The 72,089-nt window shown below is 41.3% G+C and overlaps 3 protein-coding genes across 3 annotated transcripts in view; 1 reads left to right on the forward strand and 2 right to left on the reverse strand.

Annotated features, from left to right (window-relative positions):
- Nucleotides 1-8,027: 8,027 nt before the first annotated feature.
- Nucleotides 8,028-8,337, reverse strand: LOC308243402 (large ribosomal subunit protein eL38-like). The gene has a single exon (XM_080658867.1). The coding sequence runs from the start codon at nt 8,277-8,279 to the stop codon at nt 8,067-8,069; it is 213 nt and encodes a 70-aa protein (XP_080514993.1). The 5' UTR covers nt 8,280-8,337; the 3' UTR covers nt 8,028-8,066.
- Nucleotides 8,338-17,484: 9,147 nt separating this feature from the next.
- Nucleotides 17,485-33,704, forward strand: LYSMD2 (LysM domain containing 2). The gene is made up of 3 exons (XM_080654666.1): nt 17,485-18,121; nt 30,425-30,756; nt 32,644-33,704. Exons 1-3 carry the CDS (start codon nt 17,849-17,851, stop codon nt 32,684-32,686), a joined length of 648 nt encoding a protein of 215 aa, XP_080510792.1. The 5' UTR covers nt 17,485-17,848; the 3' UTR covers nt 32,687-33,704.
- A 1,398-nt stretch (nt 33,705-35,102) lies between these two features.
- SCG3 (secretogranin III) overlaps nt 35,103-72,089 on the reverse strand; it is a 46,055-nt gene continuing 9,068 nt past the window's right edge. The window contains exons 5-12 of the mRNA XM_080654646.1: nt 68,756-68,898; nt 67,789-67,938; nt 64,701-64,878; nt 61,936-62,052; nt 56,605-56,688; nt 55,716-55,847; nt 43,495-43,575; nt 35,103-37,619 (exon numbers count right to left, since the gene is read on the reverse strand). Coding sequence (XP_080510772.1) covers nt 37,501-37,619; nt 43,495-43,575; nt 55,716-55,847; nt 56,605-56,688; nt 61,936-62,052; nt 64,701-64,878; nt 67,789-67,938; nt 68,756-68,898 — 1,004 coding nt within the window. The 3' untranslated portion in view covers nt 35,103-37,500. The remainder of the gene's footprint in view (nt 37,620-43,494; nt 43,576-55,715; nt 55,848-56,604; nt 56,689-61,935; nt 62,053-64,700; nt 64,879-67,788; nt 67,939-68,755; nt 68,899-72,089) is intronic.

The following is a 72,089-nucleotide window of genomic DNA, read 5'->3' on the forward strand; positions in this document are numbered from 1 at the left end:
GACACAGGAAGATCAGAGGGGACAATCAAAATGACACAGGAGGATCAAAAGGGGTTACTAAAATGGTAATCCCCCCTCTGATTCTCCTGTGCCATTTTGATTCCCCCCTCTGATCCCCCTGTGTCATTTTAAGTGATCCCCCTCCCCCCACCTTGATACCCCAATTCCTTTTTATTTTACCCCTACGGTAGAAATGAGCGCAAAAAGAAAAAGCTACTCCGTGGAGTACAAGAAAGGAATCGTGGAAGACTCTTGGGGCCAAAATCTTACTGCTTTCTGCAAAGAGAAGATGTTGAGTATCTGATTGGTCCAAAAATGGCGAGCAGAGTATGGTAACCTCATTGAACAAGTGGACAAGGTAAATGCTAAAAAGTGCAAGTGTGGATCAGGTCGGCAACCATTATTTTCCGAGCTGGAAGACCTGATCTGTGAATGGGTTGTTGACAGGAGAGCAAAGTCTTTGGTTGTGAATAGGGCTCAGATTCAAGAATTTGCCCTTGCAATGGCACCACAGTTTGACATAGCCCCCGAAGACTTCAAAGCATCACAACATTGGCTGGATAATTTCCTTCAGCGAAGTGAACTGTCTTTAAGAAGATCTACAACATTGTTTAGGTTGGAAGATACTCAAGTTATTAAGCGAGCACTTGCATTCAGGTCCTTTATTGATGATGCTGACTTCTCTAAATACAATCTTTCCAACATGATTGCTATGGATGAAACTGCAGTGTTTATGGGCCAATCATCTCAAACAACAATTGAACAGCGGGGTGCCTCCTTAGCGTACATTCCCTCCACTGCTTATGAAAGTGCACATGTTTCCTGTATTTTGGCAATTCATCTGGATGGCACTAAAATCCCACCTTTAATCATTTCTTAGGGCAAGAAGGAAAAGATTGAACGTGTTTTGGGCACTTTTATTCTTGAAACTGAAAAAGCCTGGGCCACACAAGCAGTTATAAGGAAGTGGGTCGATTTAATGCTGCCGCTTGTTATGCGAAGGAGCCAAAGAGGTCTGCCAGTCTGGGATGCAACCAGCACTCACCGCGCTAAAAACATGAAGACATTTCTTCACGAAAGAAAAATAGATCAGATAATGATTCCCGCAGGAATGACGGCCTATCTCCAGACTCTTGATATTGCAATAAACAAGCCATTCAAAGACAATTTGCGCATGGAAATTAATGTCTACTTTGAAAATAGAATTGAGAGAAATCAGCGTGGAAACTTCGTGAAACCTAAACTGCAAGAAGTTGTGACTTGGGTGAAGAATTCATGGGAGAAAATCACTGACAGTTGCATTGCAAATGCACTGCGAGCAGGCTACCTTGACAAGAAGTACTCATTTAAAGACAGTGCTATTGCTAAACATGAGAGATTTGGTCCACTGATTCTGAAAGAAATGGAGTCACAAGAAATTCACCAGGAAATTCAGGAATTGGATTGTTATGATGATGTTCCAGAAGATGATGACATGATTGTCATTGAATAAATAAGTAAATTCTTGATACTGTAGGATTCACAGTTTGTCTGGTTTGTGTTGACAACTACCGTACTACCGTACTGTATACAGGTAATAAATTTCCTTTATTTTCATTTAACAATAAATGTGTACCGTATTCTTCTTCATGGAAAAATAAGACATCCCCTGAAAATAAGACCTAGCATGTCTTTGGGGGCAAAAATTAATATAAGGCACTGTCTTATTTTCAGGGAAACACGGTAGCTGCACCAATTTACATTTTTACCAGAAATGTGTGAGAGTTCCGATTTCTCCATGTCTTTGCCAACACTTGTTAATGTCTGTCTTTAAAAAAAAGTTATAGCCAAACCAGTGAGATGTGGAGTGGTATTCAATTATGATTTTGATATGCATTTCTCTAATGACTAATGATATTGATCATTTTTTCATGTGCTTAGTGGCCATTTTTATATCTCCTATGGAGAAATGTCTTTAAATCCTTTGCCTAAGTTTTCATTGGGTTATTCATCTTTTATTATCGATTTATATATTTTTATATGTTCAGGTTGAAAATCCCTTATCAGGAATGTGATTTGCGTATATTTTCTCCCATTCTGTGGATTGTTCTTTTTTTCACTTTCTTGATGATATTTTTTAGTAAACACTCTTTATCAGTTTGTGAAAGTTCCTTTCTCTCTTGTTTGTAGAAGTTACTGTTTACTTTGATGATTTGACCATGCAAGAGTGTTGGATTTCATCAAAGACTTATGCTGTATAAGTTAAGATAATCATGTGGGATTTTTCCTTTATTCTATTAACATTGTATATTACATTGGTTTTCAGATGTTATTCATTTCTGGGATACATCCCACTTGGTCATGGTGTATATTCCTTTTTAATGTGTTATTGGATTTGTTTGCTAGTATTTTGTTGAGAATTTTTTATGTCCACCATTTTCTTTTGATGCCTTTGACTAGTTTTGGTATTAGAGTAACACTGGCCATACAGAATGAGTTAGGAAGTGTTTTCTCCTCTTCTGATTTTCGGAAGCATTTGTGAAGCATTGGTATTAATTCTTTAAATGGTGAAATTTACCAATGAAGCCATCTGGGCCTTGGCTTTTCTTTGTTGGGAATTTAATCTCTTTGCTTGTTCTACATCTACTTAGGTTATAATTTCTTCTTGTGTCAGTTTCATTAATTTGTGTCTTTCTAAGAATTTATCCATTTCCCCTTAGTTATCTAGTTTGTTGGCATTTAATTGTGCATAATATTCACTTATTACCCTTTTTACTTCTGTAAGGACAGTAGTGATGTCTCCTCTTTCATTGCTAATTTTGGTATTTGAGTCTTCTTTTTTTTCTAGACCAGTCTAGCCATAGGTTTGCAAATTTTGTTGATCTTTTCAAAGAACCAACTTTTAATTTTGTTGACTTTCTCTATTGTTTTCTAATCTCCATTTAATTTATTTCTGCTCTAATCATTATTAGCTTTCTCATGGCCCCAGATAGTTTCACTGGTGAGTTTTACCAAGTATTTAAGGAAGAAATGATATCAATTTGCTGTAATTTCTTCCAGAAAACAAAAGCAGAGGGAACTTATTCTATGAGGCCAGTATTACCCTGATGCCAAAATCAGACAAAGACATTACAAAAAAAGGAAAATTGCAGGCCAATATCTATCATAAAAATAGATGCAAAAATCCTCAAAATTATTAACAAATCATATCCAACAATGCATAAAAAGAGATATATTACAAATGAGTGGGATTTATTCTAGGTATACATTACTGGTTCAGCAGTCAATCAACAGGCTAAAGAAAAAAATCATATGATACAGAAAAAGCATTTGACAAAATCCAACTTTCATTTATAATAAAAAGCTCCCAGCAAACTACAAATAGAGAACTTTCTATTTGATAAAGAACATCTGTAAAATCTCTATAGCTGACATCATACTTAATGATGAGAAATGAGATGCTTTCCTCATAAAATCAGAAACAAGACAAGGAGGTCTCCCCTTGCTATTCCTTATTCACCATTATAGAAGTCCTACTTAATGCAATAAGACAAGAAGTGGAGTGTGGCAATGGGGAAAGTATATTCAGATTGAGAAGGAAGAAATAAAACACTCTGTGTTCATAGATGACATAATTGTCTATGTAGAAAATTCCAAAGAATCATTTTAAAAATACCCCCTGGAGTGAGGTTGCTATAAGTGATTACAGCAAGGCTGTAGGACACAGATCAGTCTATAAAAGTCAATTGCTTTCCTGATTGGAATTTGAAAAAAGCCAGCACCATTTGCATTAGTATAAAGAAGCAGGAAAAGAAAAAAAAAAGACTTAGGTATATGTATAATATCTTTATGAAGGAAATAAAACTCTGATGAAAAAGTCAAAGAAGTTCTAAATAAATGGGGAGATATTTCATGTTCATGGATAGGAAAACCCAGTATTGTTAGTATGTAAATTCTTCTTAACTTGACCTATAGATTTAATGCATTCCCAATCAAAATCTTAGCAAGTTATTTTGTATATATCAACAAAATGATTCCAATGTGTATATGGAGCAGCAAAAGACCCAGAATAGCCAACACCATACTGAAGAATAAAGTCATGAGGACTTAAACTACTCATCTTCAAGACTTACTATGAAGCCAGAGTAATCAAGACAAAGTGGTATTGGTGAATTAATAGATCAGTGGAACAGAATAGAAATCCCAGAAATAGATTCACACAAACAGAGTTAACTTATCTTTGACAACAAAGCCAAGGAAATTTAATAGACTAGTCTTTTCAACAAATGGAAGTGAAAAACAACTAGACATCAATATGCAAAGGAATTTCTATAAACATAAACTTTTCACCATTAACAAAAAATAAGATGGATTATAAACCTAAAGGCAAAACAAAAAACTATAAAATTTTTAGAAGATAACATAGAAAAAAATCTAGGTGACTTTGGATTTGATGATAACTTTTATTTTTTTAATATATTTTATTGATTTTTTACAGAGAGGAAGGAAGAGGGATAGAGAGTCAGAAACATCGATGAGAGAGAAACATCGATCAGCTGCCTCTTGTACACTCCCTACTGGGGATGTGCCCACAACCAAGGTACATGCCCTTGACCGGAATCGAACCGGGGACCCTTCAGTACGCAGGCCAATGCTCTATCCACTGAGCCAAACCGGTTAGGGCTGATGATAACTTTTTAGACATATCACCAAAAGCAGATCCATGAAAGAAAAGAAAATGATGTTGAACTTGATTAAAGTTGAAAAATTTTGCTTGGAGAATTATACTGTTAAAAGAATGAAAAGTCAAGCCATAGGCTGGGAAAAAATATTTGTTCATATTTGAAGAAGTTGGAATCATCATACATTGCCAATTGAACTGTAAAATGGTGTAGTTGCTATGGAACATAGTTTGGTGGTTCCTCAAAAAACTAAACATGGAATTACCTATGATCCGGCAATTCTACTCCTAGATATTTACCCAAAGAAATTGAAAGCAAGGACTTGAACAGATGTTATATATAAATGTTTATTGCAGCATTATTTACAATAGCCAAAATGTGGAAACAACCCAAGTGTCCATCGCCAGAAAAATAGGACAAATATTTTAAGTTTCTACTTACATAAAATATCTAGAATGGGCAAATTCATAGAAACAGAAAGTAGATTAGAAACTACCAGGGGTTAGGGGAAGCAGCATTGCTTTGTGGTTATAGTTTCTGTTTAGAGTGATGAAAAAGTTTCAGAAATAGACAGTGGTAATGGTTGCACAACTTTGTGAATATAATTAATACCACTATATATCATATACTTAAACATGGTTATTTTTTTTTAAATATGATTAAAGTGGCTAATTTTATATGCAATTTACCATAATTAAAATACCAATAATGTAATATGAATATGCAACCCATTGAATTTTATATTTTAAATGGATAATTATATGGCATGTAAATAATCCTATCTAATAAAGAGGTAATATGCACATTGACCATCACTCCAACACACAAGATGGCCACCTCCATGTGGACACAAGATGGCCACCACAAGATGGCCAGCAGGGGAGGGCAGTTAGGGGTGACCAGGACTGCAAGGGAGGGCAGTTGGGAGTGACCAGGCCTGCAGGGAAGGGCAATTAGGGGCTACCAGGCCGGCAGGGGAGGGCATTTAGGGATTATCAGGCCAGCAGGGAAGGGCAGTTAGGGGCAATCGGGCGGCAGGGAAGGCAGTTAGGGTGACCAGGCCAGCAAGGGAGGGAAGTTAGGGGTGACCAGGCCAGCAGGGGAGGACAGTTGGGGCTGACCAGGCCGGCAGGGGAGCAATTAGGCATTGATCAGGCTGGCAGGGGAGTGGTTAGGGGGTGATCAGTCTGGTAGGCAGAAGCGGTTAGGGGCAATCAGGCAGGCAGGCAGGCAGGCAAGAGGTTGGGAGCCAGCAGCCCTGGATTTTGAGAGGGATGTCTAACTGCCCATTTAGTCAGACATCCCTTGAGCGGTCCCAGATTGGAGAGGGTGCAGGCTGGGCTGTGGGACACACCCTCCCTGTGCACAGATTTCATGCACTGGGCCACTAGTCTATACTAATAAAAGGGTAATATGCAAATTGGTCATGACGCCCTCACATTAACAACCAAACAGCAGGCTGCGTGGGGCGACCAGGCCAGCAGGGGGTTTAGAGAGGGATGACCAAATGAATGACCAGCAGGCTGTGTGGGGCAGCCAGGATGGCAGGGGAGACAGTGAGGGGCGACCAGGCTGGTGGGGGGGGGCAGTTAGGGGCAACCAGGCCAGCGGAAGGGAAGTTGGGGGCAACCAGGCTGGCAGGGGGGGCAGTTGGGGGTGACCAGGCTGGCAGGGGGGCAGTTGGGGCAATCAGGCTGGCAGGCAGAGGCAGTTAGGGATGATCAGGCTGGCAGGGGGGGCATTTAGGGGTGATCAGGCAGGCAGGCAGGTAAGCAGTTAGGAGCCAGCAGTCCCGGATTGTGAGAGGGATGTCTGACTGCCGGTTTCAGCCCAATCCCTGGGAACGGGCCAAAACCGTCAGTCGGACATCCCCCGAGGGGTCCCAGGTTGGAGAGGGTCCAGGCTGGGCCAAGGGGACACCCCCCCATGCACGAATTTTGTACACTGGGCATCTAGTTTCTTAATAAAGCTGTTAAAATATATAATCATACTAGAGGTCCAGTGCATGAAATTCATGCACTGGGGTGGGGAGGGGTCCCTCAGCCCAGCCTACGCACTATCGCAGTCTGAGACCCTTTATGGGATGTCCACCTGTTAGCTGGCAGTCAGACATCCCTCTCGCAGTCTGGGGCTCTCTCTGTCCGGGACCCCTCGCTCCTTACTGCCCTCCTGCAGTGGAGGTGGGAGAGGCTCCCGCCACTGCCACTGCGCTTGTCAGCTGTGAGCCCAGCTTCTGGTTTAGCAGCGCTTCCCCTGTGGGAGCACACTGACCACTAGGGGGCAGCCCCTGCATTGAGCATCTGCCCCCTGGTGATCAGTGCATGTCATAGTGACTGGTTGTTCAGCCAGTTGTTGCTTCTTTCGGTTGATTTGCATATTAGGGTTTTATTATATAGGAATTAGTTCTTTAAATAATTCTAAATATTAATCTTTGGCTGGTTGCATATGTTACAAATAAAACATTCTTTGCTACCAGAACCTATGCAGTTTCTCAATTCAGATAGCCAGAGTACAAATATTGAAGAATACCTAGTGTTCAGAATCTATTGTTTCCTGGTTTTATAAAAATTAGCTGAAGTTTGAATAATGAAGTATAAACCAAATACTTTATTCAAATACTTTTGGTTCCTAGGACACCTGTATTTCTCTTAATCTCTAATTTAATTCTTCTTCAAGGTATCTTTTGTGTAGAAGAAGTTCTTAATTTAAATGTTATGCTTATCAATCTTTTCTTTTACAAATAAAGCTTTCTTTGGTCTTACTAAAGAAGTCCTTTCTTTTTTTAAAAAAATATATTTTATTGATTTTTTACAGAGAGGAAGGGAGAGAGATAGAGAGTTAGAAACATCGTTGAGAAAGAAACAGCAATCAGCTGCCTCCTGCACACCCCCTACTGGGGATGTGCCTGAAACCAAGGTACATGCCCTTGACCGGAATCGAACCTGGGACCCTTGAGTCCACAGGCCGATGCTCTATCTACTGAGCCAAACCGGTCAGGGCAGAAGTCCTTTCTTTTAAAAAAAAATGTTTTTTTTGATTTAAGAGAAGAAGGGAGAGGAAGAGAGAGAAAGAAACATCGATGATGAGAATCATGGATTGGCTTCAGTGCAAAGGCCGATGCTCTAACCACTGAGCAAGCCCCACCTAGGGCTCATATCAACTTTAGAATTAGCTTGTCATGTTTCTTGCAAAGCCATATTAGGATATTAATTGCTGTTGCATGGAATACACAGATCAATTTAAAGAGTGTTGACATTTTTTATGATACTGTGTCTTCATGAACATAGCATAAGCTTTTTAAAACTTATTTCAGTCTTATTTAATGTCTTTTCAAAATTGTTTTATTTTTTTTATTTTTAATTTTTTTTAATTTTTAACGTTTTAATACAGATCAGCATGTCGGGTTCATTTCAGCTCCTTCACCGCCAAACCCGGGGGCAGGGACTGCTTCAGCTTCTCGGCCTTCTCTTTGTCTGTGATGACCAAGGTATACAGGTATCTGCTGCATTGGACTTTGAACTTCACATTATCCTTATTTTTCTTGATCTTGACAGATTTGGCGTCCTTCCGCCTGGCTGTGAGCAGGAAGTCCTTGATCTCCTCAATTTTTCGAGGCATGGCTGCGAGGCACGGAGCGTGCGGCCGGCGCAACAAGTGGCCAGAGGCGAAGAGAGTGAAAAAAGAAGCTCAAAATTGTTTTAATTTAATATATTAATAAAGTTAAACTTTTCTCTACAAAGGTCTTGCTCATGCTTTATTAGATTAATTTTTTGTTCTATCTATTATGTCATTTAATCTACTAATATTTTAATATTAGAGGCCTGGTGCACGAATTTGTGCACTGGTGGGGTCTCTTGGACTGGCCTGCACCCTCTCGCAATCTGGGACCCCTAGGAGGATGTTGGAGAGCCAGTTTCGGCCTGATTCCCACAGGCTAGGCCGAGGGACCCCACTAGTGCACGGGGGCCTCTAGTATGCATATAAGATCTTTGGTTTATCTCTTCCCGCCCTCCCCCCTCCCCCCTTCCCTCTGAGATTCATCAGTCTGTTCCATGTTTCCATGCCTGTGGTTTCCACTCCTGTGTTGAGTGTCTGCCCCCTGGTGATCAGTGCACATCATAGCTACTGGCATGTCGGCTGGCTGGCCGGTTGCTTAGGCTTTTATAGATATAGATTAAGGCATCCTTGCATTTCTGGGATAATGTCATCTTGTTCATGTTGGGCTATCTTTTGTATGCACTGCTAGGTTTGGCTTAATAAAAATTTTAAGATTCTCATATACGTAAGTGTGATGCCTTCCTCAACTGGTTTTAAGCAGGGTTATACTGTGGGTTTGGATTATGGTTATACTATGAACTAAGTTGGGGTTGTTTCTGCTACTTCTGTTACATAAGATTGGATTGCTCTGTTCCTTGAAAGGTGAATAGAATTTTCCAGCAAGATTTTCTGATGCTGACATTTTTTTGGTAGCAAGATTTTAAACTAGTATTGATTTAATTTCTTTAATGATTATAGAACTATTCAGATTTTCTATGTCTTCATATGTTATTTTAAGCAAGTTGTTTATGGTTCTAGCTTTCAAGTCCCACTTGCTTATATAAATAAGGCCATCCCTTTTTTTAAATTTCCCACTCAATTATCAATCTCATTTAAAAATTATTCTAAGTTGTAGATACTTTAGTAGGAGGAAGTCATGGTAGTTTAGACTTCCAGCTCTTATTGGAACCAAAAATTTCAGATACGTACTTCTTCAACTTTACTAGATATTGTCACATAGCTCTTCACAGTAGTTGCACCAACTTAAACTGTTTCTATTGTTCAACAATCTCACCAGTACTTGGAATTGTCTAATTCTTTAATTTTTGATAATCTCATGCTTATGAAATTGTAGTTTTAAATTAAGTTTATTTGCTTATTGGTAAGGTTGAGTATCTTTCCCTAGATTTATTAGCCAATTGAGTTTTATCTTTTGTAAATTGCTGGTTATGACTTTTGACTATTTTTCTAGTGGATGTTTGTCTTTTTTTTTTAATTGTCACTCAAAGATATGTTCATTGATTTTTAGAGAGAGGGGAAGGGAGTGAAAGAGATAGAAAGAAAGAAACATCAAAGAGAGAGAAACATTGATTGATTGCCTCCCATACGCACCCTGACTGGGATTGAAACTGCAACCTAAGTATGTGCCCTAGGTATGCAACCTTTTTGGTGTATGGGGAAGACACTCCAACTAACTGAGCCACCCCACTGGGGTGATGTTTGTCTTTTAATAACTTATAGGTATTTTAGTATATTCTGGATAGTAATACTTTGTCAGTTATATGTATTCAAATATATTTCCCCCTTTTATACCTTGTCTATTCAAAATTTTAAGGTTACTTTTGAGGCACAAAAGTTTTTAATGTTGACATATAGAATTTACCAGTCTTTTTTTCCTTTGTGGTTTGTATTTTTGGCATCTTGCTTAAGAAATCTTTTGCTATCCCAAGTTTATAAAGATAATGTTCTAAAAGTGTTAGGTTTGATTTCCCCAATTATATCTTTAATTAATCTGTAATTAATTTTGGTCTATGGTATAAGGTAGAGATCTAACTGCATTTTTTCAGGTGGATTACTAATTGTATCAGCAGCATTTATTGTTATAGATTAACTAGTGGCCCGGTGCATGAATTTGTGCACATTGAAAGGAAATTAATTACAAGAAATATTTTAATATCGCTATTTTCCCTTTCTCTATAATAGAAGTGTCAACAAAATTCACAATCCACAATGACAGATGGGAACACACGTGTGGATTGGCGCCAGCAAGAGCTTTATATGTATTGCACATGTGCAAGTCAACTTAGCCTTTTTTTAAAAAATTTCTTTATTGATTAAGGTATTACTCAACTTAGCCTTTTATAGATATAGAATAAACTTGCTTAATTATAACTTCTTTCTGATTTAGCTTAACTTTCTCCAGCCCAGTGAAGCACCTCAACTTCTCTTTCAGGCAAGTGTCAACAATATAGCAGTAAATATCAACATGAAGCAGATTATTATTGTAGATCACGCAGGGAGAACTAAGGGTAAAATATTTAACTGCAGCGGTGTTTGACTATATTCTGTGCAGTGAGAAAACCTGAAGTCATTTTCAAGTTCCACCATTTCTTACTTCTTTTCAGTCGGGTCAAGTTTCTAAGCTTTCTAAATCTCTGTTTTCTGGCTAATGAAAAGAAAATAGGATTCCACTGAGTTTCCTATCGACCTACTCCAGGACTTTTGTGAGGATCAAATGAGTTGAGGCATGGGAAGGCTTCACAGACATTTGGTTAAAGTGTAAAATGTTTGCACCTGGCTATAAAGCAAGTCATGTTCCTGGGCTGAAGAAACTGCAAGGAGGCTAGTTGCTAGGGAGAGGAAGCTGGGCATTGCTATGTGATGTCATTACCTGGATGGACACTTAGCATGTTAGCCTTTTATATATATAGATTTCTTTGATATATATGGGTCGTTTCTGGATTTTCTTTGTTGTCCCTATCTTATATTTATCTATCCCAGCTTCACTACTACAATGGTTTACTTCTTATCACTTTATTATAAGTCTTTATAAAACATATATTTTTATTGATTTCATAGATTAAGGGAGAGAGATAGAGAGAGAAAAATCAATGATGATAGAGTATCGTTGATTGACTGCCTCCTGCACGGCCCACACTGGGGATCATAGGTCGACACAACCACTGAACCATGCCAGTGGAAGGAAATTATATTTTCACTAGAGGCCTGGTACACGAATCCTTCTCACAATCTGGGACCCTTTGGGGACTGTTGGAGAGCTGGTTTTGGCCTGATGCCCACAGGCCAGGCCAAGGGACCCCACTGGTGCACCGGGCCTCTAGTATGCATATAAGATATTGCTTAATCTCGTCCCATCCTCCCTCCCCCCCCGCCACTTCCCTCTGAGATTTATCAGTCTGTTCCATGTTTCCATGCCTATGTTTTCCACTCCTGTGTTGAGCATCTGCCCCCTGGTGGTTAGTGCATGTCATAGCTACCAGTTGGATGGTCAAACAGTCAGCTGGTTGGCTAGTAGCTTAGGCTTATATATATATAGATTATTTCGCATCTTCCCATCTATACACATGATATATATCTACTTGAATTTATATTTTCTTTTATGTCCTTTAATAGCACTTAATAATGTTTTCATATAAAGTGTGCTTCTCTTTTGTAAAGTTTATTCATAAATATTTTTGGTATCTACAAGTTCATCTTTCCACAATTATACTGTCTGATTAATTAATGCAATTGATATTTGCATACTGATCTTGTATCTTATTACTTTGAAATTTGAACAGTTCCAGTGTACACATTATCTGTGTTGCCTGTAACAATAAGATTGTCTATTACTGGTGAACAATAGTTTATTTCTTTTCAATTTTCATTTCCCCTTCTCCCTCTTTTCTTTATTGCATTAGCTAGGTCCTTCAGAACAAAATGAAATAGAAGTAGTAATAGAAGGCTTCCTTCTCTTATCCTTGGCCTCAAAGAAAATGCTTCTAATAATTCACCATTAATTGTGAGGTTTGGTCTGTGTTGTAGGTAGGTGCATATAAAACCAAAGTTGAAGAAGAAAAATTAAATATATAAAAAATTCAACATGAGACACAAATTATAGATGTTAACTTTTATTTTTTGGATCAGGTAGAAATCAATATAATATTCACAGGAAGAATAAATATTTGGAAGCAGCCTAGATATCTAGGGGAAAACAACTCATAATGAATTCTAAATATAATATATCTAATAAGTATTAATTCAAGCTGATTTCTTAAATTTAGAGGAAATTCCAGTAAAGATCACAAAAAAGGATCATGGAAAAATTCTGAGAATTGTGTCGGATATGTTTCAGAGTATTTTATAAATGTTTTGTACGTGTTTTATGACCCAAGATTTATTATGGCTGGAGAAACTAGGGACAGCTTAGAAATTAGTCCTAGCAAGAGAGAAGTGGGATGGTTTTAAATCTCCATACATTTTTTAAATCCTCACCCAAGGACATTTTCATAGATTTTTAGAGAGAGATGAGAATAAGAGAAAGAAAGCGAGCAAGAGAGAGAGAAAGAGAGAGAGAGAAACATCGATGTGATAGAGAAACATTGATTGGTTGCCTTCCACATGGCTGGAGATCAAAACCGCAACCTATGTATGTGCCCTGACCAGAAACTGAACCCACAATCTTTTGGTGTATGGGACGATGCTCCTACCAGCTAAGCCACACCGGCCAAGGCTGAATATATACATTTTTGGTGGTAACTTTTTCTTGCACTTTTACAGAGACCTTAGTCATTTTGTAAAGTAATTAAGTGCTCATCACCTAGACTTTTTCCTCCTTGGCTCATTTTCTGACCCTTAATTTATTTAGGTCCCTACTGATCTGTCATTTGGTAATCTCTCACTTCTCAAAGTCATCTTCTAGGCCCCTTATTTAGACCTGTCTCCCATCTCCCTTTAATTCAGAATGTCCTAAACTGTAGAAATTCTGAGGGGGGAAAAAAGGGGGGGTGTTCCATGGTCAAATAAATTTGGGAATTATGGTGTCAATCAAAATTAAGTAGCTTACTTTACTTCAAGACTTCTAGAGCCTTCAGTATTCATATATGCATTGTGAATCTCCAAAAGAGAAATAAACCTTGCAATGTTTTCCTGTATAGATGTGGTTGTGAACAAAAGCCAACTCTGTCTTTGTGTTCTGGATCATGCTGTGACCTTTAACTACCCTTACTGTCCTATGTAAGTGTACCAAAGCCTTCTTGTTGATGATTGTCTGTGTTCCATACAATGTAGCCATACATATTTTTGTTAGTAACTGCCAGAATGGCATAACAACTGAGTTAAATGTCAAACTGGTGATAGAACTAATTATAAACCATCATCTATCATAAGATCACCAGGAGATATGGCTTCTGGTGCATTCTGCATTCGTTGTCCCTTTGTCTTGTCAATCATCAGTACTTGAATTTATTATAAAAAATGTACTGTAACAGGGGTCTGGTAGTGGGGAATAATTTGCATAGAACTGTTGGGTCATCTGTCTGATCCGACCCTACATTCCTGTACATAAATTAGCCTATAATAAATTCTGTTATATTTTACTAGTGGCATGGTGCACGGATTCATGCACGTTGAAAGGAAATTAATTAGAAGAAATATTTTAATATCACTATTCACCCTTTCTCTATAATAGAAGTTTCAAAGATGAAAGAAAATTAGTAAAATGTATATGAAAATAATATATAAATTGATTAATAAATAAACAATAGCCCTAACCGGTTTGGCTCAGTGGATAGAGCGTCGGCCTGCGGACCCAAGGGTCTCAGGTTCGATTCCGGTCAAGAGCATGTACCTTGGTTGCGGGCACATCCCCAGTGGGGAGTGTGCAGGAGGCAGCTGATTGATGTTTCCCTCTTATCGATGTTTCTAACTCTCTATCCCTCACCCTTCCTCTCTGTAAAAAAATAAAAATAAAAAATAAAAACAAATAAATAAATAAATAAACAATAACAACAATAAAAACATGATATAAAAACAACAAAAACATGATATAAAAACAACATTGATGGTGGGGTAATGGGGGATAAGGACACATATGTAATTCCTTAATCAATAAAGGAAAAAATAAAAAATAAAAGTATATATATATAAAAACAACATTGATAAAAACAATGACTGATAAATTGATTAAACTTATTCTAATATCTCCCTGTATACCACATTAAGAGTAAAAACACTTTCAGTGTGTTTGACTAATTTCCCTTGTGATGAAGTATTTACAACTTTAACATCACACGCTCTTCAAACTCGAGAGAAAGCAACATATAACTGACCATGTCCAAAAACAGGTTCAGGTAGGAATATTCCTACTCTGTCTAGAGTTTGTCCTTGTGATTTATTAATAGTCATTGCAAATGCTGGCATCACGGGAAACTGTCTTCAAATTAATTTAAATGGGAGGCCAGAGTCAGTTGGGGACAAATATCATGCATGCGCAAGTCAACGTTTATTTTTAAATTGCCAGTGCGCATCATAGTACTGACAGGTTGGTCAGTCGGACGGTTGGACGGATGTATGGTTGGTCACTTAGCCTTTTATATATACAGATAGAATTGTCTGCATTGTTCTTCAGTCTGAAAATACCTCCTCACTGCAGTGGCCATCACACCTTTGCCCCACTGTTGAACATGACTCAATTAATTGATCATGGAACCCTTTCCAAAGAATATGTAATGACATATCATATAAACAAGTTCATAAATCTTCAAATAAAAACTTGCAAGTTCTTCAGTAAACTTTTCCTTAGTGGAAGACAATTTATATGCTATCTCACTACTAGATTGTAAACCCTTTGAGGGCAATTTCTTCTATTGTCTTGAAATATTACCTGATCTCATCTATACTAATAAAAGCCTAGGTGGCCCTCATGCCCTCATATCATCACAAGATGGCCACCCCCATGTCATCACGAGATGGCCACCTCCACATTGTCACAAGATGGCCTGCTGGGGAGGGCAGTTGTGGGTGATCAGCCCAGCAGGGGAGGGCAGTTGGGGGCCATCAGGCTGGCAGGGGAGGGCAGTTGGGGGGGACCAGGCCTTCAGGGAAGGGCAGTTGGGGGCGATCAGGCCTGCAGGGGAGGGCAGGTAGGGGCAACCAGGCTGGCAGGGGAGGGAAGTTGGAGGTGATCAGGACTGCAGGGGAAGACAGTTGGGGGTGACCAGGTCAGCAGGCAGAAGCGGTTAGGAGCAATCAGTCCCGGATTATGAATTGGACATCCCCTGAGGGGTCCCAGATTGGTGAGGGTGCAGGCTGAGGGACATCTTCCGCCCCCCCCCCCCAGTGCACAAATTTCATGCACTGGGCCTCTAGTCTATATATATTGAAACTCTGGGGTTCTCTTAGGTCCTGGGATGAGTACACTGGGCGCCACTCAAGAGTTGCATGGAAGATTCTTGCTAATTAATCTAATTTAGTTTTCATGAGCTTTTTACTACACCTCAATTTAACTACTTTGAATGCTTTATTCAAGGCTCTGAGCTAGGCACTGCTGAGTTAAAAAAATGAGTAAGATCTAGTTACACCTCCCAGTGTCTGTATAGAAGAGATAAGACAAATACATGACACAAAGCACAAGTTAAATGCTAAACAAGAGGTACAAACCATCTTGAGGTTCAGTGGAAAAACAATAACAATTGGATAGTTGGCTGGGAGAGGGGACAGGTGAGAAGAACCAGTAACTATCTCATGGAGGATGTATTATTTGGGAAAAGCCTTACGTTAAAAAAAAAAAAAAAGTAGACAGAGAATATTGGAAGAGTAGTGTTACAGGCGCAGGGCATAGCATATACAAGGCATGAATGTAGAAAGAGTGGCAAGTTCACCTGGCTGTTTGGCAAGAGCATATGGAGTGTATAGGATGAGTTGTAGATTGACGATGACCACAACATCCTATATAAAAAAGAGGTAATATGCAAATTGATCATCATGCCCTCACAAGATGGCTGCTAGGGGGGTTAGTGAGGGACGACTAAACGACTGAACAAGCAGGCTGTGTGGGGCAACCAGGCCGGCAGGGGGGCCATGAGGGGCAACCAGGTCAGCGGGGTGAGGGGGGCAGTTGGGGTGACCAGGCCAGCAGGGGGGGCAGTAGGGGGCGATCAGGCCGGCACACAGAGGCAGTGTGGGGTGATCAGGCCAATGGGGGGGCAGTTAGGGGTGACCAGGCAGACAGGCAGGTGAGTGATCAGGAGCCAGCGGTCCAGGATTGTGAGAGGGATGTCTGACTGCTGGTTTAGGCCTGATCCCCGGGGATCTGGCCTAAACCGGCAGTTGGACATCCCCCAAGGGGTCCCAGATTAGAGAGGGTGCAGGCTGGGCTGAGGGTACCTCTCCCTTCCCCTTCCCCCCCCCTCCCCCCCCCCCCCGTGCAAGAAATTCGTGCACGGGGCCTCTAGTGAATAATAAAAATGTTAATGCTGTCCATAGAGAGCCACTGAAGAATTTTTTATTGGAAGGGTGATGTGGGGACCACTTGTTCCTCTCCCATCATTTGTTCTGTCTCCTGAGCTCTAGGTCCTTTGTCTCTGTCCAGCACAGCACATATGGAAACTTTAGCCAATGAATCAAACTTCCTGTCTATCAGGTACCTCATCTTGGAGAGTTGTCCAAAGTATAACAGTAATCCCGGCCCTAGATTCTAGTAAACGCGCACCCACTCCGTGTAGAATACTACCGCATGCCAGAATGTTGGGAGGAGGGTGTTCAAGATGCAGAATACAGATAAGAGGTCATTGGTAGATTTAATGAGAATACTTTGGGGAGTTATGATTTCAGGGTATTAAAGAGGAAACCAAGCCGATAAGAAAAAAGGATGGTACAGATAGTAAATTCTAAGCAGTGAGCCAGGAGAATAGACCGTAGCTGGTCATATTTCAAGGCAGTCCAGGACTAAAATCGGTACTGCAATGAAGGGTGAAACTCAAACAACTGGAGGTTAATTTGGGGTCACCCACCAGGCCTACAAGCACTATCCTCCTGGTGTGATGTTGAAAGAACTGGACCCTCCAGGCTGTTGATAGGGGCTTGGAGAGGCTATGTGTGTTTCATGGTGTTAATGTTTTCTGTGACTTAGACTTAGAGGTCACCCAGGGAGATGGCACTACCCTTGGCATGAAGAGACCTTGAAGGTTTGAGAAAGCTGGTGCCTGCTGGGGAAGGAATAAAGGAAGCAGAGCAAAGCGTTGGTGTTTTGCAGTGGTCGGGGCGGGCTCTAATAGAGGCCGGCAGCCTGGCTCAATGATCCACCTGACGCGGAGGATACCTAAGGATAGGCCGCTCTTAGCCCCGTTTCTTCACACGGCAGGGCCTCCCGGTCCCGGCGCGCAGGGTGGGGCGCGGCCGTCGGCCAGGCGCTGCGAGAGCTGGTTTCGCCCTCCGCCTGGCAGGTGCGCCCGGGGAAGGGGAAGGCAGGACACGGGGGAGGGGGTGCCCGCCATGCCAACCCTGCAGCTTCCCGCCGCCGCCTCCAGCCCGCCGCCCCCGCGGCACTGCGGTCCGCAGCCTCAGTGAGGAGCAAGCAGGGGCGGCGGCGGCAGAGGCGGAGGCACCGCCCTCTTGGCCCGCGTCCTCACTTGGCGGCCTCCGCAGGACCTATGGCGGATTCCTCGCCGGCGCTGGCCCTGCGGGAAGGCAGCCCCCGCGCGCCCCGGCCCTCGACCCTCTCGCCGCCGCCGCACTTGCGCTCGGGCCCCGAGCCGGAGGAGGCCGAGCTGTCGCTGAGCCTGGCCCGCACTAAGACTCGCTCCTATGGTAGCACGGCCAGTGTGCGGGCGCCGCTGTGCGCCGGCGTCATTGAGCGCCATGTGGAGCACCGCGTCCGCGCGGGCGATACGCTGCAGGGCATCGCGCTCAAGTACGGAGTCACGGTGAGCAGGACTGGCCGGGGGCCGAAGGCAGTGATGGGGCGGGGGGAGTGTGGGAGGGTGGCGGCACAGGGCGGAGCGTGCGAGTAATGGGGGTCGAGGAGGCAGCCATCTGTTCCCCGGAGGTTCTGCCTGCGTGCGCTCTGCTGGAGACAGAAATGGTCGCCAAAGCTGGTCCGGTAGCCAGAGGGGCGGGCCAGGTAGGTGCATCGAGTTCCCGGTGCCCTGCCCAGACTCGGACCAGATCTGTCGCGTGAGGCAGGCCAAAGAGGACAGGGTTTTGGCATCACCGGGAGCTACGTTCAACCGATTTTTCAATCCTGTTCATGTCACCACATACATATTTACTCAAAGCAGAACTGACGTGTGGACGTGGGCCGGGAATTTTGTGTAAACATGCACTGTGATGAGTCAGGAATAGTAGTTGTTCCTGCAGGATGTTCTGGTTCGATCGATTATGCTTCTTTATTTAGAAGTGAAATTACACCCCTGGGCTCACTGGCAACTGTGAATGTGACACCTGTCGCTAAGCAGCAGCCAAGAACTGTGGTCTAGGTGAGCTGGAGAGCTGTGTTTATTATAAATTTATAAGTGTGTGTGTCTTGGGCATATTGCATTACACCTCTGGGAAGAACATGGAAACCTGAGGGAACATATTGTTTCATTAAAATTACTTATAATTAACTCTGAGCTATGTGATGGCCTTTGTGCATCTGAGTGCGGTATCAGTTTTCAATGTTCTTTCCTGAAGCACCTTAGACAGCGATGGGAAAAAAGGTGATCTTATCTATATTTGTCTGTTAAAGTGAAACTCTTTCTGGCCCTTCACCAGTGACAGAGACTGAGTAATGTGCATTTTTCACATTCAGGTTGGTATATGTTTTCCTAGCAGGTCCTTCTATCATTTAAACATTTTGAGAGCAGGGATCTTGCTGTGCAGGCCTGTACTGACATGATGCCATGGATAGTCCCATTCTTCCCTCTTGGGAGGTTTCTAAGGGTGAGCTTAAGTTCTTATGTGCATTAGTGAGAACTGGTTTGGGTCAAAGCCAGAGGAAAGCAGAATTGGCAAATAACAGTTGCTATCTTTTGCTGAATGTCTGCTATGTGCCAGGCATTGCATTTGTCCTGTTCCATCTTGTTTGATTTTCCAAATAAGCCTTGAAATAGGTGTAATGAATCTCCTTTCTATAGATGAGAAGATGGATGAGGGGTAAGGATACTTTCCAAGTATGCTTATTCAATGAGACCAGCTTGAACCTGCACAGTGATAAAGCATTTGCTTTTCTCTAGATATTACTTCTAATTTCCATCCATATTTTTTATCCTAGACTTATCAAGAGCTCTCTTAACATCTTGGTTACTGAAGAAGGAAAGCCTTTTTGTCTGGTCTCTGTGGGTCTTACCTACTAGGCCAGGGTGACTGCACCTAGGAACCCATGATATCCAGAGAAATGGTATTTCCCTGGCCACTGCCCACATCAGTCTCTCTGTAACCACTGCCCTCCATGGTTTCCCTTGACTTGCTTAGAGCTTCTAAACATCTGCTCACTGCAGGTCTCCACCTTAGACCAAATGCTTTCCAACCCCTGTTTTGCACTAATATAGATCCTGTTACTCATAACCTTACCACCGCTTTCTGTTAAAGTGTAAATCAGACTTTTCATTAGTTTTAGAAAGACAATTTTAAGATGTTAAGCTGAAGTATAATGAATTGGGAACTATATAGTCTACAGCCATTATAGTCTATTACAGGATTTTTCAACTGCAGCACTATTGATATTATAGACTGGAGAATTCTTTGTTTGAGAGGGCGGGAGGATTGTCCATGTATTGTAGGATGTTTAGCAGCATCTTTGACCTCTGCCTATATGTGCTGGTAGAAGCCCCACCCCCGTCCAGACATGGACAAATGTTCCCCGGGAAGAAACTCACCCTTGGTTGAGAATCACTGGTTTATTACATATATATCATTTACTTTGGGCCCTGAACTATACAGCTGATGACATTTTTAGAGGCTCTTCCACTGGTTATGTAGAACCAATAAAAGCAATAATCCTGTAACAGTGAAGTGATATTCTTGCTTGAATTAATATCTGCAGATATTAACTGGATTTACTCATTGTAAATTAAGATTTTTCAGTAGAAGCTAAAAAGGTAGAAAGGTTTTCTTCTTTCCATGACTGAGCAGAAAGAATTTGAGTAAGTTTCTAATATTGACTACCAGGATCATCAATATATTTAAACTATTGTTTAAAGGAGTAGGTGATGCAAGGTTGGAGATTTAGAGACCCAAGGCAGTGCACCTGGAAATTAAGAGTGAGTCCAGGCAAGCTTAGACTTGAACATCCCATGTTTGCCAAGAGCAGAGCACAGCTCTGCAATCTTACTTAGCGGAGCAGGAACTCCGAGGGAAGCCTTTCTGCCGATGACAGCTCCCCCGCCACCCGGCTAGGAGTCCACGCTGGACCTCAGTCCCTCGGTGGTAAAAGATATTTTAGGTAGAAGGAGGTTCTCAGAGCACATACTCGGACAAGGAGTGAAGATGGAGACCTGGTTGCTAGTCCTGGGTTCCTAGGGGAACAACCTGGAAACTGGCTACATAGTCAATGGCTGGTAGCAACGTACATCCCATGATGTGGAAATAGATGTGTTCCTCAAACTTCCTGCATAGGAGAATGCCTTGGGACTCAGGAATCTGACCTTGAACTTACTGGATCAGATTATCCAGAAAAGGGACTCAGGAATCTTCATGTTTTTTTATGCATGGCTTCTTTGCTTGTTCCCAAAGTACTGTCCCTTCTTGGGGCTCTTGCACTTGCTGTTCCATCTGTCTGGAACACTCTTTTCCTGAGAGCTGTGTGCAGGGACCCGTTCATGGGTGTGTGGCCTGTGCAGTCATACAGGGCCCCATGCTTATAAGAGCCCTATGCTTACAAGAGCCCTGCACTTGGTTTAATGCTCTGCTGTTGCCATCTTGAAATTTTTAATCATTTGTGAACAAGCGCCCTACACTTGCACTTTTCACTGAGCCCCTATAAATCATATAGCTATTCGCTCCTTCACTGCCTTCAAGTCTTTGCTTAAATATCTCCTCCAGGAGGCCTTCCTGACTACTCTATGTCAAATTGCAGCCCTCTTCCCCTTCCCGCCCTGCTTTTACAAACAGTATTTATCATTCATCTAATTTTTCTTTTTTTCCAGCTTCTACCTTTCTGGTGATACATTAGTGAATAAATTAATATCCATGCCCTCATGGAGCTTATATTTTAGTCAGTGGAGACAGCAAATAAACAAAATATGTTATATGGCAGGTATTGATAAGCAAAATGAAAACAATTAAGCAGGGAAAGGAGATAGGGAGGGGTGGTGCAGGTGGCTGCAATGTAAAATAGTATGGTCATGAAGACCTCACTGAGAAGGAGGTGATGGAGGGAGCCATGCAGATATCTGTGAAGGACATTCCAGGCAAAGGAAACAGCGAGTGGTGCAAAGGCCCCGAGGTGGGAACATAATTGATAAGTTTGGAACAGATCACTTAGGGCCATTGTAAGAACTTTGATTTTTCCCCTCTGAATGAGTTGGGAAGCATTGGAGGAGTTTGAACAGAAGAGTCTCATGATCTCACTTATGCATTAAAAGGATCACTCTGGCTGCTGCTTTGAGACTAGGCAGGCGTGGGGTGGTGGGGTGAGGGTAATGGAGGAGGTGGGGTGAGTGCCAAAGCAGGGAGACCAGAGAGGTGGAGGCTTTGCAATAATGTAGGTCAGAGCATAGTAGCTTGAACCAAAGCAGTACAGAAGGAAGTGGTGAAAATGATTGGGTTCTAGGTAATTTGTTGATATGCTACACATTTTCTGCTTATTAGTTTACTAGAGGCCCAGTGCATGAAATTAATGCACGGGTGGGGTCCCTAGGCCTGGCCAGTGATTAGGGCTGATCGGGGCCTTCCAGCTGCTGGCCAGGGCCTTCCTTTATTCCACGCCGCCCCCTGGTGGTCAGCGCACATCATAGCGAGCAATTGAACTCCTGGTCTCCCGGTCAAACTCCAGAGGGGACACTTTGCATATTAGCCTTTTATGTATATAGATTGTTTCATTTGAGTATCTCTTCCATAGAGATGGGCCATGGGATTCAGGAAGCTTCTCTATAGGAAATAAGAATGTGGACGTTTGAGAACCTGGCCAGGTCTGACACCTGATGGACTTCCGTTCTTCTGCCAGTGACTTAGGAAATATCTGATTGATTGATTGATTGATTGATTGATTGATTGATTTCAGAGAGGAAGGGACAGGGAGATAGAGATAGAAACATCAATGATGAGAGAGAATCATTGATCGGCTGCCTCCTGCACACCCCCTACTGGGTATCAAGCCCACAACCCAAGCATGTGCCCTTGACTGGAATTGAACCCGGGACCCTCCAGTCTGCAGGCCGACGTTCAATCCACTGAGCCAAACAGCTAGGGCAACTTAGGAAATATCTTAATGACTCTTTCCACCATTCCTTTTAGTCATTCATAGATATTAATAACTGACATTCATTATTTTTTGAGCTACTTTTATTGAGGTTTGTTTGAGGCCCTGTGCTAGAATGCTGGGGCTACAAGATAACATATGCTGCCCTCTTTTTAAAAAAATATGTTTTAATTGATTTTTAGAGAAAGAGGAAGGGAGAGGAATAGAGGGTTAGAAATGATGAGAGAGAAACATCATCAATCAGCTGCCTCCTGCAGGCCCCCTACTAGGGATTGTGCTCGAAACCCTAGCATGTGCCCTGACCAGGAATCGAACCATGACCTCTTGGTTCCAAGGTTGACGCTCAACCGCTGAACCACACTGGCTGGGCTTGCTGTTCTCTTTTTATGCATAGTGAGTTTATCAGCTAGTGCTTTCCATCAGCCTATAGCTATGTGAGATGCCAGGTTGCTTGTGTGATTTATTTCTGTATATTCTGTGTCTAGCCCGAGTCTGGCCCATGGTGGGTCCTCCACATATGTGTGGGTTTAATACACAGGAAAGCCTGACTGGTATGAAGTCACTAGCCCTGGAGGTGAGCGGACCCTTAAAGAAGGGGCCCCGCCTGAATGAGGGGTGCAGCTGCTTGACTTGAATTGCGAAGTTCGATTTGAGGCTAGCTCTCCAAGCTGCAGAAAGATTACTGCTGCAGCTGGTCCTTGGTTCTTCTTCCCTCCCCTGTCCCCAGCACTGGGTCTTTATATTGAGTTAAATATAGATTTAGATGAGAGCCTCTTTACCAGAGCAAGAGGTATTAAGAAAGTGGGTCTGGGAAACGGAAACTCGTACTGAGTTGAGAAATTATTAAAGGTCAGATCTCAGCCATGAACTTGCTTGGGCTGGAATTTCCCTGGCTACTCTTTCCTCCATTGAGACATTAAGGCCCCTACCTAACCTAGTAACTAGATTTAGCTATGGCTATTGCTGCTCTTTTTAGTGGGATGCAAGCCTCTGGAGCAAAGTTACCAGCTTCAGGCAGCCCCTGTGAACTCTTTGTTTGAAACCCCACAAAACGTTCAGAGAACAGAACAGAAACTGAAAGTGGGTTGGAGGCAGGGAGGGGACCCATTATTTGCATAAACCCTTTCTTCATCTCTTTGCTTTCCCTTGGCAACATGCCTGTGCTGTCCCTTCTCCAGAGGCCACATTGCCCTCAGTTACTTCCGGTCTCATTTCATTACCAGGGTTTCTCTTTCCCTTCCAATGAGCTGCTAAGTCCAGTCACTTCTTAACACTTCCCCTAACAAGAAGTCACCTTGCTGAGAAAAGGTGAACTGATGGTCATTTTAGGGGGAACAAGTGTTAGGAGTTAGAAATGTCAGTGTGTGTACATCTTTCCTGTTTATAACTTTAGCCTCTGCTGCTGTTGGAAATTGTTGACGCTTGCTGGTCAAAGGGAAGAGAACCATAAATAAATAGTGCCACGTGTAGTGAGAGGTATGGTAAAGTAGTCTTTAATACTTTGGGGTTTTAATAGATTCTCATGTATTCTTTTTTTTAAACACAGCTTTATTGAGGAATAATATACATAGCGCAAAATTCACCCATCCTAAGTGTACAATTCAAGGACTTTCAGTAAATTTACAGAGTTGTGCAACCATCACCAGAATCCAATTTTAGAACAGTTCCATCACCCTGGAAAGATCCCTGTGCCCATTGCCCTTACTCCCTGTCCCTTCTCCAACCCTAGGCAACCACAAATCTACTTTCTAACCTATAGATTAGCCTTTTCTGGACATCCTATATAATAAAAGCCTAATATGCAAATTGTCCCTTCGACCAGGAGTTCAGCCAGGGGGTGGGGCTGGCGGTTGCAGCAGGTGGCGGGGGGAAGGGAGGCGCCACTGGCCGGCAGCCACTGGGGACCCTACCTGTGCATGAATTTTGTGCACTGGACCTCTAGTTTCATATAAATGGAGTGTCATATGTTCTGAGATAGTGTGGAAAAGAAATAAATTTTTTCCCCCATTAGCACATGGCAGTGGAAGAGTATGGTTGCCACCAAAACCTAGAACTTAACAGGGACAGTAGGGTAGTGTGAATACAGCACTTACTAGAAAATGATCTAGAGAGAATCCTATAATAGGTAAGTCTTTTCTGTAAAGTGATAATGAAATGCAAGCTGTATATATATGAAAATATTCTGCAAGCCACACAGTGCTATGTCAATGTTAGTTATTATGTAATAGAGGGCCGGTGCACAAAATTCCTTCATGGGTAGGGTCCTAGTCCTGGCCAGTGATCAGGGCTGATCAGGGCCTTCCTTCCCCAGCTGCTGGTTGCTGGCCGGGGCCTTCCTTCGTTCCACGCTGCCCCTTGGTGGTCAGCGCATGTCATAGCGAGCAGTCAAACTCCCGAGAGGACAATTTGCATATTAGCCTTTTATTATATAGGATACTTCAATGTCTTTAGAAGGGTGTGTTTTTTAAAAAATTTGTTTTTATTGATTTTAGAGAGAGGAAGAAAGAGAGAGAAACATCAGTGATGAGAGAGAATCATTGATCGGCTTCCCTCCTGCACACCCCACACTGGGGATGGAGCCCACAACCTGGGCATGTGCCCTGACCAGTTATTGAACCGTGACCTCCTTGTTCACAGGTTGACACTCAACCACTGAATCATATGGGCCGGGCAAGGGCATGTCTTTTTTTAAGGAATGGAGAGTGTTACCTAAAAATAAAAGGCCTTGCAAAATGAGAGGCAACATGCATTTATTGAGATAAAAAAGGATAACTATTTGGGAAACATTAATTCAAGCAAAATCTCAAATAATACTCCAATTAGGAGACAAAGGCATTTGTGAGAATGGGAAGGGGAACAATTACATCAACAGAAGGAAGACATTTTCATTTGTGCAGGTAACATAGTGATATTAATTCTAAACAATGTTTTAAATTTTTAGTTCAGTAGTGATAATAACTGCTTTCTTGTTATCTTTGCAAACAGTGTTTTGGGAAGCAATGTTGCTTTAGGCTCAGTCCAAAGGTTATTTTGCCCTGTTCTGAACATTTCAAGGTTTGAGCATAAGACATGCAAAGCAGTTCAGCTGGTATGGCAGCTCCAGCTCCATTTTATTTATTTTTACCTGTTTTTTAAATTTTTTTTTTTGTTAATCCTCACCAGAGGATATTTTTCCATTGATTTTTAGGGAGAGTAGAAGAGAGAGGGAAAGACAGAGAAACATCAATGTGAGAGAAACACATCAATTGATTACCTCCTGCATGAGCCCCAACCAGGGCCCAGGCAGGGAGGAGCTTGCAACCAAGGTTTGTGCCCTTGACCGGAATCGAACCTGGGACCCTTTGGTCCATAGGTTGACACTCTATCCACTGAGCCAAACTTGTTAGGGCTCCATTTTAAAGTGGTTCCATTTATATTATTACTGTTAAAGAGGAAGAAAAAAATTTTGAAATCTGCATTCACTGTTAGGCAGGCAGCCTGATGACACTGGCCAGAGTTGCTTTTGGGGAGAGCTCTTGGCCATGCTCAGCAGCTGCCATGGAGCTGCCTTTTGTGGGGGAAGTTTTGTGATTTCCCTCATAGTAAATTCACCTTTAGAGAAGGCATTTATAGGAGTCATTTTAAATAAATTGTTGTTACGTTGTTGATGGCACTTGATCTACCTAATTTCATCACGGTTGACCTTGTGGCCACCCTGTTAGCTCTTAATTATTCTGTAATCTGTATCTTAGTGACTAGACAGTAAACATGGTTGAGTCATACTGTTCAGTCCTGATTAGAAAGGAGTTTTGAAATGAAAGCTATTGATTGCTATCTCTCTCCCTTACTCATTTGCCCCCAAGAAACAGAGGGTAGCTCTGGGTCACCTGGAAAAGGTCACACTTTCTATTCTCAGCATTCATTGGGTATTAGAAAATGTTAAACAGGTAAGCTTGAGACAGCTGTAGAGTGTTCCAGGTATTCCATGGATTGGATCATGACGCTTCTTCGTTTTATGTGAGGTGAAATTCCCAGAACATTAGGCCCATCTAAGCTCAGATAAAAGTATGAAATATTTCGAAAACATCACTTCATTGTTTGGGATTATTTAGTCTCTTGTCGGTGCTGCTGCAGTTTCCTCCATAACCAGGCTTCCCTGATTCCACTGATGCGAATCCATTTACCACAATGTGACCTTTAACTGTAATCAGATCATGTCACTCCCTTCCTGCACTGCACAATGGCTTCCCATCACTTTTAAAATAAAACCCCAATTTCTTACCCTGGCATCCACAGGCTATGAAAGAGTTTGAGGTTGTAGAAACCTGTATTAAATTCTAATTCTTCATCTGCCAGTTGTATTATGACTCCATGGGACATAACCTCTATGAACTTTGTTCCCTTTATTAGTAAAGGGGAGACTCAAATACTCTATAGGGCATAAGAAAATGAGATACTGTATGTAAAGAACTCTCTCCCTCCTCTCCTTACCTGTTCCACTTATACCCATTCTTCAAGGTCCATTTACAGTCAAAAGAATCAATATCAGAACCCCATCTTCTCTGTGAGGCCTTTCTTAATGACCACAGCTCAGGCCTACACTGTTCTTCCAAATTCTCATCAGACTTATCTCTGTGCCACCTCCTGCATCCATTATGTTGACCAAATACAATTCAAGAGACACAAGAAGCACTAAAATAACAGATAATCCTATGTAATAAAACTCTAATATGCACAAACTTCTCCAAGAACACTTCCCTAATAATTGCCCTGGTAGAATCCTATCTAATAAAGAGGGAATATGCTAATTGACCATCACTCTATCACAAAGATGGCTGCACCCACAGCTGAGGCCAAGTTCCCATAAGGAGCCTTAATGAGCAATCAGCAGGGACCTGAGGCTACACCCTCCCCCACCCCCATGGGGCTTGACAGGGGACCTCAGGCCACACCCCCCTGGCCCCAGTGCCAGGCCAGGGGACCTGAGGCCACACCCCCAACCAGCGGGGCTTGACGTGGGACCTCAAGGTGCGCTTCCCATCCTGGTGCTGGGCTAGGGGACCTCAGGCTGCTCCCCCCACCCCAGCACCAGGCTGGGAACCTCAGGCCGTGCCCCCCACCAGGTGGGGCTTGACAGGGGACTTCAGGCAGCATCCCCCACCCAGCAGAGCTTGATGGGAGACCTCAAGATGCACCCCCAGTGCTGGGTCGGGGGAACTCAGGCCGCGCCCCCGCCCCCTCCCAGCGGGGCTTGACGGGGGACCTGAGGCTGTGCCCCCTGCTTGGTGGGGCTTGACGGGGAACCTCAGGCCATTCCCCCCACCCAGTGGGGCTTGACAGGGGGGACCTGAGTCTATGCCCCCTGCCCGGCAGAGGGCTTGACAAGGGTGGGACTGGTCAGGTCTGGATCTAGCCCAGTGGGGTGAGGGGGCGGCCTGGTCTGGATCTCACATGATTTTGAGGTGCATGTGGGTGGGCGGGGACTTGACTCTGGGTCCCGTGGTGTGCCCCAGACTCTGACAGGAGGAAGGTTTTCATATACATTTTACTAATTTTCTTTTATCTCTGACACTTCTATTATAGAGAAAGGGCAAATGGCAATATTAAATTATTTCCTCTAATGAATCCCCCTTTAATGTGCACGAATTTCGTGCACCAGGTCACTAGTAATATATTAATCTAATTGAGATGAATATTTTAGATAAATATTATCTAAATATAGGAATGGGTAAAATTAACTGCCCAGAAGAAAAATTGGAACTTCTGGACAATAGCAGATACTTGTTTCCCCTCAGATCCTTCCTTATCTAATAATAGACATTTTCTGTTCCTAATCAATGTTACTGGTTTATTATTGTTACTTTTATTCCTGGTATGTAAATGTTATACTAGATGCAGAAAAACAAAACTTGACAAACAGCAAAAAGACTCAGATCATTGTGGCTCAAAAATTAGAAATGATCCAGAATACTTTTAACAAGGACATAAAGGATATGACTGATTCCCACTTACCTGCCCTTTTTGAATAATAATAATTCGACCTTAAATGCCATCTAAGGTTATGGTCTTGCCCCATCCCCAGTGGTCCACCTGTTCAGCAAGACATGCTGACACTGAGACATCCTAGGAATGAGCCTTCCTAGCACCGTGGTATTCCATTATCCAACCAAAGGTTGATCATCAGTGCATCCTTTGGATTGATTTATGACCAAAAGGGGGGTGTGTGGACAAAAAGGGCCACATGCTAACCTGGCAAGCTCAGGAAAGGCCTGCATGGCGGTCTTGCAAAATCAGAGACCTAGAGTAACCACAAAGGAGGGTCTGAAATTAAACTTTAACTACAAACAGGTTATAGTGGTTAGTCATGTCCTAGGCCAGTATTTTCCCTGACAAAGATCAACTTAGATCTTTACTGAACCCATTTGTCTTTTTGCCTCTAAGATAACATATCTGAAATATCTGGGTAACTTGTAACTTCACTTTTTTCCCCCAGACCCCTCAGGCCACAACAAATGGCACCAGGACATTCCCTCATTGTTATTGTTATCAAATTAATCGTCAGCTGTTAACTATGTTAAAATATCCTGTATCCATCTATGTAAAAGAAGCATATGTCCATCATTTCACTTTTTATCCTATCCCAAAGGTTTCCCCGCTTTGCTTTATCCCACCTCCTTAATCTATCACCAGTGGATTTCATATAACCCACTTATGTATTTCCTTTTGATGGTAATTTATAAAAACAAGATATGAACTTCCCATTCTTTGGAGCATTATCTCAGTTCGTTGAGGTTCTGCTTCCCAGCATATGTCGACAGTTTGGCTCAAATAAACTCACAAAAATTTTTTATAAAAAAACAAAACAAACCATAATCAACCAAACGGCAGAACCACCAGTCTCTATGATGCGCACTGACCACCAGGGGGCAGATGCTCAATGCAGGAGCTGTCCCTTGCTGGTCAGTGCGCTCCCACAGGGGCAGCGCTGCTCAGCCAGAAGCCAGGCTCACAGTTGGTGAGCGTAGTGGCAGTGGCAGGAGCCTCTCCTGCCTCCATGGCAGGGCTAAGGACCACTCGGGGAGCGGGCCTAAGCCGGCAGTCAGACATCCCCTGAGGGGTCCCAGACTGCGAGAGGGCATAGGCTGGGCTGAGGGACCCATCCCCCCCAGTGCACAAATGTCACGCACCGGGCCTCTAGTAGATCATAAAAAATCAGAAAATAGAAATGCTAAAATAAGAATGGAATTTATTAAATAAGTGCTGAAAATTCTGTATTTTTTAACTTCAGGGATTTAAAACTGCTTGGTAAAAGCTTTCATGTAGGGCAATTCATATAGTGAAGGGAAATTAGTCTTTCCATCTTTAAAATTGGGAGAAAGAATTTCCTGACATCTCTTGAAATAACGGGGTATCTGGGTAGGTGGCAAAGCCAGAATTAAGAGTCTCAAACCCAGATAAAGCATTTCACACATTTTGCTCATGGATACTTTTGTTTTACTTTATTTTACTTTTTTAAAAAACATATTTTTATTAATTTCAGAGAGGAAGGGAGAGGGAGAGAGAGATAGAAACATCAATGATGAGAGGGAATCACTGATCGGCCGCCTCCTGCACGCTGCCTACTGGGGATCGAGCCCACAATCCAGGCAAGTGCCCTTGACTGGAATCGAACCCAGGACCCTTTAGTCTGCAGGCCAGTGCTCTATCCACTGAGCCAAACCAGCTAGGGCTATTTTACTTTTTAAGTTTTATTTTATGAGTATCTTTAGTTCTGTGTTGCATAATAAGCCACATTTCTGGGTTTATTTATATGTAACTCTATGTTTCCTTTTTTTTTTTTATATTTTAGATGGAACAGATTAAAAGGGCAAATAAACTGTTTACCAATGATTGCATATTTCTGAAGAAAACTTTGAACATCCCAGTTATTTCAGAGAAACCTTTGCTGTTTAATGGACTTAACTCAGTTGATTCTCCAGAAAGTGAAACTGTCCATGGCCTTTTTTCTCATGAAGAAGGGCTGGTAGCAGTTGTGGAAGACCCGCCTTCTCCCAGTCCTCTGGCATCTCCTGTTCAGCCAGTGCCGCCCGAGGAAGTGTCAGCCAGAGATTTCCTGCAGAGACTCGACTTGCAGATTAAGTTATCAACACAGGCAGCCAGGAAACTAAAAGAAGAGAGCAGGTAAAAATACACTGGTAAAATGTCAGAGACTGAATAAATTACTCTTAAGATGTTTACACTTGGTAAAATTTTATTTTTTTGCTTTAAAAAACTATGTTTTAATTCCAGAAAAGCATTTTTAATATATGAAATCTAAACAGTCATTGTATTCTGTATAAGGCTTGATCTGTTGCAGTGCTTTGTCTCTGTGGGTTATTATAAAAACTAGAGGCCCAGTGCACAAAATTCATGCACTGGGTGGGTGGGGGGTGTCCCTCAGCCTGGCCTGCGCCCTCTCGCAGTCCAGGAGCCCTCAGGGGGTGTCTGACTACTGGCTTAGGACCCCGCTAGGGGAGTGGGCGTAAGCCATCAGTTGGACATCCCTCTCGCAGTCTGGGACCCCTTGCTCCTTACCACCCACCTGCTCACTGCTCCTTACCACCCAGCTCACTGCTCCTTAGCGCTGCTGTGGAGGCGGGAGAGGCTCCCTCCACCACCACTGCACTCGCCAGTTGTGAGCCTGGCTTCTGGCTGAGTGGTGCTCCCCCTGTGGGAGTGGCCTGATCATTCCTACCTTGCCCCCCTGCCGGCCTGATCTCCCCTACCCTGCTCCCCTGCCTGCCTGATTGCCCCTAACTGCCTCTGCCTGCCTGCCTGATCGCCCCTAACTGCCCTCCCCTTTCGGCCTGATCTCACCCCTAACTGCCCTCCCCTGCCAGCCTGATCGCCTCTAACTGGCCTTCCCTGCCAGCCTGATCGCCCCTAACTGCCCTCCCCTGTCGGCCTGATTTTGCCCCTAACTGCCCTCCCCTGCCAGCCTGATCACCCCTAACTGCCCTCCCCTGCCAGCCTGATCTCACCCCCAGCTACCCTCCTTTGCCGGCCTGATCTCGCCCCCATCTGCCCTCCCCTGCAGGCCTGATCTCATCTCCAACAGCCCTCCCCTGCTGGCCTGGTCACCGCTAACTGCCTCTGCCTTGGCCCCCACCACCATGGCTTTGTCCGGAAGGAAGTCGGATGTCTGGAAGATGGCTGGTTGACCCGGTCTAATTAGCATATTACCCTTTTATTAGTATAGATTTGCTTCTTTGCTTAGTAGCATAACTGTCCAGCTAGGAATTCTGGGCAGCAGCCAAGTGGACACATGTAGTTGACATTTTCAAAGGAAGCAGTACCCTAGAGAATACTTTGTAAAATACTGATCCTTATAAAGTTTGTCAAAGACATTGTCCATTGTTTGCTTTCAGATGTTTCTTACATTACTCATGTAAGTTTTCTTCTTTGTTTTTTAATTTGGTACTAGGGCAAACCTTTCTCTCTCCTATAGAATTCGTTTCCTTCTTCCTTCCTGATTCCAAGAAGGGCAACCTTTCCTCTTTTACCCTTACCAGAAGGGTTGCAACTAAAATTGATGCTCAGTTCAACCACTGTAATATTTCTTATGGTTAATATATTTGTAGCCTTCTCTTTTCTTTAGTCCTGATTTTTTATTTCTGTTTTATTCATCTTATTATATGTATCCCTTTGTCATAGGCATCTCAAATCCTTTTGAGAAAGAGGTGAAATATTAAAAATATAAACAGATATAAATGAGAATATAATTTATAATTTAATATAAGTTTTATTACTTTATGCAAATGTAATATAATATAAATAAATGTAAATATGTAGCAAGTACTATTCTTTTTTCCAGTAATTGAGACACCAATAAGATGGAATAAATAAGGTACACCTCAATGAGTATTTGTATTTCATACAACTTTTAATGCATGAACAATATTATAAGTTGATTACACCTGCACTTCTTTGTCAAGTGGATATTAAGTTGTATGGTAAATATATGTGTTAGTTTTCTGAATACAGTTTTTAAACACTAGTTTATGCTATATTCCCTTTTTTTCTTTCCAGAGATGAAGACAATCCCTACGCAACTTCACTCTATCATAGTTAGATGAACAGGGGCCATAATCGCACCTGGATTAAGAGACAGTTGGATCATAAGGAAACCAACAACTGAAGATCAAAAGCACCTCTTTTGGATTCTCAGAGTGTACATCTTTAAATCACAATTAAGTAGTTCCACTGCAGTTGCACTGAAGTGATTGGTTCCCTCTGGCTTTCTATAATTTTATGTCTGCATTATGGCATGATAACAAAAGCTCATCACTTTTGTAGGTGCTGGTAGTTTTTAAACTTGCTTTTGTAAATACTAGTTGACATAAAGCATCAAAGACTACTTACATAGTCAAGCTAAAAACAATGTTTATCTCTTGAGAATTCCTAATTATGTGAAAAACATGGTTGCTGTTTGAGTGATGCGGGCTTTGCTATGTGTTTATAATTAAGTGCTATATATATATTTGGGTATGTATTACATATTCTGTATTAATATAGAGAACCAAATTTTGTCTGCTATTTTGTAAAAGTAAGCTACCAAAGTCTGAAAAAATAAACTATGTTTTTACATTTGAGTCTCCAATTTTTTTAACAAATGAGAAAATTTTTATTTTAAGTTATATTTTTGGAATAGTGGACAGCTTTTCCTCTACTTTTATGGTTTTTTTATTATTTTAATTGCAATTTTGAAAAGTTTTAGTAATCTAAAAGCAAATCAATTGCAGTTACTAGTAACCTTTGCACTCTCATAATATTTGACTTGATATGTTTCACATATAGTGAGAACATATGGAATATGATCAATAGAAGAAAAAAGCAATATCATGAGCTGACACATTGATGACTTTTAGTTTAGATTTCATTGATTAGTCATTTTATAGAGTGTTTTGTAGTCACTGTGCTCATTTGAATGAAGGGTTCGGTTTTTATTCACATAATTTCAATTGTCTTAACTTTTATTATGTGTATAGATTACAGCAGGAAACCTTAAGTAATACATTCTTTACAGTTAAATATGTTTTTGTCTCAATTTCTATTCAAATGTTGGGTTAAATAAATCTTTAAGCTTTCACAAAATTCCTCATATTTATTCCTTCCCAACATCCCAAAAGGGGTCTGCTTTTTGAGGGATAAAAAGGACCTTTATTTTTTATATTTCCCTCTTTCTCTTTCCTGACTTTCTTCTCCATCTTGATCCTCTAGGTCTTCCTTCCATTAAGCACGAAACTGTGCCCTTAGGTGCCAATGCATCAGAGCTCACTGAACCGGAGTTGCACGTGTCCAACTCTTGAGGCATGAAAGGGAAACAGTAGCTATTTGTCCTTGTCTTAAATTTATTGTTTGTTCACAATGTACATAATCCCTTGTGTGTTTATTATTATTTTTTTTTGAGAAAGAGAGGAAGGAGAGGGAGATAGAAACATTCACGAAACAACATTAATCAGCTGCCTCCTGCATGGCCCCCTACCCACCCCCCCCCCCTCCCACACACACACACCTGAGGACTGAGCCTGCAGCCTGGGCAGATGCCCTGACTGGGAGTTGAACCAGCGACCTGTTGGTGTCTGGGATGACGCTCAACCAACTGAGCCACACCTGCCAGGTGTATTTTGTGGTTTTTTTTATCTCATTTTTTAAATGATAACATCTTGTTTTTATTTCTCATGTTATTATCCTATATAATAAAGAGGTAATATGCAAATTAATCCTCAAGCTGTAACGCTGTCACAAGATGGCGCGCACAGCAGGGGCGGGCCGTGTGATCTGCATGCCTGCCACCGAAGTTCCCTCAGCCCCGCTGGGGAGGGGAGGGCGGGTCCTGGCTGCTGCTCTGTGCGGCTTCCACTGGGGTGACCAGGCTGATAGGTGAGGGCAGTTGGGGGCGATCGGGCCGGCAGGGGAGCAGTTAGGCGTTAATCAGGCCAGCAGGGGAGCAGTTAGGGGGTGATCAGGCTGGCAGGCTGAAGCTGTTAGGGGCAATCAGGCAGGCAGGCAGGTGAGCAGTTAGGAGCCAGCAGTCCCGGATTGTGAGAGAGGGATGTCTGACTGATGAGATCGGGCCTAAACCAGCAGTCGGACATTCCCCAAGGGGTCCCAGGTTGGAAAGGGTGCAGGCTGGGCTGAGGGACAACCTCCCAGTGCACAAATTTCATGTACCAGGCCTCTAGTTATCTATAATAGAGGGTGATCTCTTGATCATGCTTTGCTGTTTTCTTGTATTACCTGAATGATGTGGAATTAGTTGGAAGAGGAGAAAACTAAAAGAAAAAAATAAATGAAGGAAAACAGCTGTGGATATAAGACAAAGCTCTGGCCTCTATGTAGGCCCAGGAACTTAAAAAATATAAAGTTATGCTGTTTAACATAAAATGGTCTGAAATATGAGAGTAACCCAAAATACATAAATCCAAAACCATTACCCAAAGGATATAACATAAGCTAAAAATTGAAATTAAGACCACAATCTCAAAAACTTCTGAATATTTTATTTTTGTCTAAGGGTCTCTCTTAGCAATTTCTAGCCAAAACATCTCTCTCCTTTTCCAAGTTATTAAAAACTTTGAATTAATTGTGTCTGCAGTAAAACTGGCCTGGACTGGCGTTGATTAGTCCTTGCCTGCACGTGGAATCACTGTGGAAGAATGGACTGAGATAAGAAACCTGGGTTCTAGGTTCAGCTTTACCACATCTTGGCCATGAGTTTGAGCATATCTTGTGCCCATGTTTATGTTTTGCAAACCAGTTTTCTTACATATAAAACAGGACTGATGATCTCCCTTTTGTCTTGGGTATCAATAGGAGCTAATGAATGTCTGTGGGCCCAGAAAGTTACAATAAACTCAAGAATTTCTTATTTTTAAAAATACTGCAGATATTTAGGTAAATTATAGAAAAGCTTTCATCACAGCAAGTTTTTCTCTCTGATGTAGAAGCAGCCCATTTGGATTACAGGACATGGGTGAAGTAGAGTCAGTCACGTTATCAAGGATTACATTAAGACAAGTCTGATTCATCATGCTTTGGCAAGTGTAGTTTGGGCAAAGGTGTTTTTGGTTTCCTCTCACCACTTACCAATGAGTATTGGCTTCTCTATAATAGATAAAGTAAAGAGTTTAGGTTTTATGGCATGCCAGGCTTTGGTTTTTGTTTATTTTTGCAACTCTAGAGAGGATGGGAGGAGCAGCAGGGGTCTCCTACCCTGAAAACAGCCTCTTCTATTTTCCCTGTGAGTTCCCAGTCCTCACCAAAAAGTAGATGCCAAGTAGGGACATTTAAGACCAGTATCTGACAGCCTTTTAAAGTAGTGACAGCTAATACACAAAGCATTATGTGATTTTTATGATTTTCAACTGAAATATACAGAAAAATATGTAATTTATACCGCATAACCCATTTTCAAAGCATTCTTTGGTTTGGGAACATTGCCTACTAAAATTTCAGGAGGACCCTGGGCGAGTTGTGGTGGTGGCTGAGAAAGAGGATTTGCAGGGACCAGAGGTTTGAAATCGTTTTCCTCCAGGGAACCTCAGCTAACCAGCTTTGGTTCACAGGGAAGGAAGGGAATGATTTTTATCTCTGTTTCTACCCCACCGTCTGGCCCTCTTGGTCTCTTCTGAGAAATCATGGCTTCGATCAAATCCAGTTTAGAAAACTCAGAGCTGGCATACATTTTTACCTCACTTTATGTAGTGTTTATGACCTCATTTTCTGCCTTGAGAGTACATAGTTATCTTTTTAAAAACAATTTTTTTTTATTGATTGCAGAGAGGAAGGGAATGGGATAGAAACATCAATGATGAGAGAGAATCATTAATTGGCTGCCTCCTGCATGCCCCCTCTAAGGACTGAGCCCGCAACCCGGGCATGTACCCTTGACTGGAATCGAACCTGGGACCCTTCAGTCAGCAGGCCAATGCTCTATCCACTGAGCCAAGCCAGCTAGAGCTATAGTTATCCCTCATAATAAACAAAATCAATGTCTTAAAACTCACTAATAGAAAATATTAAGAGTGGGGGGAAATTGTCAACAAATCCAGAAAATCCTATGCCTGTTTTTCAGGTTCCTTTTCGTGCTATTCAGCCTGATACAGAACTAGCAGGAAGAGCGTAAGAAAATAAAAAAGGCAGCATGGCTAGTGTAGCTCGGAAGTTGAGTGTTGACCCATGCACCAGGAGGTCGCCAGTTCGATTCCTGGTCAGGGCACATGCCTGGGTTTTGGGCTTGATCCCCAGTAGAGGGCATGCAGGAGGCAGCTGATCGATCCATCGATGTTGATGTTTCTATCTCTCCCTTTTCCTTCCTCCCTCTTTCAAATCAATAAAAATATATTTAAAATAAGAGAAAGTTACCTATTCAAAAAAATAAAAGAAAAAAAGCAGGTAGCTTCCTTCACGCTATAGAGGCTTTGAGGAAACGTGAATTTATTTCAACCAAAAGGGAACTGGTAGTGAAAAGGACATCTTGAAACAGATATGCTATGAGGTGCTTTGGTAACCAGCATGCCTTGAAAACAGAACCCCCACTTCTTCAGGGGGTGCTTATATGTGTGACACTGTAGGAAAAAATTCAGTTCTAAGGTCAGTCCTTTACAGGCTTTTCCAAAGCAGCCCATCTCTGATTATAAAATGTAAATCTACAAGGAAGTAAGGATTCTATGTACAAAATCTCAGCTTTCAACGTTACTTTTCAGATAGTTTTTATGGCAAGAAAGCTATGTCTTAACCACTTCTAAAAGGTTATCTACTATAAATCCAGCACTTCCTAACACTCCTTGGGTCAAAATAACTTTAATCACAGAATTAGGAGAGTTTTAAGCTATATTATGTCTTCTGAAACAGTGGAAAGACTCCTGGACCATTTTGCCATTTTTACAGGCTGCTGTAAATACGCTTGATGGCATCGGCTTCTTCTTTATCAAGGATGCCTTTCTCCACATAAGCTTCCGTTTGTTGGTTGATGAAGTCCTTCATCTTCGAAAGGTCATAATCTGGAAAACATCATGAGAGCATCATGAGAAAGATCAGGAAAGAGCAATCCCATTACAGTGATCACCATTAACCAAGAAGCGTTTTGTATACCACCACCACAACCATCCCTGTCTTTCACATCAGAAGGCATTTTAGGTCTTGGCATTTGTGCAGAGTTTTGCAGTTTAAAACCATGTGTATGTGTGTAATATTAGCTCATCTGCTCTCCAGCATCACACCTACTAGGTGTTCAGGTCGGGAGTACCACCCTCATCTGACCATGGAGGGCCCGGGCTTGGAGACCAGGGCTTCACACCTTGACTGTTTGTACCAATCACCTGGGGCTCCTGGGAAGTTGCAGATTTGTATTCAGTAGCTCCAAGGTGGGGCCCCAGAATCTGTTTTTTGTGGTTTTTTTTTAATTTAATTTAAAAAAATTTTCAATTACAGTTGACATTCAATATTGAATTAGTTTCAGATGTACAGCATAGTGGTTAGGCATTAATATAACTTATGAAGTGATCACTCCTGATAAGTCTAGTATAGTACCCACTTGGCACCATATATAGTTATTACAGTGTTATTGACTATATCCCCTAAGCTGTACATCCCCGTGACTATTTTGAAACTGCCAATTCGTACTTTTTAATCCCCTCACCTTTTTCATCCAGCCACCTAACACCCTTCCATCTGGCAACCATCCATTTGTTCTGTGTATCTACAAGTTTATTTATTTTGTTCTTTTTGTTTGTTTGTTTGTTTTGGTGAAATAATATGGTATTTGTCTTTCACTGTCTGACCTACTTCACTTAACATAATAACCTCTAGGTCCATCCATATTGGTGCAAATGGTAAGATTTCATTATTTTTTTTAGGCTGAGTAATATTTCATTGTATATATGTATATATATGTACCACATTTTCTTTATCCAATTGTCTATTGATGGACACTTAGGTTGTTTTCATTTTTTGGCTATTGTATGTGAAATGTCCTTCTTTGTCTCTTAATATAGCCTTTGTTTTAAAATCTATTTTGTCGGATAGTGTGAGATAAGTATTGCTACCCCAGCCTTGTTTTTTTCATTTCTATTTGCATGAAATATCTTTTTCCATCCCTTTACTTTCAGTCTCTGTGTCTTTCAATCTGAAGAGAGTCACTTGTAGGCAGCATATGTAAGGGTCTTTTTTTCTTCTCCATTCAGCCACCCTATGTCTTTTGATTGGAGCATTTAATCCATTTACATTTTAAGTAATTAATGATAAGTGTGTAGTTATGAACATTTTATTATTCACATTTTTATCTTTTTTCTTCTTCTTCTTCTTAAGCAAGTCCCTTTAATGTTTCTTGAAATGCTGATTCGGTGGTGATGACCTCCTTTATGTAATTTATGAAGTGATCACTTTCAGCTCTTCCTGTCCGGGAGCAGATTCTGCATTTTGAACAAGCCGCCGGGATATGCTGATTCTGCTAGTTTAGGACTCACACTTGGGGTAAGAAGATCCTCAAGCTTGAGTTCAAGATCATACAGGTAGTAAAGGTTACAATCAGAACCAGCTGTTTTGACTTTTTGAACTTGTTACACTGGTTAGTCCCTGTTGAGGTAACAACCCACTTTCCCATGTTTATTCAAATTAAGAATTACCTTGATTTTCACACTGTTTGAATTGTATGCATGGAGCAAAAAGCCAAACCATAACCTCTTTATGGTTTCTCTGTGCTACTTAAACAAACAAAAACCTATATACACCATCAATCCACCCACCAAAAACAGAGATCCCCAAGCAAGGAGGCTGCCTGTGGCACCTTTCTGAAAGCTTAAAAAGAAAACCACGTCTTCCCTTGATTCTTTAAATATTATATGCTTATTTAAAGAAAAAAAAAAATAAAATCATGAAAATAAAATTGAAATGACCTGAATTCTATCAATCATAGCTAACCACAGTTGGTATTTTGTTTTATTTCCTTTTAGCTTTTCAAATATATCTATCTCAACCCAGAATTGAGATCACAGTATATATACAAACTTATAACTAGCTCCTCTCACTTAACTTTATACAGGAGCATTAATATTCTTCAGAAACACCATTGTTAATGGTTAAATGCAATACATCCTATGGAAGCGCCAACATTTATGACACATATCCCTCATGATTGGGCATGGCGGTCTTCCATGCCATACAGTATTTGGGAGACCCTCCAGATTGTGAGTTGCTTGAGGCTGAGTTCCTTGAGGACAGTGCCATTCATCATGGCAGCTGGCAGCCTCTGGACCAGAGCCCTGCCTTCTTTCAATTTGTAAAGAGAAGAGAAAGGAGAGCATGGGGTATAAAACTCACAGCCCCTTTAGCTAGCTTGGGTCCTTTGGGCATCTTTAAGACCCTGCATGAAAAAAAAAATCCCCTCCTAAAAAACCACACAGAAAACCCCCCAAAACAAAAACTAAGCCTGAAAGACTCTCTACAAGCACCAGGTGTTTATCATATCAAGATGAGCAGAGGCTTAGAGAGAGCTTGTTTCCACCAAGGAGGGCATTTGCTCCCCACTAGGGCACAGCCTTGAGGGTTAGAGAGAGAACTCTGGGCATTGAGCTCTTCACAGCTGTCATCTGATCAGCTCCTCACGAAACTCCATGAGGTCAGCATTAGTATTTCCATTTCAGAGGCGGAGAAACAGGACAGAGGAGGTAAGTCACCTGCTCCAGTCCTGGAAGAGTCAGGTTCTGAACCAGGTCAGTCTGTAGTCACGGCTTTGACCACTCTGCGGTCTTTAATCGTGAAGGTGAAGTATCTAATTGGTGCAGAACAAACGTTCAGTATGTGCTTGGGTTTTTTTGTTGTTGTTGTTTGACTTTCCTTTTCTCTCAGGCACTGGACTAGAGAACCAAGCTGAACGTACATTTTGTGTGCACCTCGCCTCACTGGCTGATTCCTAGCCCACTCACTGGTTCCCATTAATACTCTTCAGACTCGGCTGCAGGATCAACATCTTTAGTGAGACAAAAGGCAGGCTCCCAAGGACAGATGTGAAGAGGTCCAGGTGATCTGAATGGGCAAACGGGAAACTATTGTGCCGGTGTTGACGTGGAAGAACTGTATCTTTATGACGTAGCTATCACCCTGTGCCGGGAAAGCCAGTCTGGTGCGGAGGAAAGGCCGGCAGCTGGTCGCAAGAGTACACAGTCAGTGCCCACCTGGCTCATCTTAAAAGAGGATGTAAGGTTGTTATGCACAAAAGAGAGTGCTGTGATTTACAAAGCACACTTTTTAAACAAAGGCTGCATTTGCTTTTATCATCATCCCCACGGTCATCACATGGGCCTTTCTCTCCTGGACTTGGGAAGGAGATTCAGGCCCTCTGGCCCCTGCCAAACAAAGGGCACGAGCAGAAGTTAAGGAAGTCAGAGCTAATAGTGTAGCAAGACTCCCTCTCACACAGCTGCAGCCCTTACATGGCCCAGGACCAGATCCCCGCAGGCTCTGAGAGATGACCCAAGCCGAGCTGAGCATACCTGAAGCAGTGGAGAAAAAGCTCCCTGCTTCTGCCTGCAGGAGGGTGTATTGCATGTCACCTCCCCTCCTGCAGGCAGAAGGGAACGTCAAACTCCACCCTGTCGTTCTGAGTTTGCTGGCACAGCCTTCCATATGCAAGCACCAGAGTTCCATGCTTTACTAGGTTGGCTGTTTCTTGAAGTGAAAGATTGAATTGCAGGATGTTGCTGGGCATGACCAGGAGTTTGATTCATATGTTCATCAGTGAAAGAAATCACATAAATAGTCCAAATTGTTGGACCATGTAATTTACATTTGTTTCGGAATGCACTTTGGCCCCTCCGGTATTACACTGATTCTAAGAGAAACATTTTTATTTTCAAGTCTTCGCAGTTACAGATAGCATGCTACACTTTTTTCTTCCTTAGTGGTGCATTACACAATGGTGCATTTCCCAAATCAATGAGAGATTTGATGAATTACAGTTCATGTGAATTTTAATGAAACTGACAGTCTGGAAATTCGCATTATGTTGAGCCAAATAAAATGAAAATGTGTGAAAACCTGATAATTGTTTCCATCTTGCTCAACTTACAATACCACGGGCTAACAAGGGGCTGAAAACATGTCTTCCTCCTGCTGTGCTCTATCTCAGCAGTTCTCCAGCTTGGCTGCACGGTGGAAAGATGGGGCGGGGGAGGGGGGCATTAAAAAATATTGATGCCTGGGTCCTGCCCCTCAGGTTTTTTATTTACTGGTGCTCCCTGGGCATCAGCATATGTAGAGGCCCTGCATGTGTTTTGAATGTACTATAAGGTTCGAGACGAACCGCTCGTCTCATTTTAAAAGCATCACTTTGCAACTGCTCTGTCTGACACCTGGGAATCTTACGGGACTCCTCTCTTGACATAGCTCTCAGGTTTCTCCCTTCTTTATTCCCTCTGCCCTGCCCTGGTTTAAGCCCCATCATTTCTGCTCTTGATCCTTGCCTTCTATCTCTCTCTCCAGTTTTCTGGGATATTATTTTTTCAACCTGTAACCACACTACATGCCAGATAGATTTCTCAGTTCTTAACAGTTCTCAGGGCTTGAGTAAGCCCTAACTTAGGTTCCCCTGGCTCAACAAGCCTCCTTTGCCAGGTGGCCAAGCATGTTCCTGACCTGCCCACGTTCCCAGCCCTGTCTGCTAGTCTGCCCCATAGACACCCAGTGTTCCTGGAAAACTGAATAGCTCCAGTTCCCAGAATGCATCACTCTCTTTTGTCCCTTTATGTCTTGGCACCCAGTGTTCCCTCTGTCTCCATCTCTCCTCACTTACCTTTCCAGTGAAGCCTTTTTCTTTATTAAAAAAATATATTTTTATTGATTACAGAGAGTAAGGGAAAGGGAGAGAGAGAGATAGAAACATCAGTGATGAGAGAGAATCATTGATCAGCTGCCTCCTGCACACCCCCTACTGGGGACTGAGCCTGCAACCTGGGCATGTGCCCTTGACCGGAATCGAACCCAGGATCCTTCAGTCCACGGGCTGACATTCAATCCACTGAGCCAAACCAGCTAGGGCTCCAGTGAAGCCTTTTTCACAGCCCTTCTTCCCAGTGGTCTCTGTCTCTGTGCCCCTTTCTCGCCCTCCTTTGCACCACCATGCCTGTCTGTGATGGCACCCACAGGGCCATCTGTACTTTACTGATGCTGTGAGCAACTTGGGGGCGGGGGTGCTGCATTTACTGTGCTTCACTTTTCTGGCACTCAGAACAGAGCCCAGTTAGTGCCGTGTTTTAAGTGAGTGAGTGGCTGCTTTCGTGACTGCTGAGTGCACCTAACATGTGTTCAGAAAACGCCTCTGTTTAAAATTATCCAAGAAAGGAGGGGGAGTAGACAAAACAAGATTGGCCAAGTGGGTGATGGACACATGCAGATTCATTATATTATTCTCTCTAATTTTGTTTGACTTTTTTTTTTAATTGATTTTTTACAGAGAGGAAGGGAGAGGGATAGAGAGTTAGAAACATCGATGAAAGAGAAACATCGATCAGCTGCCTCCTGCACACTCCCTACTGGGTATGTGCCCGCAACCAAGGTACATGCCCTTGACCAGAATTGAACCTGGGACCCTTGAGTCCACAGGCCGATGATCTATCCAATGACCCACACTGGTTAGGACTGTTTGACTTTTTTTTGTTTTGTTTTTTTCATCATAAAATAAAGGGAAAAAATGCCTTTGTTTGAAAGGCTGGTTTGAAAAATAAGAGAAATGGAGGTTCCCTCTGCATCCGAGAAGTGCTAGAATCTCTCTGGGCTCTGAAAGGAAACGTCAGCCTAATTTGATTGTAGGAATGTTTATTTAACAACAGCCCCTGGCAAATGGGTGAAGTTTGCAGTTTATAACCACACTAAAAGTCTTACCTTCTTTATTTCCTTTTGTGTTGTGTTTCTTTAGCCATTCAATATTTTTTCTGATGGCTTCCAAATAGGCTTCTGTTTTCCCTGAAAAGGCAAGAGAATCATATCAAACACTCACACAATACCATTGCATCTCTTTTTAAAGACCAGATTATGTGTAAAACCATAGACAAAATATTGGAATTATCGAGCACTTGTGCGGTGGTATGCCTAATGAGGTAGTGTGCATCCCTGTGTGTGTGTGTGTGTGTGTGTGTGTTGTGGGGGAGGGATGTCAAGGAGAGTGGATAGGGATAAGATTCTAGGAGGCAGGACCAAGCTGGTAAGTGTCAAGAAGCCATTCTCTCCCTACACAAATAACTATAGTTTGATGTTCTGGCAGAGTTTTGATTCAATTCGCTGGATAGGTGGGTCCCTATAATTCTTAGATTGAGTTGTTTATGGTTACAGATGGTTCTTCTAAACCTAGAGGCCTTGTCAGGTCAAGACCTGAGTCAGCCGAAACCGGTTTGGCTCAGTGGATGGAGCGTCGGCCTGCGGACTGAGGGGTCCCGGGTTCGATTCCGGTCGAGGGCATGTGCCTTGGTTGCGGGCACATCCCCAGTGGGAGGTGTGCAGGAGGCAGCTGATCGATGTTTCTCTCTCATCGATGTTTCTAGCTCTCTATCCCTCTCCCTTCCTCTCTGTAAAATATCAATAAAATATATTTAAAAAAAAAAAAAAAAAAAAAAAAAAAAAAAAAAAGACCTGAGTCAGAGTGGCAGATATTTAAAAGAATCCATCACTAAGTGATGTTAAGTAAGCCCAGATGTGTGGCTTGTGTAAGCTGTTACGCAAGTCTTCAGCTCAATTCTGATAGGGAGTATGTAGAAACTCAGATAAAGAGGGCAGTCTAAACCTCATTCAGATAAAGAGGGCAGTCCAAACCTCATTTCAAGGTTTGGATGGTGAACCTTATAATTTATTCTAGTAAAACTCCCCTGGATGTAAACCATTTTCTGATGGGCCTCAACTGTGGTGGGAGAATACCACACATCACCTGCTGTTCGATGGCGTTGCATTTGACTTGTTGCTTACAAATCGGTATCATCAACTTAGAGATGAGGAAACTAAGGCACAGAGAGGCTGAGTGACTTGGCCAAGGACACACAGGAAATAACAGAGCTGGAATTTGGGTTCTGATCTTGCCAAGTTTCTGTTACCTGTACAATTTTGAAAGATTGCACCTGTATTCAGACACGAACACCGATGTATCCTTGTTTTGTCTCAAAGCAATCATCCCCTTAAGCAAGTGAGGTCCCTAATGCTCAGAGTGTCTGTACTAAAAGACAGGGGGGTCTGGACAGTTCCGGATGGCCTAAGAAAAAAGGCTTTCAAAGTGCAGGTCCTCTGCAAAAGTAATGGAAAGCCAAGGCTTAGTGTGGTGACCACCTACTCTGAGCCTCCTTTGAGCCCTATTACCTCTAGTCTACTGCCCAGACTTTTTGAACTACCTGTACCGAGTGCTTTTTATGTGCCAGGGGCTGTGCATTGTGCACCAAAATGCATTATCTCTTTTATTCTTCACAACAACCCTTTGAGGCACTCCTTTCTCATCCCCATTTTATAGGCAAAGAAACGAAGGCATAGACAGATAAAAGTGATATGCCGAAGATCACATGGCTAGTAAGTAATTGATCCAGGTTTGAACATGGCTACATCTGTCTGCAGACCATGAACAATAACACTGCCTTAAGATTTGACAATGTTCTGAGGATCCAAGATGGTGGCGGAGTAGGTGGATACTTACTCCTCCCAGGCCCAAACAGGAATTACAATTAAAATATAGAGCAATCAACCTGAATAGCCATCTGAAGACTAGCTAAACAGAAGTCTTATAACTAAGGATTTACAGAAGAGGCCACATCAAGACTGGTAGAAAGGCCAGAGACTTGAAAAGGACTGGTGGCTGGTCTTACTCGCACGGGACAGTATCTGAGATCTTGGAGGGATATCTGAGCTGCAAAGGTTCCCCTTGAGAAATGTGGGGTCTCAACCCCAAGGTGGGCTCACTGCCCAGAGCAACAATGCCAGGAAGAGGTGCCCACCTAACATCTGACTATGAAAATCAGCAGGGATTCCATCTGCCAGGGAGGGACAAGAGAAACCCAGGCACCCTCGTGAGGAACCAGCACATAAAGTCTTGTTCACAGCCACTCTCCCTAGGCTCTGGCAGATGGAGGGCAGAGCAGACTAGAGTCGTGTGAGGAGAGACTGGGTCTTGTGACTCTGGGGAGAGAGCTGAAGGGACAGCCACCAAGATCCTGTGCTGAGTCACTGTCCCACACCCCAGATGCCCCACTCCCTTCCACATGGCATCAGCCTGGGGGGATGCAATAGCCCCACCCCTGGACTCCCTGTCTTTGCACCCTGCAGAGCTCACACCCTGCTGAGGAGCCAGTTCAGGGTAGACTCTGGGTGACAGTGACTGAGTTATGTGGCTTCAGGGTAGGGGTCATTCCCCCCACTTTCCTGTGAACCTGATTGGTGCCTTCCTCTCATGGGAGATCAGATATCCCATTCTCCGGGCTCCTGGAAGCCCCACCTTCACAACTCCTGGTGGCTCACCACTGCCTAGGAATGGGAAGAATCTGGGACAGACTAAATTGTGTGGCTCTGGGGTGGTACATGTACACAATGGAATACTACTCACTGTAAAAAAAAGAAGGAAATATTATCTTTTGCAACAGCTTGGATAGACCTGGAGAGCACTATGCTAAGGGAAATAAGCCAGTCAGAGAGAGACAGGTACCATATGATTTACACTTATATGTGGAATCTAATGAACAAAATAAACTAACAAACAAAATAGAAATAGACTCAGAGATACAGAGAGGGAGGCTGGAGGGCTGAGTGAAAAAGGTAAAGGGATTAAGCAAAAATAAAACAAAACAGAACAAAAGAAACCCAAACAATTCATAACTGACAACAGTATGGTAATTACTAGAGGGAAAGAGAGATGGGGGAGGTAAAACAGGAGGGTAAATGGTGATTGAAGGAAACTTGACTTGGAGAGATGGATGCACAATACAATATGCAGATGATGTATTGTAGAATTGGACACTTGAAACCTAATATAATTTTATTAACCAATGTCACCCCAATAAGTTCAATTAAAAAAATCTGACAATGTTCCAAACAGTATAGACTCATAGATACAGAGAACAGACTAATGGTTGACAGAGGGGAGGGGTTTGGGAGGCTGGGTGAAAAAGGGGAAGGAGATTGAGAAGTACAGATTGGGAGTTACAAACTATGCATGGGGATGTAAAGTACAGTAGGGGAATATAGTCAATAATATTTCAGTAACTATCTATGGTGCCAGGTGGGTACTGGAAAATATCAGGGGGAACACTTTGTAAAGTATATGGTTGTCTAACGTCATCTGAAACTAATACAAAATAATATTGAATGTCAACTGTAATTGAAAAATATTAAAGAATTAAAAAAGAAAAGTGCAGATGCCCTGTGGGGCATCTATAAGGACCTAATATATATCTAACCTCTGAGTTCTAGGCTGTGGAAATTAAAAAACTACAACGTGATTAACAAAAAGAAAGAAAAAGATTTAACAATATTCCAATTTCCACTATTGCATTTACCTATATGACTTCCTGAGATTATTTTCTTTTTTTAATATACTTTATTGGTTTTTTACAGAGAGGAAGGGAAAGGGATAGAGAGTTAGAAACATTGATGAGAGAGAAACATCAATCAGCTGCCTCCTGCACACCCTATACTGGGGACGTGACCGCAACCAAGGTACATGACCCCGACCAGAATCGAACCTGGGACCCTTCAGTCCGCAGGCAGACGCTCTATCCACTGAGCCAAACCAGCCAGGGTGACTTCCTGAGATTCTTTTTTCCTTGTCTCATAAGCCCACTCCTGCCTCACCACTGGGGCTCCATGTTATCTGGTCCCCAAAGAAACACAGAGAAACTCTTGTTCAAAAAGTGGATACGAGAAGAGATCTGCAATTTTTAGCCCCTATTTGCTTCAGATGCCTGTGTAGGGAGAGCCTTGATTTCAGTGCCTTGTTCTCATGAACGTTAGAGCATGTGAAAGACTCACGTCCCCCTTGCTGATATTATTCAATTACAGCATAATGAATATAGAGACTTTCACTGTCTAGTGCTGGTTGCCTGAGAAGGTCAGCTGGATTTGGTAACATAAAAACACTGTTCTCTATTTCAAATGAATTCAGTTAGAAAAGGCATTTTGAACATGGACTATTTGAAATAGGGTATTCAACATTAACTTTTTAGGTTGCTTTTTGCTCAGGAACCAATTACCTATATAAAAATGATGTTGAGTTTATGAAATGCATGAAAAGTAATTTTATTCACTATATTGACCTTACCAGAGAGCGAGTTTACTGCAGCTTAAAGAAAACTAGACTGCAACCCATTAAAAAAACGACTCTCTTGTGGATTAGAACAAATATAATTAGGAAGTTTCTCTAATTTAATAGAACCCCCCATCACCCTCCCTTTGCTGCTTTATTTTTATCCATAGCACATCACTTTCTACCATATCATATAATTTATTTAAGTTTATTGTTTGTCTTCCTCCCTTAGAAATAGTTCTTGTTTGCTGATGTACTCCCATGCCTTGAGTAAAGCCTGACTCTCAATAAATATTAGTGGAATGGTGAGTGGATAAAAGCTCTTCATATAGTAGCTAAATTATAGTCAGAAAATTGCTTGGTGAGCATGGAATCAAAACTAAATACAATTAAAAAATATAAATGGTATTTATAGTCTTTTCTTTTTTACAAAAAAATAAACTTTATTTGAAAGACTTGAAATTTAATGAATTCTTAATTTAAATGATGGTTATATCAGAAACATTTTTAAATACCTACGAATGTGCTAAACAAACTATATCCATATGTCATTTAATCTTCACAGAGGTCTACGAAATAAACATTATTATTCCCATTTTACACATGAGGGAACTAAGGCTCAGAGCAGTTAGGTGACATGCCTGTGGAGACACAGCTGAGTAAGCATCAGAGCCTAGTCTTGAACTGGAATAAGCCTCTGGAATGAACTGAGTGGAGTTTGGTAAAATTCACCTTTTAGGCCAATAAGGCGTGGTTCTCAGACTTAGCTGCACATTAAAATCACTTGGGTGAACTTTCAAAAATCCTGATGTCCAGGTTCTTCCTTCCCTATCCCAATTAAGTCAGAACATCTGGGGGTAGGGACCAAGCATCATGCTTTTTGTTTTTCCTTTTACTAACAATCCTTAGGTGATTCCAATGTGGGGTAAAGTTTGGGAACCACGGCCACCGGGACTGGACGGACCTGCACACTTTCACAGGAGCACGGTAATGACGGGAGAGAAGCAGCTGGTTCCTAGTTACATTTTCTCTTCCGAGAGCTGTAAGCAAATCTTTTATTTACAGAGTGTGCACTGAAAACCCATGAGAGTCCACTTTGGAAAGTTGAACTGTGTTTTTTCCCCCCAAATTGATTTCAGCTTCCTGTGGAAAAAAATAGCTCATGGCTGAGGTAATATGGCACAAGCTTGAAAACATATGCTGGAGCAGATGGGAAGAGGGCCAGAGTCAAGAGGCAACCCCGCTTTTCTGGCTGTTCTGGTTTTCAGCACTGCAAGAGAAATATCCTTTTTTATACATGAATTTGTCCCGATCCTGCTATGCTATCCTGATCTGCACCCACTCAGAAAATTGTAGAAATCAATAGAGTTAACCTATTGAAGACTGGATGTACTAAAGATATTAGATCTTTTAAGAGTGTATATGAAAGTTAAGTTTAAGAGATGATGCTTAAAATTCTTACAGGAAAGATGATATGATTACAGTTTTGAACTGCATTAAGCAAAGCAACTAGTACTGGTATTATGGATGTCAACATGGGCCCCAAAGCCATTCAATTCAAGAATTTCTGCACAATGATGACATTTCCTATGCCCCACATATGCAGCATGGAATACTGGAATGAGCACTGAATGAGATCAGGGGACGTGAGTTCAAGGCCCATCTCTGCAAGTCTTTGGCTATGAGATCTTGGGTGAATCACTTCATCTTCTGGGCCTTGGCTTACTTATTTGTAAATTAAGGGGTAATCCTAAAAAGATGATTCATGATTTCTTAATATGGAAAGAAATTCTCCTTTTCTATCCTTGAAAAACCTGTGTTGGTGGTAGGTCTCTGTGCTTGAGCTTAGCTCTGAGCGCTCTTGCTGACTCACAGGGGAGAAGACAGGACTCGCTATTTTCTGGACATTTCTAGAAGAATGCCTTGGGGCTTGAATAAAGGCATGACTTTTCTCCTCTTATGTTGCTTTAAAAATAAAAACATCCACATGGCCGAAACCGGTTTGGCTCAGTGGATAGAGCGTCGGCCTGCGGACTCAAGGCTCCCAGGTTCGATTCCGGTCAAGGGCATGTACCTTGGTTGCGGGCACATCCCCAGTGGGAGGTGTGCAGGAGGCAGCTGATCGATGTTTCTCTCTCATTGATGTTTCTAGCTCTCTATCCCTCTCCCTTCCTCTCTGTAAAGTATCAATAAAAAAATATATTAAAAAAAAACAAAAACATCCACATGAGTTAGTTAATTTATCAATTTATTAATTAAGTAGGTTACCTTCTCTTTCTGTCTTCTGTAAAGATATGGAAATGATAGGATATTTAAATGAAAGGTATATTAGAGATCACTTTTTAAACTCAATTTCATTATCTGGCCATAAACTTGATAAATGATAACACTGGAATGAGTTTCTGGGTATTATAATGTTTATCTCATCCCCTGAATGATTAAAAAAAAAATTCAGTGACTCATAAAGCAGAAGTGAATGAGTAAACATCGAACTGGCAAAAGAGAGTATACTTAGATCATGGAATAAAGTTTCAAATTACATTTTTTTTGGTCTCCAGAGAGTGATTTACTTGAAACATTAAGCAACTTTATAGGTATGGAAAAATTAGAATAAATTCTATTTCATTGTCACATCCTTAAATTTAGGAATAATTATTGAATCATTTAAGTACCTGCACTAATTAGAAATCAATATCCTATCTAATAAAAGAGTAATATGCAAATTGACCATCACTCTGCTACACCCACAAGCCACGCCCACCAGCCAATCAGGAGTGAGTATGCAAATTAACCCAACCAAGATGGCTGCAGCCACGGAGAGAGCAGGAGGCTTAGGTTTCCCTGGCAATGGAGGAAGTCAAGCTCCTGCAGCCCAGACCTCTGCTCAAGGCTACAAAGTTTCAATTATAGAAGATAAATAAATCCCAACAAAAATGGCTGTGGCCACAGAGCAAGCAGGGGCTTGGCTCCACTCAAGGCTACAAAGTTTCAATTATAGAAGATAAATAAATCCCAGATACCAGGGCCTCTGCTTGGGTCACGGGGGGGCGTGGTCGGCCTGCAAACCACCACAGGCCCCTTGCCCAGGCCACCCCACGCCCCAAGGGAACCCCCACCCTGATCCGGGACACCCTTCAGGGCAAACCAGCTGGTTCCCACCTGTGCACCAGGCCTCTATCCTATCTAATAAAAGAGTAATATGCAAATTGACCATCATTCCAACACACAAGATGGCTGCCCCCATATGGACACAAGATGGCCGCCACAAGATGGCCAGCAAGGGAGGGCAGTTGTGGGTGATCAGGCCTGCAAGGGAGGGCAGTTGGGGGCAATCAAGCCTGCAGGGGAGGGCAGTTAGGGGTGACCAGGCCGGCAGAGGAGGGAATTTGGGGGTGACTGGGCCTGCAGGTAAGGGCAGTTGTGGGGGGGCACAGGCCTGCAGGGGAGGGCAGTTAGGGGCAATCAGGCTGGCAGGGGAGCAGTTAGGCATCAATCAGGCTGGCAGGGGAGTGGTTATGGGGTGATCAGGCTGGCAGGCAGAAGCGGTTCGGGGCAATCAGGAAGGCAGGCAGGCAAGCAGTTGGGACCCAGCGGTCCTGGATTGTGAGAGGGATGTCCGACTGCCCGTTTAGGCCTGATCCTACCAGTAGGGGTCCCAGATTGGAGAGGGTGCAGGCTGGGCTGAGGGACACCCCCCCCCATGCATGAATTTCATGCACCGGGTCTCTAGTTTTAAAATAGTATTCTTTATGTGAGTCCTGTAGAAAGCAAGAGTTTAAATAATTTAACTAAACAATATTCAAAAGTTAATGTGTCATATTTCATCATTGAATTATTTTACATTGTCTGCCTGAAATAAGATTCATGTAAACATGCTTAGTAAGTTGAAGAGTGATACAAATGTAGAGTAACTATTATTATTATTATTCCTATTTCCCAATGACCCAACATATGCTTGATATAGTTAATAAATATTTGCTGTCTTATCTCACATTGCAAGACTAAAAACAGACTCCCTATAGGCATTCCTGCCAATGTGTCTGGCTTATAATTAATTCCTAAAATGGTTTTAGCTGGGCCATTACCTCATCCCTTGCTCTACTCTGTAATGTCCTCCAATTTTCTCTCTGAAGGGAGTCTGTTCTACACACTCCTGATTCATCAATAAGGATGTGGCTTGTGTTACACTTGCCCACACATGGGTTAAGAACTACTTTCAGGTCATTTCAAAGATTGCTTGAGTCCTCAGAGTCAAACATAGGTTCTTATATTCCAGGGTGGGGAACCTTTTTTCTGCCAAGGGCTATTTGGATATTTATAACATCATTCTGGGGCCATACAAAATTATCAACTTAAAATTAACCTGCTATATTTGGTCAAACATTTAATTAACTCACCCCTAATGCCTTGACAGGGCTGGACCAAATGATTTCTCTCTTGGGCCTCATATGGCCTGAGGGCTGGATGTTCCCCATCCCTGTTATTCCTTCTGTAACTACTTCCTGAACACAATGCCAGGCAGGCCATCAGAATTAATGTTTATTTATTGCTGAATAAATGTCTCAGAAAACCCAGTCAACCCTACCTCCACCCATATGGATACTTTTATCAAGTGTTTCCTCAGTGGGTTTAATAAGAGACGCAAAACAGCTTTTGAAAAAAGCGCAAATAAAGCAACTGTGAATACAAAGGTATATATTGTAATATGTCCTTTGGGGGTTTAATTGCAAATCATATCAGCAGTATATTAAAAAGATCATACACCATGATCAAGTGGGATTTATTCCAGGGATGCAAGGCTGATACAATATCTGCAAATCAATAAACGTGATACATCACATAAACAAACTGAAAGACAAAAATCACATGATCATATGAACAGATGCAGAAAAAGCATTTGACAAAATCCAACACCCATTTTTTGATAAAAACCTCTCAGCAAAGTGGGAATAGAGGGAGCATATCTCAATATGATAAAGAGCATATATGACAAACCTACAGCCAACATCATACTCAATGGGCAAAAATGAAAAACATTTCACCTAAGAACAGGAACAAGACAGGGATGCCCACTTGCACTCTCCTGTTTGACATAGTACTGGAAGTGCTAGCCATAGTGATCAGACAAGAAGAAGAAATAAAAGGCATCCAAATTGGAAAAGAAGTAAAACTGTCATTATTCGCAGATGACATAATATTGTACATAGAAAACCCTAAAGACTCCATCAAAAAACTACTAGACTTAATAAATGAATTCTTCAATGTAGCAGGATACAAAATTAACACCCAGAAATCTATGGCTTTTTTATATACCAACTAGAGGCCCGGTGCACAAATTCATGCACGGGTGGGGTCCTTGGGTTGGCCTGCAGAGATTGGGCCCCAGCTCGCCCCCCAGCCTTGCAGCCCCACAGCCCCACCTGGCACCCTGCCTTGGCCTGGTGCCACCCCATCACCTGTTCCACCATCCTGCCTGCCAGGCGATCTATTGGGACTGGGCCCCCCTACCCAGCTCCCTCAGCACCTGGGAGCCAGGCGGTGGCCCAGCCCACCACTGCTGGTGGCTATTTGTGGGGTGATTGGCAGGGTGATCGGGCCCCCATTTGCACCTGCCTTGGCCTGGCGCCACCCCCTCACCTGCTCCATCATCCCACCACGGTCCTGCTCATCAGGGCTGGCAGTGCCCCCACTGCCGCCTGCTGCCAGTGCCACGTCACCCCCTGGTGGTCAGCGCACAACATAGCGAGTGGTCGAATGACCGCTCGAGGGGACAATTTACATATTAGGCTTTAAATAAATAGAATAATGAACTCACAGAAAGAAAAACTAAAAAAAAAAACCAATCTCATTTACCATTGCAACAACAAAAAAATAAGATACCTAGGAATAAACTTGACTAAGGAGGTAAAAGACCTGTATTTGGAAAACTACAGGATGTTGAAAAAGGAGATAGAGGAAGACATAAACAAATGGAAGAATATACCATGTTCATGGATTGGTAGACTCAACATCATTAAAATGTCCTACTACTCTAAGCAACCTATAGATTCAAAGCAATCCCCAGTAAGATACCAACAGCATATTTCACAGACCTAGAACAAACTCTCCAAAAATTTATATGGAATAAAAAAAGACCCCAAATAGCCTCAGCAATCCTGAGAAAGAACAAAGTAGGAGGGATCACAATACCAGATATCAAGCTATATTACAAAGCCACTGTTCTCAAAACTGCCTGGTACTGGCACAAGAACAGACATATAGACCAATGAAACAGAACAGAGAACCCAGAAATCAACCCAAGCCATTATGTTCAATTAATATTTTACAAAGGAGGCAAGAGCATACAATGGAGTCAAGACAGTCTTTTCAATAAATGGTGTTGGGAAAATTGGACAGATACATGCAAAAAACTGAAACTAGACCACCAGTTTACACCATACACAAAAATAAACTCAAAATGGATAAAGGACTGAAACGTAAGATGGGAAACCATAAAAATCTTAGAAGAATCCATAGGCAGCAAAATATAAGACATATGTTGTAGCAATATCTTTACCGATTCAGCTCCTAGGGCAATGGAAACTAAGGAGAAAATAAACAAACAGGACTACATCAAAATAAAAAGCTTCTGCACAGCAAAAGAAACCATCAACAAAACAACAAGAAAGCCCACTGCATGGGAGAACATATTTGCCAATGCTATTTCAGATAAGGGTTTAATCTCCAAAATTTATAGAGAACTCATGCAACTTAACAAAAGGAAGATAAACGATCCAATCAAAAAATGGTCAAAGGACCTAAATAGATACTTTTCGAAAGAGGACATACAGAAGGCCCAGAGACATATGAAAACATGCTCAAAGTCACTAATCATCCGAAAGATGCAAATCAAAACAACAATGAGATACCATCTCACACCTGTCAGAATGGCTATCATCAACAAATCAACAAACGACAAGTGCTGGTGAGGATGTGGAGAAAATGGAACCCTCCTGCACTGCTGGTGGGAATGCAGACTGGTGCAGCCACTGTGGAGAACAGTATGGAGTTTCCTCAAAAAGTTAAAAATGGAACTCCCATTTGACCCAGTAATCCCACTTCTAGGAATATATCCCAAAAAATCAGAAACACCAATCAGAAAGGATATATGCACCTCTATGTTCATAGCAGCATAATTTACAATCGCTAAGATTTGGAAACAGCCTAAGTGCCCATCAGCAGATGAGTGGATTGAAAAACAGTGGTACATCTACACAATGGAATACTACACTGCTGTAAAAAAGAAGGATCTCTTACCATTTGCAACAGCATGGATGGACCTAGAGAGCATTATGCTAAATGAAATAAGCCAGTTAGAGAAAGATACGGGTAAATATCACATGATCTCACTCATAAACTGATGAACAAAAATAAAGCCAGAGACATAGAAGCATTAAATAGACCATCCAACCTAAGAGGGAAGGCAGGGGAGTGGCAGGGTGTAAAAGATCAACCAAAGGACTTGTATGCATGCATATGAGCATAACCAATGGACACAGACAGTAGGGGGATGAGGGCATGTGCTGGGGGGTAGGAGTGGGTGGGGAGAGGACAATGAGGGGAAAAGGAGAGTTATGTAATACTTTAAACTAAAAAGAATTTAAATTAAAAAAAAAAAAGACCATCAAAAAGATAAATCCAATTTGCAATCCCAGGACACTCAAGAACATTAGAAGAAACGATTGCTCAATAATTATTCTTATTTGGTGGGACTTGACTTATGGATCACCCTTCCAGGTGTGTTGAACATTTTTGCTTCCCCAATTTCATTGCCAACCTAGAGCTGTCAATTCCATACCTTTTGGCTCATCTGTTTTTCCTCTGGGGTTACCATCTTTTGTGGAATCCTTCAAGGTTCCATATTCCTTTTCCATCTTAGCTGCTTCTTCCTTGGTACTGTCTGTTTCTTCATGACTCTTCATTGATGGCGCTGTAATCAGATTGTGCACTGTTGTTATAACCCTATTTCCTATCCATTAATTAACTCCTAATGTAGAAATAAACTATTGAAAAAGTACAGTTTGAGTTTAGGTCATTTTTTTTTTTTTAGCTGAAAGAGATCTTAGTGGTTATCTACTCCATCTCTCTCCTCCTATTTCACAGAGGGGGAAACTGAGGCCCAGAGAAGGGAGAGATGTGCCACGGTCACCCACTGAGTTAGCAGAAGAGCTGGGCCAACCTGTCAGCTTTCTGGATTTTGGTTTAATGTTCTTTCTCTTCTGCCATACTGTGTCATGAGAGCCATGGATTATTTTCCTTACTTTAATTAATGTAGGCAATTAAGTGGGATATGTCAGGTCCCAACGTAAATTTAAGTCTTGATTCAAAATGCAAATAAGTCTGTAGTTGCCCAATCTCTACTTTGTTGTATATTTGAAGAACAGCTTATTACTCGGAATAGCACCTAAGAATTTGAGAGTATGGCAGTTGTTTGGGGCCCTGACCACCTCCTAAGAATCTTAAGTAAAGGTGTACATTGATTTTCAGTGCTTCTTGAGATCAGATTTCTGTGCTGAGGCTGGCCACAAAATAACCAAGGTTGTAGCTCTTTAATCCTATGGTTGGATTTCAGATTTTAAAACTTTAAAAAATCTATAATTCTTTATCAATGCTTACTGAAGTTCATTATTTATAATTCAAAAGGGTTGTTGTGCTGAAAGCTAGAAAAATTGTTAAATAAATCATACCTGAGAAAAGCTTGCTTTTGTTGTCAGTAACATTTTTTTCTAGCTTGTTCTTGGTCTGAAGAGCAATTGTTTCATCCAAGTTTTCTTGAGGGAGGAGGGGAAAAGTATAATTTTATTTCCTGAAAGATATTATCAAACTTCTACTAAAAATGTTCAAATTTCACCAAAAATATCACAATAGGAATTTCATGATATTAACACTGCTAGAAAGATGAGTTGACATGGATTTATTGCTAAACTCTCAGGATAATAAAGAATACTATCTGAGATCCCAGATTCAGCCTCTTAGTTAATTGCAGAAGTTCCTTCCATAGTTTTATGGCCATTGCTAGAACATACAGGGTTGAAACCTATAATGAACACCGTGGTTTTGGCCTACTCAATACCTTCTGGTAACTACACCTTAGTTTTCCTTTGGAGAACCCACACCTCTCCCACTCTGAGCATGTTTGGCTCAAGGTCTTCCACCCCCTGGACTATAGTGATTGCTTCAAGGAGAAGAACATGACTCAAGCCAGGCCAATTAGATTCAATGCTAGAACCACTGGGAGAAAGAGGTTCTCTTCCCACTGGGATTGTTGTTCTGTGAGGATGTGAGATTGGAGCTGTGCTAGCCATCTTGTTCTTATAAAGGAACCACTTGTTTAAAATGAAAATATGGAAAATCAGAGCTGTGAGATGGGGAGTAATAGACTCCTCCTTACACTATTGGTAGACTTCACAAACATGAAGCCAGACCACCTCTAACCCTGGAATTTTCAGTTACATGAGGCAATTAAATTTTCTTTTCATTTAAGCTAAAGAGTTGGATTTCCATCTTTAGGATCCTCATTAATTCATGAGACAGCTAGTTCTATTGTTAGGTAGTCATAAGGGTGAGAATTTCCCTATTCTTATCAAAATGAAATCTTATCCTTGTCTTTGTCCTACCTATGCTCTTTGGAGTAACATCACATAGATGTTACTAGACATGACAGCCGTGGGCAAACTACGGCCCACGGGCCGAATCCGGCCCGTTTGGCTGTTCTATCCGGCCCGCAGAGCCAAAAGAGCAGAGGGTTCTCTTGCTCTCCCCTCCGCTCCTTCACCAGCAGCAGTGTTAACATGGCAACTCGGGAAACACGGCCGCAGCTCCTTCTTCTAAATCCGCCCATTCAGTAGAAGGAACAACCTCTCAATCTTCCAGAGGCTCCTTGTAATGCCCGCGGACGCGCCCCCCGACATCACCCTGGGAATGCGTAGACACGTTATCGTGGTGATGTAGGGAGACACACCCCTGGAGAGCACACTATCAGAGCATTAGCTAAAAAGGAGACCAACAACACTGTTCCCACTGAAGTTGATGTTTTAAAGACCAAAAACCTTTCAACCCAGTCTACATTGCCATCTACATCTATGTCCCGGGCATAATTTGGAAGTTGCACTAAAGAAAATGTTTAATTTACTGTTTACACATTTTGTTCTTTTCTATTTGTTTTAGTTTTAAATTATTTTATTATATTTAAGTTTAATTTGAAAGGCTTTTGTACCTTTCCTTTGTTAGGCAATTTTATTTTGCCTTTTCCATCTTCAATATAAGGTATGTTATTGTGCTATGATTCCTCCATTTTTTGAAGTTTCAAATTATAATAATTAGTGTTTACATTCTTCTTGTTAAAATGTTTGAAATGAATAAAACTATTGAAATAAATAAACTAAAAAAAAGACCGTACCCTTTTATGTAATGATGTTTACTTTGAATTTATATTAGTTCACACAAACACTCCATCCATGCTTTTGTTCCGGCCCTCCGGTCCAGTTTAAGAACCCATTGTGGCCCTCGAGTCAAAAAGTTTGCCCACCCCTGATCTAGACTGTAACCAGCTCAAGGTAGACAATGCATTAGAATCTACATTCTGTATTCAGTTATTCAACCAGCCACATATCCTATCTCACTAATAGGGCAGGCCTTTTTTGCTATTTGCAAACAAGCATTTCTTTGTAATTAATCTATAAAGAATCCATTATTACTTTATATTATTCCTCTCCAAGTAAACTCTCCCTTCCATTCTACCCCATGCCTCTTTTGAGAAGAAAACCAGTATATTCTATTGTATGATGCAGTCTGTTTTATTTCAGATAACATTTTGATATATTTCCGCCCAACTTTCTATACATACATTCATTTTTTTAAAAAAATGTATTTTATTGATTTTTTACAGAGAGGAAGGGAGAGGGATAGAGTTAGAAACATCAATGAGAGAGAAACATTGATCAGCTGCCTCCTGCACACCCCCTACTGGGGATGTGTCCGCAACCAAGGTCCATGCCCTTGACCGGAATCGAACCCGGGACCCTTCAATCCGCAGGCCGACGCTCTATCCACTGAGCCAAACCGGTTTCGGCTACATTCATTTTTTAACACCGAAGTTGAATGGCTTTAAGCCACATTCTAAATGGCATTCAATAGTATGCCATGAATATTTCCTCTTGTCATTAATCCTTATCAACAATGTTTACATTGCATATGTAATGAACATACAATTATTAAAAACACAAACATTTGAAAGTAAAATTTAAATAGTCTAACATAAGAATCACTAAATAATTTATTTTAGATATTTTCCTCTTGTGGAATATCTAGGTTATTTACACTTTTTTGTTCCTATAAACCTGTGCTGTCCAATAGAATTTTCTGCAATGATGGAAATATTTACTTCTGTATTGTTCAATGTGGTAGCCACCAGGTACATGTGGCAATTGAGCACTTAAAATGTACCTACTATATGAAAAATTAGATTTTAAATTTTCCTCTCCTTGGCATATATCCCAAAATTCGAAATCATGTATTCGCAAAGATATATGCACCCCTATGTTCATTGCAGCATTATTCACAGTGGCTAAGACATTGAAACAACCAAAGTGCCCTGTGATAGAGGACTGGATAAAGAAGATGTGGTACATATACACAATTGAATATTACTCAGCCATAAGAAAGGATGAAGTAGCACCATTTGCAACAACATGGATGGACCTTGAGAACATTGTGCTAAGTACAATAAGTCAGTCAGAAAAAGCTAAGAACTATATGATTTCACTCATAAAACTGATATAAACTGAAACTCATGAACACAAACAGCAGTGTGGTGGTTGCCAGAGGGCAGGGGGTAGGGGGAGAAGGGGGTCTTAATATAAGGTGACAGTAGAAGATTTGACTTGGGGTAGTGGGCACATGGTGCAATATACAGATCTTGTAACAAAGAAACCCATACCTAAAACTGATATGTTCATGTTGACCAATGTCACCCCAATCAGTTTAACAAATAAAAATAAATAAATTTTGTTTAATTTTAATTACTTTTCATTTTATTTTTTTAATTTTTATTATTTTAAAATATATTTTTATTGATTACAGAGAGGAATGGAGAGAGAAACATCAATGATGAGAGAGTCATTGATTGGCTGCCTCCTGCAGGCCCCACACTGGGGATCAAGCCCACAACCTAGGCATGTGCCCTGACTGGGAATCAAACCGTGACCTCCTGGTTCATAAGTCAACGCTCAACCACTGAGCCGCGCCGGCTGGGCTTGATTACTTTCCATTTTAATAGCAACATGTGGTTAATGGCTACCATATTGGGCAGTACAGCCATAAACAGTAGTGGAAATATCTACCTTGTACATAAGCCTTGTGGTATGTCTAATTTATTTCCATAGAATAAAGGATTAAAGTGTGGAAGTTCTGAGTCATGGGGCATTGGTATGAAACAATGACTGATTTGAAACAGTCTTTCATCTACTGTTAAGTGAGTAAGTGGTCCACAAAGTACTATGTGTATAGCATGAATCCATGTTTTTGTTAAGTCAGATAAAAGAAAAAAATGACATAGGGCCCGGCCAGAATGGCTCAGTTGGTTGAGTGGCGTCCCATGGACCGAAAGGTCACTGATTAGATTCCTGGTCAGGGCGCATGCCTGGGTTGCTGCCTTGATCCCCAGTAGGGGGCTTTCTCTCCTCCTCCCTTCCTCTCTCTCTAAAATCAGTAAAAGCATATATTTTTTAAAAGAATGACATAGATATATACATGTGTGCCTACACATACACACACACACACAGAAAATACCTGAAAAGACATACTAAAATATTACCTGAATGCTGGTATTATGAGTGATTTTTTTACTACCTTTTTTGCATTGACTGCTTTGAAAAAAAAAATGTGCTCTTTTATAATCAGAAAAAAAAACAGTACAACTCTTTTTATGTAGAAATTCAATTTATACAGAATAATTCTAGATTGTTTGTGCTATGAGATTTTCTCTTCTGTTTAATTCTCCCTCCCTCATCAAAGATCAGAGAAAAGGGTTGTGAAGTCATCTTGCCCGAAGGACATCAGGGGTGAATGGTATTTGTTAATTAACTAAACCAAGCAGAAAAATAAAAGACTTTAAACAACAACAGCAACTACAACTTACATGCAGAATAAAAAAATGTCCAAGCTTACTTATAAAGTTCCAGGAATCAAGGGTTGACAAGCTTTGTCTTTAAAGGGCCAGATGGTAAATATTTTTGGCTTTTTGGGCCATATGGTCTCAACTATTCAATTCTTCTATTGTATCACAAAACATAGACACTAAAACAAACGTGCATGGCTATGTCCCAATAAAGCTTCATCTGTAAACACTGACATCTGAATTCTACATAGTTTTCTCATGTCACAAAACACTGTTATTTTGATTTTTTTCAACCATCTGAAAATGCGAAAGTCATCCTTAGCTTGTGTACATACAAAAAGAGGCTATGGGCCAGATTTGGTCCATGGGCAGCAGTTTACTGGTTCCTGTTATAGATAACAAAGTCCTTTATTTAAAAGATGTAGAAACGGAGGCATTTGCCTTTGTCCACATGACAGAGCTGGTCCAAGACAGAACCTCTGAGGCCCAGCTGGGCCTCAGAAGTTTGGTTGTAAGGGCTCCCTAGAAGGGTGCTCTTTTCTCCTATTCACATACAAATCTCACTGGTTAAAATCAAGACTCTTTTAGTATTGAACATTCAAATATAATTGAAAAAAATAATAAGCTCAAGTTTGATAAAATTGTCTGTGTTAGCAGGACAAAATACAACAAATGTGAAATGTTTGTACTAAAACTGGATCTATAAAAATTAAAAGTTGATTAAAACTTCTGATTAATTTTTTAAATATGCATTATCAGGCTGGGCAATTCTGCTTACCCAGATAATTCAGACTATTTGGCATAAATTATCAGAGTGGTGAAGTAATTATTGCCAAATCCCTAACTCACTTTGGACAATGAAGACTAACCACAGTAAAAACAAAACAGATAGGACTCTCACCAAGGTAGGAAACACCTTCTTCTGGAGATATTGTGCCATATTTGACCATCATCTTCACAAAGTCAATCAGTGTTTTCATGATAGTAATCAGTGTTTCTTTTTCTTTTGCCTCTTTTTCTATAGAAAAGGATGAAATAATTTTTTTTAAGCAGTGGAATACAGTTCTACCTTTCAATGTCAATTTAAAAAGTACAGCATCTTATTGAAATATTTCTCCCTACATTTATATCTAAACCCACTTATATTTAATTTACAGAAAGCCTAAGGCTTGCTTGGGAGTACAGGGCAATGTACAGGAATACTAAGCTTTTCCAGAAGTGACAATTTTAACTTCTCCAAAAAGATTTACTTTAATCTAAAATACTTTATTAATGGAGTAGATGATAGAGACAGTTTATGACCTGAGACAATATGAATTCAAAAGGAAAAATAGAAGGTTGGTGACCCAACAACTTTCTCTACTCAGACTATACATTTTGAGGGCAAGAACTACCTGTTTTCATTAATCAAGCTTAATACTGTATTTTAAATAAGAATATACATTTATCTTTATTTTTTAAATATAAGGTTTATTTTTAACAGTAGTATATATTACTTTCTAAACTTTCATTGGAAAGGATATATGTATACAGTAAAAGTATTCTAATAGGGCAGAAGTAAATAATAGTCAAAGTAACATTCTCTTCTTCTCCCAACACCTACTCCCTATAGGTAACCACTAGTAAGAGTTTCTTGGGAACTCTTCATATTTGACATACTGTTTTACATTTTGATGTAACAAGATGGCTAATGATTCCATAAAAGTTCAGTAGATATATTAATTCTAAAACCATTAAAAAATCTATTGCTATTCTTTTAGCTGCTATTAAGGATTTTCTTTTTTTTTTCTTTTTTTAAAAAAATATATTTTATTGATTTTTTTACAGAGAGGAAGGGAGAAGAATAGAGAGTTAGAAACATCGATGAGAGAGAAACATCGATCAGCTGCCTCCTGCACACCCCCTGCTGGGGATGTGCCCGCAACCAAGGTACATGCCCTTGACCGGAATCGAACCTGGGACCCTTCAGTCCGCAGGCCGATGCTCTCTATCCACTAAGCCAAACCAGTTAGGGCAAGGATTTTCTTTATATACTTCTTGCCCTTTCCCCCTCATCTTTTTATCCTTCTCACACATGAGGTTAGTAGCCAACAGAGATTAGTGTACATTTCTCTACCAATGGGGATTGGAAGTCTTTTTTCTTTCCACTCCTCTGGAACAGTGGAAGGCAGGAAAAGCACCTGATCTGCTGATTCAGACTATCCCTGGGATTGACTGTTTCAAGAGCTAGACTGAGGAGCATGAGTGCACAAGCCCACTGTGGGCCTCTTATACCAAGCTCCATTCCACAACCCATCTTTATCAGCATTAGAGATATTTTGGTTTTCTACCCACTTTACCATTTCTCAATTGGTTCAGACCTTGAGTGAGAAAGACAGGTACTATCAAAGACCTCAATGTAAGTATTTAAATTAAAAGCCTGCAAAAATAAAGGCAATATGGGGTGGGGTCAAAGAATCTGAAAGATTAAAAACAAATAAAATAAGGACTATCCCATGTAGTAGAATATTTAAAATACCATCAAAGTCAAAAGGTTGGGAGAAAGGAAAGGTAGGAGAAGAGATGTGGGGAGAGATCTTGTAAAAGGGCTGGTAAATAACTCCAGGCATCCTATTATTTGCTTAAGGTCACAGCCATATAAATCTTTGGTATCATGCTGATGCTCTTCACTGACAAGAGGTGAATCACTAGGATGACAGAAGATCTGAGCTGGGCATCTGCCAACCAGTTGGGCAAGATGACTCAGAATGGACCCTCAAGATTACCAACCCTGCAGTCACCAGCAGAGGAGCTGGTGCCATCTGGCCAATGTCTGGAATTGAAGGACAAAGGATGACAAAGGATGTTCTCTAGTAATGAAAGCCCACTCTAAGGTCACTTCTTGGGAAAATATTGTTAGAATTATAGAAATATTTATTACAAACATTCAATTTGGGACTGAACTTTTGAATAGGAAGAGGAAAAGCCATCTGTCTGGACAATAATAAAATTTGAAAATTTGTCCAATATTATCCTCCTTACAGATTGACCAAAAATTAACATGAACTAAAATCTTCAGTTAACTTACTTTGGTACACATATAAGAGAAAGAGCAAGACACATTAAGGTCTTTGTTTTTTAAAAAAACAAATAATTTTCCAAGTCTGTTTTGGGCTTCTAACCGCCTTTAATCCAATGTTTATTTCACTGTAACTCATTTGAAGACTGAAGTTGAAAATGTCTGAAAAGCAAAATTCTGAATCACTTAAAAAATAACCAGTTATGTTCCACACACTGTTCCCACTAAAATGGGAATATTTGCTGTAAGAGTTGAGGCTGAACTGCGTCAGGCTGGGACATTGATTCATCTACACACCTGTACAAGGTTCACTCTAGTACCATCAACGCAGCACATGTTCAGTAACTGCTTGTTGAACAAATAAATGAGCCCTCTGTTAACAAGAAGATTAAATTGTCCAGAAACTCCACCTTTCCTGATTATCCTTTCCTAAATATTGCCATGACTAGTACACTTCTTTAGAAAAAAATTGATATGAACTATTTTCCCCAAAGCTACAATATGTCATTGAGGATTACATTTGGAAACTGAAAACAGGAAGAGAAAACCACCCACACATTTCCTGGAACTATTGTTTCTGTTCCACATAGTCAGAAAACAGTTTTTACCTGAATCAATACTTTTCAGGAGTGCATAGAAGTTTGGAAAATATTGGAGTTCCTCAAAGTTGTCTTCACTGTAGGTTTTTGTTCTCCTTTCTAAGCCATTTGTCAAGGTTAAGGTGTTAGATACTGTTTCATCATTTTCTCCATTAGCAAAACCATCTTGAATTGCTGCCATTGGAATCTCCAGTGGGAATTTTAAAAAATCAATGAAAAATAAACATTTTGTTAGAACTAATGACACTCCAGTTTGATTCTTTCCTCTGTTGTGCCCTTGACTGTGAAATACAAGAATACTTCCTCCTAAGAGATCAACCAAAGGATTTGTATGCATGCAGACATGGAGGTGGGGGGTGAGAGCATGTGCTGGAGGGGGTGGGTGGCAGGGGGTGGGAGAGCATGTGCTGGGGGGCAGGAGGGAGTGGGGAGAGGTCAATGGGGGAAAAAAGGAAACATATGTGATACTTTCAACAATAAAGAATTAAAAAAAAAGAAAGAAAGAATACTTCTTCCTTTGCCTGCTCCTGCAGGATCAAACCCTTTTCTAGGCATGAGGATGGGCATCTAGTCACATGGAAAAGTCACTGGGACATAGAGACTGAAGACCCTGGATCCTGCTCAGGGGAGAATTAGGGAATTTCTAGGTTTCTGCTCTGGCTGAGTTCCCCTCCATCAATTCTCATGACTGTCTCCTGGTAAAATTGCCTTTCACCAAGAAGAGGAGCTTTGAGTTCACAGACTCTACCAAGAAAGATGGTGCAAGGTATAGAAACCTTGTCAGAATATCTAACAGGAGTAGAGCAGTCACACCTTGGAGATTTTTGGGTGACATTTTAAGGGCTGTCTAGAAAGATGCACAAAACTCTTTTTCCTAGACTTGATCCATGCCCAGGTTCTCATATTAGTGATCCATTCTCCATTCAGTGAACCAGACAGAAATTTTAAGGTTTTTTTTGCTTCTTCCTCTTCCTTTTCTTCCATTCAATACATCAGTAGCCCTTTTAGACCTACTTTCAAAATTTATCCCAAATTTGTACATTTCTCTCTTTCTCCCTACCCAACTTTAGTACAAGCTGCCTTCATCTCTTACCTTCTAACTAGTACACCACCCACCTCCAATCTATTCCCAATATTGCATTTTCTGCATTTGTACCCAGAGTTGTTTAAAAAACTGACTATGTAACCCCTTTGCTTATAATCCTTCGGTGTTTTTCCATTGTTATGATAAAGATCAGAATCCATACATGGCTCATAAGGCCCTGACTGGTCAGACCTGGGTCCACCTCCCCAGTCTCATCTCCTATTGCTCTCTCTCGATGTTCCAGTCACACTGTGCTTGTTTTAGTTACTTGGATACTCCACACATCCTTTTTTACATGCTGGCTCTCATGGTCACAAGTTAATTCCTCTTCAGCCTTCAGTTTTCAGCTCAGGTTGCTTTCTTAGGGAAGCCTTCCTGGAGCCTAAGTCCAGAACAAGTTCCTTTTTTCTTAAGTGCTCATAAAACCATGTTTCTTTCCTCAGAGCACTTAATGCAGTTGCAATTAAAATACATGGCTATTAAAAAACCATCTATCTTAAGCTTCCTGAGAGCAGGGATTGTGCCTTTTTAAATGAGCATTATATCCCTAGTGCTTGGTACATAGTTGGTACCTCAATAAATATTTATTCCATTGCATTTTTTTCCAGGGGGGGGAGAGGGAGTGAGAGAGATATCGTTGTGAGAGAGCCACATCGACTGGTTGCCTCCTGCACATGCCCTGTTCAGGGGTTAGGAGTCAACCTGCAACCTGGTACATGCCCTTGACCGGGAGCCGAACCCTTGACTCTTCAGTGAGCAGGCCAACACTCTAATCACTTAACAACACGAGCTAGAACTGGTACCTCAATAAATATTTATTTTAAAATATTTCATTTGCGTTTTATTTACATTGATGCATTTAGATAACATGAGTGAACAGGTGGAGAATGACATTTTAGAAATGGGAAATAAGGAGTATATAACTGGAGTAAAAGATAGTGAAAATAGCTAACAGTATGTCAGTTTCAGTTCAGACTGATAAGCTTGAATGAAAGTCATGAGTTCTTTGATAAAGCTAGAAAGTTTTTTTTACAGTGGCTAGATCTTCAAAAGCTGTTTTAAAAGATGGCAGCTGATGGCGATTGGAAGTAGGGAGAACAAAAGAGAGCTTTTAGACTACCTAATAACAAAAACCAAGACCCAATTTATGTGTCCCAGCCCCCTCTAAAACAGGAGTATGTAAGCCTATATACTCTTTTTCCTTGTGTTTGGGATAGGATGTTGAAGGGGATGAGAGGCCATGGGGCCTAGGTATTCTGGTGTAGAAAATCAAAGAAGAGGTAAGGAGTTTGATATCTTCCTATTGTTAGCTCCATCTAGAGTTTTAAGAGAATTCAAGGAGGAGACAAAATTTTCAGCAGTTTGGCTGAGATTAAAGAAGAGATGAAGAGGCAAGGAGTCCAGCAAGGAAAAGAATGAGTGACTTGTCTAAGTAAAGGATGATAGACGGCTGAACCAATGAAAAGAGGAAGGAGCAGGCGAGGGAGCAGAGGGTAGAGTAGAGGTAGCTCAGGCAACCAGGTCTGGGGGTTATAAAAGTGGGTGTGGCAGAAGATCAAGTCAACCTGAGCTTTTAATTTAAAAAAAAATTGGGGGGGCATATAATGATATCCATAGTGAACAAAAGTTGGATACCAAAAGAGCTGTGAAATATTTAATTTCAGTACACTGGGATTATACAAATAGTTGTTATGTAAAATAACCATTTTACATAATATTATGTTATTATACTGCAGGATATAAGATATAACCTTTACTATGTAATATCACACGATCTCGAAATTATTTTCAAAGTAGAGTTCATTTATATCTTTTAAGTTACTGGTATTTCATGAATATTTAGGTGGGCTAAAAATATCACATACCCCAAATCTTCTTTGGCACCAAGTGAGGTACTAATTATATACAGATTGTATTAATTATATGCAGATTAAACACACACACATTCATGTCCACGCACATGCATACATACACATGTACATTGCATACTCATGTATATTCACATATACATACCACTTTCTCTGGTATTTTTCCACTCTGACTCTCAGTCTTGCTTGTGGGTTTATTTGGTTTCTCTTCATAACTGTTGGCTTCCTTAGAGATTAATTTTTGTAAAACCTCTGCTACTTCATCTTCCAGTGTATGAGCCTGGCTTTCTGTGATCTGTTATAGTAAAAACATATGTGGCTATTACTCCCATTTTTATGGTTAAAAAATATCTAGAATAAACTCTGTAGTTGAACAGAGTTCTAGAAGACAAGAGAATCTTCTGACCTCCCTTCTGGACAACCCTTGTTTATGCCTCCATACATGTAGGTCTTCCTAGTGATTGACCAGCACTCCTGGGAAGAAGTGTCTTTGGGCTCACCATACAAGTGGTCTGTCTTGTCTGTTGGAACCCACAGAACACTTACTTTGAGACACATCTTGAGGATTGTTTCTCAACCCTCAGCTGCAAGTCATGGTCAATAACCTTTGAAACCTGAAAATTTAGTAACCCCCTGAAGCCTGCGAGGGCTGTGTAGGGCTGGGAGCCAAGCTGAGGCAGAGTCAAACTGGATTGCTTAGTTTCTTAAATATTGCATGCCTTTGTTCATGCCATTTCCTTCTTACCTCACACATGTCTGTTACTTAAACTGGTTAAATCCTAATCATCCTTCTAAGCTCACTTCCAACACCTCCTCCTTTGAAGCTTTTCCTTATAGCTCAAGTAGATATAATTCATCCTCTGGCAAACAAACTGAGCTTATGGTTCTTATATAGCTTCAATCACATGTGTGAGTGTACTTGTCTAATTCCTCTGATAGACTATACTTTTCTAGAGGGAAAGAATGGTGCCTTACTTGTCCTGGAAACCGGTGGTACCTAGTATAAAGTAGACGCATTACAAACATTTGAGTATTTGAATCAAATGGCTTGGCTTCTTAGCATATTCCAAACTGTATTAAGAATTTGGTTTATTCTCATGCATGTGACTCACTAGGCCAAGATTCAGGAGTTTAGAAACGATCTTGTCAAATACTCCTCTGTCATTTTCCTCGTAAATCCTGGTGGCAATTTTCTGGACAATGTCTTCAGCGGTTAAAGGAGTTCCGTCTAGCTGATGAAGGCCGTCTGGATCATCTGAAGAGAGCAATCATAATTTCACATCATGGTGAAAACATAGTTCTATTTCTTGGATCATATTAGATTTCTAATCTATACCTTGCTCTTGTACATTTTAATATGTTTGGAATATATTTATAGTGGTGCTTGGTCCATAGAAACTTTTGGTTTGAAATAAAATTTGATGTCAAGTGAAGAAACTAGGATGACAATGAAAATTCTGAAAGCCTCTGATGTGATTATAAGAGGCAGAAAAATCTGAAGTCAACACAAAAGGCCTCTCTATTTTTTATTATCACTAATAATACAAATAATATTATACTTCTAATTTTGAAGCATGCCATATTTATCTAGTATGCTATATTGCTTAAAGCACCCTTCTATATATTAAATAATGATATTCTATTTCCATGCAAGGAGTAGATTAGTAGTATGTACCCCATTGGCAGGCCAATTCATGGACCAAGGGGGCAGAGGGAACCTGCCTCACACCCAGAGTCACAGAGTGTGTACTCAAGATTTTATGACTAACCTGGAATAAATGTTTACTTCTTTTTACAATTTTTTTTAATTTATTGATTTTTTTTTTCTTTTTGGAGGAAGAGGAATACACACACACACACACACAGAGAAACGTTGATTTATTGTTCCACTTGTTTATGCATTCATTGGTTGATTCTTGTATGTGCCCTGACCAGGGATCGAACCCACAACCTTGGCATATTGGGACAATGCTCTAACCAGTTGAGCCACCCAGCCAGAGCCTAAATGTTTACTTCTATGTGAACATGTGCCAGAGTGCCTTTATACTAGTATAAAGCAGCTTAGTGTGACAAGTCTCTTTTTCTAGAGAATAGGGAACTTATTTTATGCGCCTGGAATTTAAACTTTTAATATGTGACCACAGATTTGCACAAAGCAGTATGTAAATCTATGTAAATGCCTGCAGAGAAGACTACAAATATGTATCCTTGGCTCTCCTGGGAATACTTTGGTAGCATTACTTCAGGGAAGGGACGATGCAGTAGGGTTGGTGACAAGGAAGCAGTGTACCTCGTCCTCGGAGAACTCCCAGGAGTCAATTGGTCTTTTCCAATCTATATCACATGGAGCAGTCTATTCATATGTGCAGTCTACAGGGCACTTAACTCCCCTTGTCACCTCTAGGCAGATTGGAAAGATCAGAATTATAGCGCCAGTGATACGTCTTGTTACCTACACATCCTTAGACTGCTCTAGAGGAATATAATAAGAGTATCTATTTCATGGGATTGTGAGGATAAGGTGAAATAAGATGTAAAAGCACCTTTCAATTGCAAAGTATTATGTGAAAGTTAATGTAGTGTTATTGTAGCAGACAGTGGATTTGTACCTTTAATAAAGGAACTGCAATTATCTTCTAGAGAAAATAAACATTGAATCCCTGGCCAAATTCTGCCCAAATAATTCTGACCATATTCACTTAAAGAAGGAAGACCTAGTATTTCTATTCTGATTCTGCCCCTTTCTTCCATGGCTTCTGGGGATTCGAACAAGAAATGTTGTCCATGGTCTTTCCGATTCTGTGGAGATGGAAGTCTATGCAGCCTGAGCTGATTATTTTCTTGTTGTTTGAAAAGAAGCCAAGGAAAATAAATAGTGTGATTATGCCAGGAGGACTGAAAGTTTTCTGGCATTATATTGGGGTTACTGAGCTGTCAACCAACCCATGAACTCTGGTCCCTTTGAACCCTGTGAACTAAAGTGACTAATGAGCACAAACATTCTGTAAAATCAGTTCCTCTCCTGGCTGACGGAAAATTGGATTCATCATCTGTGTGTTTTGTGGTTGTTGTTTTGTTTTTTTCAGGAGTAGAGACCCATTAGCAGTTTGGTGTGATTTTTTGTTTTTTTCCATTTGTGGGTTACAGGTCAGACTGTTGGGAATAGGTGGAGCAGAAACTGCCTGGGTCTATGCAAAATTAGAAGAATTTATTTCCTTTCCCACTTATCCTCAGGATCTGAAAAATAAAGACTATTGGTTGCCTGCTGGAGCTACCAATAGTCTTCCTTTTTTCAGACCCCAAGGGATAAATGGGAAGGGAAATAAATAACTGAGACGACTGCTTTTCAGTACATTTAATTCACAACAGGGAGAGAACATTAGCAACACTCAAGAAATGGCCTCTTTCCTCTGCTACACTGCTTTATTGCCTTGAACCAGGAACTTAGGCCTCCCTTAGCAGAGCTTCGCTGGATGGGGTCAATAACAACCATCGGTCCTTGCTCCTTACCTTCCTCTGATTTCCCCTGGCTCCTCTAAAATGGACAGAATTACTCAGAATGACTTCTCTGATGCTGGTGAAGGGGTATTTCACCCTCCTGTGTAGACCATCAAGATGAAGCCAAACATGAGTTCAACATTTATAACTTTTTTAAAGCAGCTATAACATTCTAAGAAGTGAATGTAAAAGGGCCATGTTCTGCCTGGTTAGGTTTTGCCAAGTTATGTTTTGAATCTCCAGCACCTAATATGGCACTTGACATTCATTTGCTCAATACAGTTTTATGAAAGTCTTAATATAAGCCAGAACTGGAAATAGAGTGACAAAGAGTTTAGGCTTGGTCCCTAACTGCACAGAGCTTATTGTCTAGTTCAGTGGTTTTCAACCTGTGTGCCACAAGAATTTTTTTTAAAACATGCAATACCTGACTATTTAGTCAGGGACACTGATGTCTTCTCCCTTAGAGTGTCAAATTAAAAAAATGACAATAGCCCTAGCTGGTTTGGCTCAGTGGATAGAGCATCAGCCTGCAGAATGAAGGGTCCTGGGTTCGATTGTGGTCAGGGGCACATGCCCAGGTTGCAGGCTCAAACCCCGGTGCGGGACATGCAGGAGGCAGCCGATCAATGATTCTCATCACTGAAGTTTCTCTCTCTCTCTTTCTCTCTCTCCTTTCCTCTCTGAAATCAATAAAAATATATTTTTAAAAAATGACAATAGCCAGAGAACAACCAAGATGGCAGCATAGGTAAACACCTGTACTTGCTGCCTCTCACAACCACATCAAAACTAAAAGACAAAACAAGTATCATCCAGAACCACAGGAAAACTGGTGAGTGGAAGTTCTACAACTAGAAGGAAAGAAAAAAGCACATTGAGACTGATAGGAGGTGTGGAGGTACGGAAGTGCGGAGGTATGGAGGCATGCGAAACGGGCTGGCAACT

This window comes from Plecotus auritus (genome assembly GCF_963455305.1).
Source record: "Plecotus auritus genome assembly, chromosome: 1".
In the NCBI taxonomy this organism is placed as follows: Eukaryota; Metazoa; Chordata; class Mammalia; order Chiroptera; family Vespertilionidae; genus Plecotus; species Plecotus auritus.

Coding starts and splice junctions, on each gene's coding strand:
- LOC308243402 (XM_080658867.1), bottom strand. CDS start 8,279: ATGCCTCGAAAAATTGAGGAGATCAAGGACTTCCTGCTCACAGCCAGG.
- LYSMD2 (XM_080654666.1), top strand. CDS start 17,849: ATGGCGGATTCCTCGCCGGCGCTGGCCCTGCGGGAAGGCAGCCCCCGC. Junction 18,122..30,424: donor CGCTCAAGTACGGAGTCACG/GTGAGCAGGACT, acceptor TTTATATTTTAG/ATGGAACAGATTAAAAGGGC. Junction 30,757..32,643: donor AAACTAAAAGAAGAGAGCAG/GTAAAAATACAC, acceptor TTTTCTTTCCAG/AGATGAAGACAATCCCTACG.